The sequence below is a fragment of the Amblyraja radiata genome, chromosome 24 (genome assembly GCF_010909765.2).
Source record: "Amblyraja radiata isolate CabotCenter1 chromosome 24, sAmbRad1.1.pri, whole genome shotgun sequence".
Classification (NCBI taxonomy): Eukaryota; Metazoa; Chordata; class Chondrichthyes; order Rajiformes; family Rajidae; genus Amblyraja; species Amblyraja radiata.
In genome coordinates, this window is record NC_045979.1 from 40,455,824 (window position 1) to 40,527,912 (window position 72,089).

Sequence of the window (72,089 nt, forward strand, 5' to 3'; positions counted from 1 at the left end):
TTTTGGTCAGCCATTAGCAACCACACAAAAGAGTGACGGTCCAGACCATCTCAAGATGGCTAAAACAGGTGCTAACACAGGCTGGGGTGGATACTAATATTTTTAAATCTCATTCCACCAGGGCTGCAGCTACATCGGCAGCGATACAGTTGGATGTACCAATGGACCAAATCCTCAAGGCAGCAGGATGGTCTGGGGGAAAAAACATTCCAATTATTTTACAATAAACCAGTAATGAAACCTGGAACGTTTGCAGAAACAAATTTAAGTTCTGTAAATTAATTTAAACCCATAAAAAGGGTTATAAATTTGTGTTAATAAATTTTATGATTTCAATGTCGAATTCATGTCCAAATTATATTAACGCAATTCCTCCTACAGTCATCTAGGCAGACGTGATGCATGGACTCGTTTCCACGGCATGAAATCACAGAGCTTTAAAATCTTCACGTAGTCACTCACGTGACTCCGAAGTAAAATAGTAAGATTAAACGAGAACTTACCAGTTTGAAGTTTGATATGTATTTTATGAGGAGTTACGATGAGGGATTACGTGCCCTCCGCTCCCACCCTTGATCATATACTTAACTGGTATCTCTTCTCTAATCTTACTATGTTTAGTCATTACAGTTATCTGTGATTTCACACCGCTGCTTTGAAGAATGACACGCATGCGTCGTGGCGGGGTTCTTCACATAATCCCTCATCGTAACTCCTCATAAAATACAGATCAAACTTCAAACTGGTAAGTTCTCGTTTAATCTTACTATTCATCTACCATTATGTTTTAAAACCTTCAGCACATTCTTTGCTGTAATGAGGACTCTTTTCAAAGTGTCACTATTATTGCCCGAGTTGCCCACCATCATCTTTCTCTATGGTCAATGCAGAAAGGAAATATTCATTTCTGGAAGCAGGTATGATAGGCCTTTAGGAGGCTATTAAGTAGACACGTGGATAGCTTTCAAGAGAGCGCTAGATAGGGCTCTTAAAAATGGCGGAGTCAGGGGATATGGGGAGAAGGCAGGAACGGGGTACTGATTGGGGATGATCAGCCATGATCACATTGAATGGCAGTGCTGGTTCGAAGGGCCGAATGGCCTACTCCTGCACCTATTATCTATAGTCTATTGATATGCAGGGAATGGAGGAATATGGATTGCATGCAGCTGAGGAGATTAGTTTAACCTAGCACAGATATTGTGGGCCAAATGGTCTGTTTCTGCGCTGTACTTTTTTATGCTCCATTTAACACCTTGCCCAGGTAACTCCATACCGACATTGTTGATCTTTAAGGGGCCCTTTTGTCACTCTTTTCCCCTTAAAATATGTGGTTATATGGTTAGAATGGACTGATTTAGCTACCTTATTATCATGACTATTATATCCTTCCAATCATACTTCACCCAACACTTTGACATTGCCAGAGAGCTCACAGCTTGCAGCTATTACCAGTTTTACAGTCACATCAGTCACTCTAGACAACACTTACTCACACACTTTACTCTCTTTCCAGACAAGGATCGGATCATCGGCGGTCACTGGAAACGAGTATGACTGTCGTCTCCTCTCTATAGGGTCGTCTACCTGTGGGTCTATCTGTGGGTCTGCAGATGTCTGTATCACGGATCACCGATCCGTGATCCACACACCTTGATCCACACAGCATGGAGTAAATTAGGTGCTTGAGGAGTATAAAGAATGTAAAAAGAATCTTAAGAAAGAAATTATAAAAGCTAAAAGAAGATATGAGGTTGCTTTGGCAAGTAAGGTGAAAGTAAATCCAAAGGGTTTCTACAGCTATATTAATAGAAAAGGACAACGAGGGATAAAATTGGTCCATTAGAGAGTCAGAGTGGACAGCTATCTGCAGAGCCAAAAGAGATGGGGGAGTGTTGAACAATTTATTTTCTTCGGTAGTCACCAAGGAGAAGGATATTGAATTATGTGAGGTAAGGGAAACAAGTAGAGTAGCTATGGAAACCATGAGGATCAAAGAAGAGGAAATACTGACATTTTTGAAAAATATAAATGTGGATAAGTCTCCAGGTCCTGACAGGATATTCCCTAGAACATTGAGGGAAGTTAGTGTAGAAATAGCAGGGGCTATGACCGAAATATTTCACATGTCATTAGAAACGGGAATGGTGCCGGAGGATTGGCGCACTGCGCATGTTGTTCCATTGTTTAAAAAGGGTTCTAAGAGTAAACCTAGCTATTATAGACCTGTTACTTTGACGTCAGTGGTGGGCAAATTAATGGAAAGGATACTTAGAGATAATATATATAATCATCTGGATAAACAGGGTCTGATTAGGAACAGTCAACTTAGATTTGTGCCTGGAAGGTCATGTTTGACTAATCTTCTTGAATTTTTTGAAGAGGTTACTAGGGAAATTGATGAGGGTAAAGCAGTGGATGTTGTCTATATGGACTTCAGTAAGGCCTTTGACAAGGTTCCACATGGAAGGTTGGTTAAGAAAGTTCAATTGTTGGGTATTAATAGTGGAGTAGCAAGATGGATTCAACAGTGGGTGAATGGGAGATACCAGAGAATAATGGTGGATAACTGTTTGTCAGGTTGGAGGCCGGTGACTAGTGGGGTACCTCAGGGATCTGTGTTGGGTCTCTGTTGTTTGTCATATACATCAATGACCTGGATGACGGTGTGGTAAATTGGATTAGTAAGTATGCAGATGATATTAAGATAGGTGGTGTTGTGGATAATGAAGTAGATTTTCAAAGTCTACAGAGAGATTTAGGCCATTTGGAAGAGTGGGCTGAAAGATGGCAGATGGAGTTTAATGCTGATAAGTGTGAGGTGCTACATCTTGGCAGGACAAATCAAAATAGGACGTACATGGTAACTGGTAGCGAATTGAGGAATGCAGTTGAACAGAGGGATCTAGGAATAACTGTGCACAGTTCCCTGAAGGTGGAATCTCATGTAGACAGGGTGGTAAAGAAAGCTTTTGGTGTGCTGGCCTTTATAAATAAGAGCATTGAGTATAGAAGTTGGGATGTAATGTTAAAATTGTACAAGACATTGGTGAGGCCAATTCTGGAGTATGGTGTACAATTTTGATCGTCAAATTATAGGAAAGATGTCAACAAAATAGAGAGAGTACAGAGGAGATTTACTAGAATATTGCCTGGGTTTCAGCACCTAAGTTACAGAGAAAGGTTGAACAAGTTAGGTCTTTATTCTTTGGAGCACAGAAGGTTATGGGGGGACTTGATAGAGGTTTTTTAAATTATGAGAGGGATAGACAGAGTTGACGTGGATAAGCTTTTTCCATTGAGAGTAGGGAAGATTCAAACAAGAGGACATGATTTGAGAATTAAGGGACAAAAGTTTAGGGGTAACATGAGGGGGAACTACTTTACTCAGAGAGTGGTAGCTGTGTGGAATGAGCTTCCAGTGGAAGTGGTGGAGGCAGGTTCGATTTTATCATTTAAAAATAAATTGGACAGGTATAGGGACGGGAAAGGAATGGAGGGTTATGGTCTGAGCGCAGGTAGATGGGAATAGGTGAGAGTAAGTGTTTGGCACGGACTAGAAGGGCCAAGATGGCCTGTTTCCGTGCTGTAATTGTTATATGGTTGTATGGTTATATAAAATACATGGAATGTTTAGATCAGAATGTTAGTTATTTTAAGAAATAGCTAATGTTCTCAAGATCAAGAGATCAAGAGAGTTTATTGTCATGTGTCCCTGATAGGACAATGAAATTCTTGCTTTGTTTTAGCACACCAGAACATAGTAGGCACAAATACAGAACAGATCAGTGTGCTCATATACCATTGTATAAATATATACACACATGAATAAATAAACTGATAAAGTGCAAATAAATAGATTATGGGCTATTAATGTTCAGAGTTTTGGCCGAGCTGTGTTTAATAGCCTGATGGCTGTGGGGAAGTGACTATTCCTGAACCTGAACGTTGCAGTCTTCAGGATCCTCCTGTACCTTCTACCTGAAGGTAGTGGGGAAATGAGTGTATGGCCCAGATGGTGTGGGTCCTTGATGATGCTGCCAGCCTTTTTGAGGCAGCGACTGTGATAGATCCCCTCGATGGACGGGAGGTCAGAGCCGATGATGAACTGGGCAGTGTTTACTACTTGTTGTAGTCTTTTCCGCTCCAGGGCACGATGCAACTGGTCAGCATGCTCTCTACTGTGCATCTGTAGAAGTTAGAGAGAGTCCTCCTTGACATACCGACTCTCCGTAATCGTCTTAGGAAGTAGAGGCGTTGATGTGCTTTCTTTATGATTGCATCAGTGTTCTCGGACCAGGAAAGATCTTCAGAGATGTGCACGCCCAGGAATTTGAAGCTCTTGACCCTGGCCACCATCAACCCGTTGATATAAACGGGACTGTGGGTCCCCATCTTCCCCCTTCCAAAGTCCACAATCAGTTCCTTGGTTTTGCTGGTGTTGAGAGCCAGGTTATTGTGCTGGCACCATTTGGTCATTCGGTCGATCTCATTTCTGTACTCTGACTCGTCCCCATCAGTGATACGTCCCACAACAGTGGTATCGTCAGAGAACTTGATGATGGAGTTCGTACTATGACCGCCTACACAGTCATGAGTATAGAGTGAGTACAGCAGGGGGCTTAGCACGCAGCCTTGAGGTGCTCCCGTGCTGATTGTTATCGAGGCTGACACATTTCCACCAATTTCTCCTCTTATTTTAAAATGTTAACACAATTTACTAAAATTATTGGACCATTAATTTAAAGCTAGAATAAGAAATGCATTTATCTTTTATTCAAATAAATTAACTTCAAGGCATGAAAAGAGGGTGAGTAGTGTTTTTCTGTTTGTGAAAAGAGGAAGAGAGACAACATTCCTTGTCTCTTGAAGGCAAGTGCCAACAAGTTTCTTTGCAGCAGAACTTCAATGAGAATACATGTAATAATAATAATGAATGATAAATCCTAGGTAGTGTTAAATCTTTGAATTTCAGGCAGAATATTATTGTTCACACGGACTACTGGGCTACCTTGAAGTTAGATTATGGATAGAGATAAAATTCAGATGAACGTATTGAAACTTGGCACGATATACTTGATGGATCACCTGGTTGCTAACCAGTTTAACTCCCCTTCCCATTCCTCCTTTGCCAGACTGAGCCCAAATGCAAACTGGAAGAACAGCACCTCATAATCTGCTTGGGTGAAATATCCTTGGAAAGTGCACGGTAGATTCTAAAGCTAACAATAGTCAATTTGTGAGGACTAATATGAAAGGGATGAGAACATTTGGCTTGGGTAAAGTGGAATCAACCATACTTGAACAACGGAATAATCCCATCCAAACTCCTGGACCCTCCACCACTGATGCTCAACCTTCTAAACCACAGACCACAATCAGTGAGGGTAGATGACAACACCTCTGCAACAATAATTCTCAATACTGGTGCCCCCCTACACCCACCACTCTGTGGCCAAATTCAGCTCTGCCTCCATTTATGTTTACACTTGATGCCACTGTGGTGGTCGGATGATGAACCAGTCAGATCAGAGACAGTGATGGAAGGCCATCTTTCTCCCAAAGTACTAGAGGGCACAGCTTTATGGTGAGGAGGGGAATGTTTAAGGAAGATGAGTGGACAAGTATTTACACAGAGAGTAGTAAGTACCTGGTATACTATGTAGTAGCTGGCAGTTGGGGCGGATCACTGGTGGAAGATGATATGGTGGTTATTTAGATAGACACATGGGTATGCAAGGAATGAAGTGACATCAACCACCTGCAGGCAGATGGGGTTAGTTTGATGTAGCATCATGCTTAGCACAAACATTGTGGTCTGAATGGGCTGCACTGTGTACCCGTCAATCTGAAGGAGCTACCAAATATTTCTAACCTACTATCAATAGTTCTCAAAGTTCATTTAAACTTGAAAGCCTCATATCGCTGTTACCTTACAGGTGTCACACCTCACGGAAGGGCAGGCAGGATCCAGAACAGAGTTGCAACTTAGATACAAAGTGGATAGTTCTCCATTATTCATTCCATTTTTTTACATACCTTTATACTTAATAATTTGATACTCAAAATCAAAACCCAGTATGTTATTGCAATAGAATTACCTAATTGAAGCTTACCAAATAATGAAAGGCCTGGTTAGAGTGGATGTAGAGATGATGTTTCCACTAGTGAGAGAGTCTAGGACCAGAGGGCACAGCCTCAGAATAAAAGGATGTACCTTTAGAAAGGAGGTGAGGAGGAATTTCTATAATCTGTGGGTGGTGAATCTGTGGAATTCATTCCCACAGATAGCTGTGGAGTCCAAGTTGCAGTTAGGGTGTCAAGGGTTGTTGGGAGAAGGCAGGAGAATGGGGTTGACAGGGAGAGATAGAACAGCCATGATCGAATGGCAGAGTAGACTCGATGGGCTGAATGGCCTAATTCTGCTCCTATGGCATGAATTTATGGATTAATAATTATTACAGTAAAAGTTTACTTAATAAATTACATTTCACTTCAATGTCATCACTTATTCAGGAGTTTAACATGTTCATGAACTAAACTTTAATTTAATTCATGTTCTTTCTAACAATATAGACAACATGGTGCACACATAGACCTGGATTTGAATAGCTAATGTGGGTCAAGGTGAATAAGTAGATAGGAAATGAATGATCTAGCTAAGGTCCAGTGACTTACTGTAAATCACACATTCATTCTCTTTCAAGAAAGTGCAAGCCTGATAGAACAACAAAATGATGACACACATTGCTGGTGAATGGCATGGCATTTAGTCGGTGTCAATGTGCCAGTATCTTCCTGCATTCTTGCAGCCCAGGTGCATCTGATCCTTCAATCTTTTCCGAGTCTGGCCGTACAGATTTGCCAGAATTTGTTTCAACATGACTGGAGCCGAGTCCTCCCTCAAAGACTAGATCAGAAGAGACATAATGTCGGCAGAGAACCACTGATTGCACATTCCTCAAACAGCAAGTTGGAACAGATTCACAACTCCACTAAAACACTAATAATTGACACTGATATTTTCTCACATCAGTAATAAAAGTTTTTCACAATCAAAAACATTTAATTCACACACATGCTCTGACCAAGATCTGAAGTAATCCCATTTGTCTGTGTTTGACCAATATCCTTCTTAACCGTTCCTATCCATGCACCTGTTTAAATGTCCTTTACATATTGTTAGTATCTGCCTTAACCTCTTCCTCTGGCAGCTTGTTCTATATGCATGCCACATTCTGCCAGGTTCCTATTAAATCTTTCCTCTCTCACCTTAAACCTATGCCTTCACGTTTTTGATTCCCCGACCCTGGGTAAAAGAAACTCTGCATTTATTCTATCTGTGCTGAATATATTAAGATGAAATGGGAAATAAAAATGTAAATAAGATGCCAAAGACAAGATATGATAATGGCAGCAAACATAAAAACAGAAACACAATAAATCTTCTGAAAATTATAAATTAGTGGAAATAGATAGCCAAAAATGTAATCCAGACAGAGACAGAGGCCAAGGGTGAATATTTATTTAGTTGTTCTAATCTTTCACCAAGGAAAATCACATTGCCTATAACTCAATAGACACAGAGATATGGAGATTATGGTTGCAGTGAAAATAGTAAAATCGGATATATTAAATAAGATGACCATATGGACATTAAATAAATCAGGACCCATTAGATACATATTAATGTAGAAATGGAGGTGCATAAAAAGTCTGCCTAAATCTTCAAGTCCTCCTGAGATCAAGGGCAAAGCCTGACATTCGGAGAAAGGCAAATGTGACAACCATGTTCAAAAGGTTCAATTGGGAATTCAACATGATGTAGTCTACATGGACCTAGTAAAGCATGACGTAGTCTACATGGACCTAGTAAAGCATGACGTAGTCTACATGGACCCTAGTAAAGCATGACGTAGTCTACATGGACCTAGTAAAGCATGACGTAGTCTACATGGACCTAGTAAAGCCATGATGTTGTCTACATGGACCTAGTAAAGCATGATGTTGTCTACATGGACCTAGTAAAGCCATGACGTAGTCTACATGGACCTAGTAAAGCCATGATGTTGTCTACATGGACCTAGTAAAGCATGACGTAGTCTACATGGACCCTAGTAAAGCATGATGTAGTCTACATGGACCTAGTAAAGCCATGACGTAGTCTACATGGACCTAGTAAAGCCATGACGTAGTCTACATGGACCTAGTAAAGCCATGACGTAGTCTACATGGACCTAGTAAAGCATGACGTAGTCTACATGGACCTAGTAAAGCATGACGTAGTCTACATGGACCTAGTAAAGCCATGATGTTGTCTACATGGACCTAGTAAAGCATGACGTAGTCTACATGGACCTAGTAAAGCCATGGTAGACAGAGGGTAGTCATGGAGGGGTGTTATTCTGAATGGTCTGTGACCAGTGTTGTCCCACAGGGATCATAGTTTCCACCTTTGCAGTATGTAATATATTAAATATTTGGATTTAAATGTTTCATTCATAAGTTTGCAGATGACAGGAAAATCGATGGACAATGAGGAAGTTTGTCAAAGGATACAGCAGAGCACAGGTCAGTGGGAAATTTGGGTGAAGAAATGGCAGATGGAATTTACTTCAGACAGTGAAAGGTGATGTCAAATGTGAGAGTATATATTAAATGTGAAAGTATATATTAAATGGCAGGACCCATAGCAGCAGATAAGCAGAGGGAACATGGGGTGCACATCTGCACTTCCCTGAAACTGGCAACACATGGACAGCTGGTCTACGGCATAATTACCTTCATCATCTGGGGGACTGAGAGTCAGAAATCATGTTGCTATTGTACAAAACATTAGGAGTATTGTGTGCAGTTCTGGTCACCACTGTACAGAAAGGATGTGGAATCTTTCGAGAGGATGCAGAAGTGGTTCACCTTGGTTGCTTGGATTGGCCCTCGATTTAACGAGAGAATGGACACATTTGGATTGTTTTCTATGCACAGGCTGAGAGGAGAACTGATGGGTTTATAAAATGGAGATTGCTGCAGAAGGACCTTCTCCTGAGCTGTAGTATTTTACAATATCTTCTGTAGTATTCTACGTTCTATCAGTGAACCTCCTGGGAGGAAATACACCGTGTTTATCAGATACTTGTTTGTTTACTTCACCAATTACTTTGATGTGTTGAGAATTTTTACAAATATATTTGTTAAAAATATACATTTTCATCAAAACTATCTGATAAAAGTGTGAAAATAAATGTTTACTTCATGCACTTGAGTAATGATACCGTAATCCCTCTGCATTTGTGAAGTACATCAGATTGGGCATTTTAAAAGGAGAGATTGAAACTCAAAATCATATAAATCCTTTGGAATATTCTTGTCTGCATTCTGGTCACTCCATTACAGGAAGGATTGTTTTCTCTGGTGTGTCATGTCTGAGGGGAGACCTGATAGATGTATATATAATTATGAGAGGAACAGATAGGGTAGACAGTCAGAACCTTTTCCCAGGATGAACATTTCAGCTGTTAGAAGGCATAACTTTAAGGTGAGAGGGGAAAGTATCAAGGAGATTTATGAAGCATGTTTTCAGAAAGAGCGTGGTGGATCGGGCTGCCAGGCGATGTGTTGTAAGCAGCTATTTAAGAGGCATTGAGACAGACACATGAACAGTCAGGGAATTAGGGGACTTAAACCATGTGCAGCTAAATGTGCATTTAAAATTAATTCATTGCATTGTCGGCTGAAGATGCTGTTCCTGTGCTGTACTATTCTGTTCTATATCAATTTAATGCTTTGTATCCTAAACAGTCTGGTTATTTATAATTATGGCAACTTTCAGAGCAATGTCACAAAGCCCACATTTATAAAAGCTGTCAAGGTGAAGGAGATTTTGATTTGTTGTGAGTACTGTTCTAACATGCAAAAACGGTCTAGTCATCAGCAGTGTTTTAAATTATTGTGAACAGGCCTATACAAGAGATTGGGGCGTCGTTTACATAGAATAAAGTCGACCAGTTTTTAATCTTAATAACCATAAAATAAAGCTGTGCTTACAAAAGAAAATGAACTTCTATCATAGTGAAGAGTTTAATAAACTAAGCAGCCAAAAAGGTTTGCTTAATATCCATTGTACCTGTCCAGAACCATGGATAATCCATTTCAATCCTGCCATGTTATTATATTTACTGCCTTACATGTTTCAAATCTAATTTGAAGTGGAGGGAAGCATTAGGCAAGCTAGTCGTAAATTATTGTAAGTGTGCAAAGTTAAACTCTGACAAAAAAGCATCTTCTTCATGCAGGGTTGGGAAGATCTGGTCTAATGTGCAGTGTTAGGTGGGTGATAGTTTAGGTTTTGTTGATATAGTGAGGTGAAAATATTCCAAAATGCCTGCCATCTTCCCAAACACCAAATTTCATAAAGTCTTTTACTCGCACAGTTAAAAGTAAATTATATCGATTTACTTCACTGTGGTTAAGAATTTTTCAAAGGTGTCATCATAATCTCTGGCGTTACAGTAAGTGTGAGCAGTGTTTCAGTTATATCTATGATTTAATACTGTGTGACGTTTTAAATTCACTGTGAATCTCTGCCACCCTCTGCACGATATGGTGCATTGATTTTACATCACTGCCACTCATTGTTGTCCATACCTGTCAGCAGTGCATTCATGGAACAATGAAGACAGACGCAAAAAGCTGGAGTAACTCAGCGGGTCAAGCAGCATCTCTGGAGAACATGGATAGGTGACGTTTCACAGAGTGCTGGAGTAACTCAGCGGGTCAAGCAGCATCTCTGGAGAACATGGATACGTGACGTTTCGGGTCAAAACCCTTCTTCAGATGGATCTATTTACAGTAGGTTTTCCAGTCAACCCCAGAAGTTGCATCCTTCCCCTCTCTTGCCTCTCAAACATTGCTACTATATCTGTTTCAACAGCCTGCCCTGGCAGCATGCTCCAGACACCCACCACTCTCTGTGTGAAAAACCTCATATGCATACATCCGCATAACTCCTCTAGATACTTTCCCTCTCATATTAAACCTATGCCCCGAGAAAAAGAGCTCTGACTATCTACTCCAACTGTGACTTTCATGAATTTATATACTTCTATCAGTCCAGAGAGTACAATTCAAGTTTGCCCAACCTCTCCTTATAGTAATCCTCACCAATGCAGGCAATATCCTGGTGACTCTTCTCTACACCTTTTCCAAAACCTCCACATCATTCCTACAATGGAGCAACCAGAAATGTACTCCAAATGTGTCCCAAACATAGAAGTGGGGAGAAAGCAGGAACGGGGTACAGATTCTGGATAATAAGCCATGATCGTATTGAATAGCAGGGCTGGCTCGAAGGGCCAAATGGCCTATTCCTGCACATATTTTCTATGTCTGTGTTTAAGACAAACATATCATACGCCTTGTTTTCCACTCCCTTGTGTTTCCACTTTCTCTTTATAATCTCTCTGAATCTGCAAGAGTAAGGTGCTACTTCAGAAACGGGACACAGAGGGACGGTGGTGCAATGGTAGAGTTGCTGCCTTACAGCGGCAGAGACCCAGGTTCGATCCTGACCACAGGTACTGTGTGTACCGAGTTTGTATGTTCTCCTCATGACTGCGTGAGTTATTTCTGGGTGCTCCTGTTTCCTCCCACACTCCAAAGATGAAAAGGTTTGTCACTAAATTGGCTTCAGTGAAATTGTGGAATTGTCCCTAGTGTGTAGGATAGTGTTAGTATATAGAAATTGCTGGTCGGCGCGGACTCAATTGGCTGAAGGACCTGTTTCCACGCTGTATCTCTAAACTAAACTAAACTAAATTTGTCTTTCATTTTAGTGTTCTATTCAACATGATAGATTCAGAGTGTCATTTAAAACACATTTAGACAGATACATGAACCAGCAGAACTGCAGTTTAAATAGGTATCATGGTCAGCACATACATTGTTGGCCAAAGGGCCTCTTCCACTACTGTACTGGTTATGAGTCAATAAACCTGGGTGGTTATTAAACATTCCTGCAGGCACAACATGAAGACATTTTATCCCAAGAATATTATTTATAACTCAAATAAATAGTTTATCAGATCACTTTTAATTGCTGCTTATGGGATCTTGTTTTGTTTTTCCTATTTTATAACTTTGACTACAAATTATCTGAAATCTTTAAAAGTGGAAGGTCCATTTGTGTTGACACAGGAGGTGCAGGATGAATGGTCTCATGTTGTAAAATCTATGGACTGTCAGTTAAACCAAGAATGACCAGCTTTTTTCAGTACTTAAGATAAATTGCTTGGGTGTGGATACCTGCTCTTGAGCAGGAGACTTGGTCTACACTGGTCTGTAGCTCCTTAGACATGTACCCATGGGATGAGTGCATCAGACTGCATTAAGACCAAAGGATATAATGGGGTTTAGAAAAAGGGATTCCACTTCACAACATTTTCCACAAGATCGCAAAATCATATTGAAATTAAAATCAATACTCTTGTCACACGTTATATCAATATATATACATCGAAGGGTTAAGTCTTTCTAGATACAGGGTTATTGGTCTTCTCTAGGTGACACCAGGTGCCTGCGTTTGAAAACAAGACTTCCCCCAAAGCATAAAATCCTTTGTCAAGTTGGAGGTGGAGTCGAGTTGGAAGAGTTGCTGTTTATTGGACTGCTGTGTGGGACAAGCTGACAGCTGAGCTGTTGAGACAGGTAGATAAGAGCTAGGAACTCAGGATAAACATTCTGATCACTTCCCTCAACCTCAGTTAAGCTGCTGCATTCTGTCTCATTTCTGTTTTGTCTTCCTGCTTTCCATATTTTATGCCTAAAACATGTTTTTCTTTACTATTGTTTTAAGGCCATTTATCTAATGTACTATCATTTTTTAATGATAGGCAAACCTGATTGATTTTTTTATAGCTTTTTGCTCTTCTGTGTGAAAAATGTCTTCCTCCTGACAATCTTTCTCTTAACTTCTCACGTGTTTAATTTTCAAAGCTCTCCAGGTAAACAAAAAGTATATTTTTACTCAAGTTGTGGGAAATGTAGCACTGGGCTGATGTTCAACTGCGAGGCGGTTGGTGAGTGACCTTGTTTCTTTGATTGGCTTTTAAGAGAAAGTTGAGTTAGAAATTTCCTCCTGAAAGAGAAATGCACTGCTGAATAATTTTGTTTTGGAAGAAGCATAAGTAATAATATTTCTTATTTCCCTTTCTCAATAGATTTTGTTTTGCACTTTACAGCCCTGCAATGAAGTATCTTTCTTAGACAAAGCGTAAAAGGTCCCCAGCAGAGAACTGGTGGCTATCCTGAAATAGTTTAGGGAGAGCGTGTAATTATGATATGGTTTGACGTAATCTTTATTTTCCTTCTCTAATTCAGCTGTAAAACCTGATGGCCTGGCTAAGATCAGAACAATGTAACCATGTGCAAGATTTGGTGGGTAAAACTGGTTTAATGTGCAATCATGGAATGTTCACGGTTCCACAGAGCCCATCATTGAAAGGCAATCTTAGATAGTTGGGAAGTTGAAGGAACAACATGTAACTCTATTTTCTCCCATTTCTGAGATCATTTTGAAACGTGTGGTTCACTATTTTATTAAGAATACAATGTAGTTTTACCCCTTTAATTTGAAATGAACAGTTTCTATGTGCATCAAAACATACAATGAAGAAAGACATTTTTAACAAGATTAATCTTCCCAGAATTACACTGAAACAAGTTACTCTGAATAATCCTATAATATCTGATGCGGGCCTCGACCCAAAATATTGATAAATCGTTTCCATCCCCACCCACCTACACACTGGTGCTGCCTAACCCATTGAGCTTCACGCGTTGAGTTTCTCAAGCAGTTTGTTTCTAATTTTCACCCCAAATTCCAGCATCTGCAGTCTCTTGGATCTCATAAATCTGACCGGGTGAGTTGGTTTAAAAACAAATTAATCAGAAATGTGTCTTAAGATGAATTGCAAAACTATGTTTTATATTAAAATATATTGCTTTGTGTTAAGACTTTTAATCAAAATCTGATCAAATGACATTTGTAAGAAACATCTTTTCTCAATCGACTGGAATATCATTTTGTTAACATCAATAAATTTCAGAGAAAACTAAATAATTTTGATTAAAATTGAGACATGGGAAATTCCAGAGGGCAAATGTTTACCTTTTAAGAAATCGAATGATCCCAACTTTTAAACTTTTGTAGGTGATAAGTGTAGCTGTGAACAGGTTACGGGGTGAAAGCGCTGCATTTACACAAGTTGCAGCAACTCCCAATCAACAATGACTGTTTGTTTTTCAGAACCTGCACCAACCTGCAGAAAGGAGGTATGTTTGACAAGTCTGAAATGGTCTGACAATCTGTAGTTGCCAGGTGTACTCACCCTAGGCGTGGACCTACTCACTCTAAACCTCGCTGCTATCCCTAATATGTGGGAAACTTTTTTCCATAAAAGGAAACGTGTCTGTCCTTGTACGCAGGTGATCTCAGGTAAATTCTGCTGCTTAACCATTTGAGTGATGGATTTTCTTACTCACTCTCAATCATCTAAGCATTGCCAGATGGAAAAGTTGAATCTTTCAAAATCAGATGAACAGAATAAAGTTGAACTGATTGACATATCTGAAACCTACATTTTGATCCAATATGTAGCCTGCTTTTTAATGCAATTTTTACTACAAACTCCAAAACCCACATTCCATTTCACTAAATGTATATATCTGTACGTTCTTTCATTTAAATAGGTCTGTTATCAATGCTTGCAGGCAAAACATGCAATGCTCAAGATTATAATCAAAGTCTTTCAATCCACAAAATCTCGAAACAAATCTTGCTAAATTGGAAGTAGTGATATAGTTAAGGTTAAACAATTAATCTGCAAGGAAAGTTCACCACTTTCTAAAATTCTCTCATGAATTAGCCTTCTTTGTGCCTTTATATTACGACACCATTCCAAGTAATTAAAAGAACTTCAACTTCCCAACAGGTCACTTCCCAGGATCTATTGTCGTATTTTTTTTCACAATCTTAGAATGATAAAACTTGTCTTCATGAGTGGGAAAATCTCAAACCATGGGAATAACTCCAGGTAACGGGCTGGTTGTTTAAAACTGAGGTGTTTAGAAAATTCTTCTGGCAGTGGGTGGAGAATATCAGGAATTTTCTATCCCAGCAGGCGGTAAAAGCTGAATCATTAGAAGTATTTAAAGTGGAAGCGGATAAAGATTTGACCGATGGAAGATAAATGGGAACTGGTACATGGGAGGGGCTGAGACAAACGTTGATCAGTTGTGATCACTGTGTGTGTCTGGGCAGGCTTGAAGGGCTTGGTGGCCAATTTCTGCTCCTTTTTTCTTGTCTTCCCATTAGTGTACAACAATTTTGAGCTCCAGCACTGACATAAGACGGGAACTTTAGTGCCTTCTGTTAAAATGTTGTATCTTCAAAACTTTATATGCATTTCAGAGAAGGCATTTACATATGTAAAATAAAAAAGGAAGCAGAGGAAATAGCTAATGCATTTGTATGATTTAGTTTGGGAAATTAATTATTGATTATGATGCAACTATAAACTGGCTTATTGCTCCTGATATTATCTTAACCTTCTTTAGGTTGCTGTGGTAAGCTTGAAATGGTGCATAATATTTTGAAACTATTTAACAAAATTGAATGCTTACTGGCAGAAAACGGCAACTGGTTCACTGGAATGTTTGAATTTACAGCTCAAGAATTGGTTCCAGGCTGCCTGCAGTAATAGACAAATGAATTTGGAAATTATTTCACTTTGCTATGCTCAATTATCTACAGATCAGGGAGAAGTCCAGAAATCACTTCTTTATTCTTGTACAACGACCTACAGGATGAAAACTGAAAACGTATTGAGCGATAGGTACATGATTGTATAGCTGGCGATGTTTGTATGAATAAAGCACACAGAACACACCGTCACATGGTCTGTGAAAGTGTGGACCATGAAGCAGTGCGAACCTGCAGATCAATGTCCTTATTAATATCAAAATGCCAAACAGTAACTCTTTCTGCAACACAAATGGGCATATAATCTTTCATTTAAAAAATGGCCAATGATTAGAAATATTGGCCAGTTCAGATCCTTTAAGGATTTTTTTAAAGATTAACTGATATGAACTAATTGAATGCATTAATAGCTGTTAACAGCAGGATTGAATACAAAGTGAGCTACTATATATTAAAAGTGGTTAGCAGATTTTACTGTCTGGTTGTATGAGCACAAACATAAATCACATGAAATAATACGACTACAACTAGTTTATATTGGCATCATATGTGTCGATGTACAAAATGTAATTTTGAAAATGTGACCAAGACATGTCAAGGACAAAGTTTGATCGAGTAAAACTAGACCTCTATTGATGTACTGACTGATGTAATCCATCCATCCATTCTACTGTCCTTCATTCCACCGGAGTCTGTAATGTAACCAATCAGATTTCAGTGGAGTGAAGTACATGAGACATGGAACACATTCTTCCAATCAACGTTCTCTGAACAATGGGTAACTCAACCAAACAGCAAGAGAAGAACCATACTCTGTCAACCAACTTGAAGAAGTATAATCAATATCATTTTTCATTGCAGTAGAGATGAATAAAATAATTAAGTGATAAGTTATGTACTAGCATTAGTCAGAAATGAATCACCGTACTTTTGATCTTCTAGTGTGTAATCTGAGAAGGTACAATTGTTATAAAATAGGCTAAATTAAATTAAGTTTACCTAAATTATACCACCCATTGAGGCGTTGTGAACAATCTGGAGTTTTACCTCCATGAAGTTGCTGCCAATTCATCGAGAGTTTCAACCAGCCCAGGTCTTACAAATGGTACAGAATGAACGTGGATCTTTCAACAGTCTGAACAAACAGTGTGCCTCCTGCAATTCATGTTCACAATTGAAAACTATTATAAATGCTCCAGTTACATTTGTGCAATGTTCTCTACCAATTAAACCCAGCAGGCACCAGTTTTTGAGAAACAGAGAATCAGGAAATTCACAGCGCAGGAGCAGCTATTCAGTACTATTTCACGTTCTGGTCAAAAAGAAACTTCCCAAATAATCTCACTTTTCATCAATGGTCCAAGACTCTTACATTGCATGTCTGATTGCTGTTTACATGTGATGCAATCCTACCAAGCGGACACTTCCCAAACCCCTACCATCTTACAATGAAAAAATAATTTCAATATTTGCCCTATAATTGATCTGCTTATAACTTTAATTCTCTGTCTCCTAGTTTTGATTCCTCTGCTGGTCAAATGTCCTTGACTGCTTATTCAGTCTTCATAGCTCTTCATATTATTATACATATCTGCAGTGCAACACAGTTCCTTTTAATGCTGGAGTAACTCAGCGGAATAAGCAGCATCTTTGGAGAGAAGGAATGGGTGACGTTTCGTCTTGAGACCCTTCTTCAGACTGATGTCAGAGGAGTGGGCGGGACAGAGATAAAATGTAGTTGGAGACAGTAAGACTAGTGGGAGCACTGGGAATAGACAAAAGACAATAGACAATAGGTGGAGGAGTAGACCATTCGGCCCTTCGAACCAGCACCGCCGTTCAATACGATCATGGCTGATCATCCTCAATCAGTACCCCGTTCCTGCCTTCTCACCATATCCCCTGACTCCGCTATCTTTAAGAGCTCTATCTAACTCTCTCTTGAAATCATCCAGAGAATTGGCCTCCAGCCCTCCTTATGAGGCAGCGAGTGCCACAGATTCATAACCCTCTGAAACAGTTTTTCCTCATCTCCGTGCTAAATGGCTTACCCCTTATTCTTAAACAGTGGCCCCTGGTTCTTGACTCCCCCGGGAACATGTTTCCTGCCTCTAGCGTGTCCAAACCCTTAATAATCTTATATGTTTCATCCTTCTAAACTCCAGAGTGTACAAGCCCAGCCGCTCCATTCTATCAACATATGACAGTCCCGCCATCCCGGGAATTAACCTTGTAAACCTACGCTGCACTCCCTCAATAGCAAGAATGTCCTTCCTCAAATTTGGAGACCAAAACTACACAGAATACTCCAGGTGTGGTCTCACTAGGGCCCTGTACAACTGCAGAAGGACTTATTTTCTCCTATACTCAACTCCTCTTGTTATGAAGGCCAACCTGCCATTCACTTTCTTCACTGCCTGCTGTACCTGTATGCTTCCTTTCAGTGACTGATGAACAAGAACTCCCATATCCCGTTGTACTTCCCCTTTTCCCAACTTGATACCATTCAAATAATAATCTGCCTTCCTTAAGGAACATCCTTTAATTCGGAGGCTGTGACCTTGGTCCCAGCCGCTCCCACTAGTGGCAACATCCTTTCCACATCCATGTGCAGGAAACTCAATGTTCAGGGGTTATAGGGAGAAGGCAGGAGAATGGGGTTAGGAGGGAGAGATAGATCAAAGTGAGGTGAGGTGGGCTACCTCACCAGAGCCAGGGGACACAGTCTTAGAATAAAGGGGAGGCCATTTAAGACTTAAGCAGAGAGTTGTGAATTTGTGGAATTCCCTGCCACAGAGGGCAATGGAGGCCAAGACACTGGATGGATTTAAGAGAGAGTTAGATAGAGCTCTAGGGGGCTAGTGGAATCAAGGGATATTGGGAGAAGGCAGGCACGAGTTATTGATTGGGGACGATCAGCCATGATCACAATGAATGGCGGTGCTGGCTCGAAGGGCCGAATGGCCTCCTTCTGCACCTATTTTCTATGTTTTTATGTTTCCTATTTTTGCTACTAAAGTGGATAACCTCACATTTATCCACATTAAACTGCATCTGCCATGCATCTGCCCACTCCCCCAACCTGTCCAAGTCACCCTGCATTCTCATAGCATACTACTCACAGTTCACACTGCCACCCAGCTTTGTGTCATCTGCAAATTTGCTAATGTTACTTTTAATTCCTTCATCTAAATCATTAATTTATATTGTAAATAGCTGCGGTCCCAGCACCGAGCCTTGCGGTACCCCATTAGTCATTGCCTGCCATTCTGAAAGGGACCCGTTAATCCCTACTCTTTGTTTCCTGTCTGCCAACTAATTCTCAATCCATGTCAGTGCCCTACCCTCAATACCATGTGCTCTAATTTTGCCCACTAAACTCCTATGTGGGACCTTATCAAATGCTTTCTGAAAGTCCAGGTACACTACATCCACTGGCTTTCCCTTGTCCTTCCTAGTTACATCCTCAAAAAATTCCAGAAGATTAGTCAAGCATGATTTCCCCTTCGTAAATCCATGCTGACTCGGACCGATCCTGTGACTGCTATCCAAATGTGTGGCTATCTCATCTTTTATAATTGACTCCAGCATCTTCCCCACCACCGATGTCAGGCTAACTGATCTATAATTCCCTGTTTTCTCTCCCCTTCCTTTCTTAAAAAGTGGGATAACATTAGCTACCCTCCAATCCACAGGAACTGATCCTGAATCTATAGAACATTGGAAAATGATTACCAATGCATCCATGATTTCTAGAGCCACTCCCTTAAGTACCCTGGGATGCAGACCATCAGACTCTGGGGATTTATCAGCCTTCAGTCCCATCAGTCTATCCAACACCATTTGAGGGGCAGGGGATGGAGAGAGAGGGTTTTAGTCTAACTTCAAATAGGCCTTGCTTTCCCTCTCTCTCCATTCCCAGTTCTCCCACCAGTCTTACTGTCTCCGACTTAATTCTATCTCTGTCCCACCCACTCCCCTGACATCAGTCTGAAGAAGGGTCTCGACCCGAAACGTCACCCATTCATTCTCTCTAGAGATGCTGCCTGTCTCGCTGAGTTACTCCAGCATTTTGTGTTTACCTTCGATTTAAATCAGCATCTGCAGTTCTTTCCTTTTTATGTGGTGTCCAGAAATGAACACGGTGACCTGCCTTATGTTGTGTACCTTCCAACCATAATCCCATTTGTCTTCATATAGCCCACATCCCACATCGCCCCTATCCATGTACTTGTCCAAATGTGCCTCATCAACCACCTCCTCTGGCAGCTTGTTCCATATCCTCACCACCCTCTGTGTGAATCCCTGGCCCTTTTCCGCAGTTCCTTGAGTCTACAGCACTTTGTGTTCTCTAACTTAATCAGATACTTCTAACAGCAGGGTGACCACAACTACTCTGATGTAGAGGCAGAATACTTGCAAAGCAGACAAGATAGATATTTAGATCAGGAACTGACATAAACTGGTCATATTATGCAAAATGTAGTGAACTAATATTCTTGTTGTAAAGGAGCCCCTTGACAATAAAGATCATAAAATGATGGAATACCATGGAAACAACCCCTTTGGCCCAACTTGCCCATGCCGACCAAAATTCCCCAGCTAGGTTAGTCGCACCTGCATGCATTTGGCCCTTATCCCTTTAAGTCCTTTCCATCCATGTATGCTAAAATATATTTTAGATATTGTTATAGTGCATGGCTTAACTACCTCCATATATTTACCACCCTCAGTGGAAAAAGTTGCCCCTCAGGTTCCTATTAAATCATTCCCCTCTCACCTTAAACCTAGTTCTTGATACGCCTACCCTGGGTAAAATGACACAGGTAAAGATGTAATTCAACTACAAAGAGTGCAATCTGCAGAGGAACGTTGTCAGGACACAAAGTACTGAGTTGTATGGAGGGGTTGGACAGGTTAGGACTTTAATCCTTGAAGTATAGGAGATCGAGGCATGAAGTTGGTGAGGTATGTAAAATCATATGGGGCATCGGTAGGGTGAATGCACACTGTCTTTTTCTCAGTTGATGAATCAAGAAGGGAGGATATAGGTTGAAGAGGGAAAGATTTAATAGGAACTAAGGGGAACTTTTGCACACAGAGGGTGGTGGGTTTCTGGAACAAGCTGCCGGAGGGAGTGGTTGAGGCAATAATGACATTTAAAAGAGATTTGGACAGAGATGGACATGAACGGTTTAGAGGGATATGCCTAAACGTGAGCAAATGGGGTGAGGGAAGATGAGCATTTTGGTTGGCATTGATGAGTTGGGCTGAAGGGCCCGTTTCCATGCTGTATGACTATGCAACAGAACTGGTTAGGGTTAGGGTTAGGGTTAGGGTTTGGGTTTGGGTTTGGGTTTGGGTTTGGGTTTGGGTTTGGGTTTGGGTTTGGGTTTGGGTTTGGGTTCGGGTTCGGGTTCGGGTTCGGGTTCGGGTTCGGGTTCGGGTTAGGGTTAGGGTTAGGGTTAGGGTTAGGGTTAGGGTTAGGGTTAGGGTTAGGGTTCGAGTTAGGGTTAGGTCCTGGTTATGACCATACATGGTTGGAAGTGGTTTATTCTGCTGCGTTAGGGTTAGGGTTAGGGTTAGTTGTACATCCTACAACTGAACATTTCACAACTTCTACATCCCCCTTTGGGTAAAAGTCTGATGCACAAGATATAGGTTGGGGTTTGGAAGAATCACGGGCGATCTTATTAGAAAATGTAATATAATAATAATAATATATTTTATTGTCATTGCACATAAGCGTAACGAGATTTGGGTTTGCAGCTTCCATCCGATGTCATAACATAAATAACTAATAAAATATAGATTTAGATACCCAGAGAAACATGGTTTGTAAAAAGAACATTACAACAGTAAAACAGTTCAAACAGACTAAAGTGCAGGTGTGTCTGTGCGACGTGACCATCCGAGGGAGACCGTCCATGGGGGGTGGGGGGGCAGTCCATTACAAGGGTGTGAGGAGTCTTTATGGATACTGACGGCCTTCCTGAGGCACCGTGTGTGGTAGATGCCCTCCAAGGCTGGTAGCTGTGTCCCAATGATCTTCTGCGCTCTGTGGACGACGCGCTGAAGAGCTCTCCTGTCCGCTTCCGTGCAGCTGAGATACCCCACAGAGATGCCATACGTTAATATGCTCTCTGGTGCAGCGGTAGAAGGTTGACAGCAGCTGTTGGTGCAGACCAGTCTTTTTTAATGTTATCAGGAAGAACAGTCGTTGCTGTGCCTTCTTGACCAGCGCAGCGGTGTTGGTGGACCATGTGAGGTCCTCTGAAATGTGAGTGCCCAGAAACTTAAAGCTGGACACTCTCTCCACACTTTCCCCGTATTCTCCATTATGTGACCTCCTGAAGTCAATAATCAGCTCCTTGGTCTTGGAGGTGTTTAGTGACAAGTTGTTACGTGAGCACCAGTCCGCCAGGTTCTCCACCTCCACTCTGTATTTTGTTTCACCACCGTTGGTAATCAGCCCAATCACTGTTGTGTCGTCTGCAAACTTGACGATGGTGTTGGTGTCGAATGCAGGAACACAGTCGTGAGTGAAGAGGGAGTAGAGCATGGGGCTTAGTACACAGCCCTGTGGTATGCCGGTGCTCAGGGTGATAGTGGAGGACAGGTGCGGGCCCAGTCTCACTGCCTGCGGTCGCTCCGTGAGAAAGTTCAGGATCCAATCGCATATCGGCGAGCTGAGGCCTAGCTGGTGGAGTTTGGTGGTGAGCTTGGTGGGGATGACCATATTGAATGCAGAGCTATAGTCTATGAAGAGCATCCTCACGTACGTGCCCTGTCTGTCCAGGTGAGTGTGAAGAGCCAGAGAGATGGCATCCTCTGTTGATCTATTTGCCCTGTATGCAAATTGATGAGAGTCCAGTGAGGCAGGGATGCTGGATTTGATATGGGAGAGGACCAGCCTTTCGAAGCACTTCATTGGGATTGGAGTTAGGGCAACCGGGCAGTAGTCATTCAGGTTGGTGACTTTAGACTTTTTCGGCACCGACACTATGGTGGCTGTCTTCAGGCACTTGGGGACCGTTGCCAGAGATAGAGACAGGTTAAAGATCCTCATGAATACCTCCGCCAGCTGTACAGCACAGTCCTTTAGTACCCTTCCCTGGACTCCATCCGGGCCTGCAGCCTTGCGTGGATTGATCCTACGCAGAGCGCACTGTACCTCCTGAGTGCTCAGTGATAAGGCCTGTCTCTCTGCCATGGCCGGGGTTATTCCACTCCTGGTGGTGTTGCCAGTTTCGAAGCGGGCAAAGAAGGTGTTTAGTTCGTTGGCCAGTGTGATATCACAGTGGGGGCAGGCGGGGCTGCTCTTGTAGTCAGTGATGTCCCTGACACCCTGCCACATGCTTCTGGTGTCCGCAGTATTGAAGTGGTCTTCCACCCTTTGCCTGTGGATGTCTTTGGCCTTTTTTATGTCTTTGTTCAGGTTCGATTGTTGCGTGCCCTTAGCAGCTTCTAAACATTCTTAGGGGGCATGACAGAGAAGACTTTGAGATGATTACACTGGTGGGAATACACATGAGAGAGAAGATGGTTACAATGTCAGGGCAGTTCATGAAAACTAAGGTGAATAGGAGTTTCTTACCACAGAGGTTTGTGAATCCTTGCAGCATTTTCTGTTTCTTTTGTTGATTCTTTTGTTCCTTAGTTGAGATGTCTAAGAATGAGCAGGCTTTAGAACCCAGAGGAATTTGGCAATTGGATTCCTATTGTTGCTTTGCTTGATTCTAAATTCCAAATATGTTTGAATCTAAACTCTGCTAGAAACTCCATGTCCACACACAAGATGGGATTTGTCAGGAAACTAACAGTTCTACTTTTGTGTCTCGCAACATGTTCAGCAGAGGATACAGGTTAGAATTGAAAGCTTTGTTCAATTTCCACAGCCAAGGGATTGGAGGATATGAGGATTATCCTGAATAATTTTGTTCACTGTTGTGTTTTAGAATTAATCATTTTCTCTCAACAAACATGGGAGGTCATCGTTAGGTTCAATATTTTAGAAATTGGAAATTTCAAAGCAAAGCAACAGACATTGGATCTATGAAATGTCTAAACAGCAGTTGGTTGCCGAGGTGAACATAAACTATCTAGTACTCCTTTAGAATGTCATAACAAGCAACTGCAGATGCTGGTTTATACCAAGGGTAGACACAAAATGCTGGAGTAACAATGGTGCAAGGACACCAGGGTTCAGGTGAAGCAGGGTGGGTGGGGGGTTGAGGTCTTTGAGGAAATTATCTAAACCAAGAGAATTCAATATTCATATCATTGGGTTGTAAGCTACCCAAGCAGAATACGAGGTGCTATTCCTCCAGTTTGTGTGTGGCCTCACTCGGACAGTGGGGGAGGCCCAGGACAGAAAGCTCAGTGGGGGAATGGGAAGGGAGTTAAAATGGTTAGAAACTGGGAGCTCCAGTAAGCCTTTGCGGTCCGAGCACAAATGTTCAGTGAAAGAGTCGCCAAGACTACGCTTGGTCTCACCGATGTACAGGAGGCCAGATCGGAAACACCGGATACTGTAGATGAGGTGTTGCCGCTGCACAGCAGACCTCCTCCACTGACCATGTCGCGCTTCCCGAATCAACCACAGAGATTTGGGATGGGAGTGGGGCTGAGATGGAGTGGGAATGAGGTGGGAGTGGGATAGGGTGGGAGTGGTGGTGGGAGTGGAGTGGTAGTGGGGTGGGAGTGGGATAGGGTGGGAGTGGAGTGGGAGTGGGGGTGGAGTGGGAGTGGGATAGGGTGGGAGTGGGGGTGGAGTGGGATAGGGCGGGGGTGGAGTGGTAGTGGGAGTGGGAGTGGGAGTGGGATAGGGTGGGAGTGGTGGGGTGGAGTGGTAGTGGGGTGGGAGTGGGATAGGGTGGGAGTGGGAGGGTGGGAGTGGGGGTGGAGTGGGATAGAGTGGGTGTGCAGTGGTAGTGGGGTGGGAGTGGGAGTGGGAGTGGTGGTGGGAGAGGAGTGGTAGTGGGGTGGGAGTGGGATAGGGTGGGGGTGGAGTGGGAGTGGGATAGGGTGGGAATGGGAGTGGGGGTGGGGTGGGAGTGGAGTGGAGTGGTAGTGGGGTGGGAGTGGGAGTGGGGTGGGAGTGGAGTGGGAGTGGTGGTGGGAGTGGAGTGGTAGTGGGGTGGGAGTGGGATAGGGTGGGGGTGGAGTGGGAGTGGGATAGGGTGGGTGTGGGAGTGGGGGTGGGAGTGGAGTGGTAGTGGGGTGGGAGTGGGAGTGAGATAGGGTGGGCTAGGGCTGGGAATGGGATGGAGTGGGAATGGGAGGTGAGCCCACAGGCAATTCAGAGCTGTTGACTTTCACCTTCACCTTACAAAGCCGCCATCTTCTGCTGGAAGAAGGTGCAGTCTCTACAGTCAGCACCAGAGGCCCAGGTTAACTCCAGTACTGGAGCTGTGAGGGGCCATTCTCATTCATAACATTATTGGCAAATTAACTAGTTGAAAATAATTTTTTAATGGATACAATTGCTACAACAATCCCATCTCGTTCACTTACGGAGATAAATTCTCTTTCGCAGCTGCGGATGATATCGGAATTCACCAAATGAGTCGAATTGCAGATCTTCTCACCTCTGTTGAATGTGAAGCTTTACACACAAAGCTGACCAACCCTGAACAGAATATCATGGAGGAGATTGATAATATGTTGGAGGAAAATGACAATCTATTCAAGACTAGAAAACGCAGAGAACTCGGTAGGTAAATCCACAAAATAGCAAACATCTACAAAGTTACTAATCAGAAAAATGTACATTTTCATCCAATTCGTTAAATATATTACAAACAACAGTAAGAGCCCAATTAATTGGTGATCAAAATGTAAAGTGTAAAATATTCTATATTTTACTAACTTAAAGTTGAATATTTAGGGTGAGATTGGCAACATGCATCAATTTTGAGCAGTCAATTGGGTTTGCCAATGAACATGCAACATATAACATACAACAGTATGGGAACTATGATCCAGCATGTCTGTACTGACCATGAAGCTAATCAAACTAATTCCATCCACTGTCCATGGTTGGTATCCCGCCAGTTAATGCGTCTGTGTAAATGGCTCTAACATTCCTATCATATTTGTTTATTGTAATGCGTACCGAACACCAGCATTTTCCACACACCTATCACCCATTCATCTGTGTAAAACGTGCCTCACAAATCTCCTTTAAACCTTTCCCCTCTCACCTTAAACCTATGCCCTCTTGTATTTCTCCTTTCCATCCTAACTATCTTCCCTATCTATGCCTCTCATCATTCTATACACTTCTATCTGATTGCCTCCAGCCTCCAGAGAAAACATCCAAAGTTTGTCCAAACTCTCCTTTTACCTAATACCCTCTAATCCAGGCAACATACTTGTGAAACATAAAATTCTGGAGCAACTCAGTGTGTCAGGCAGCATCAGTGGAGGGAATGGACAAATGATGTTTCAGGTCAGGACCATTCATCAAACTAATTTCTGTATCTTCTCCAAAGGCCCACATCTTTCCTATCGTGTGGCAACCAGAACTGTACATACTCCAAATGTAGTCTGACCAAAGTTACATATAATTAAAAAATGACTTGCCAACTTTTATACTCAATGCCCAAACTAATGAAGGCAAGCATGCCGTCTTTACCATCCTCTCTACTTGTTGTTCCCACTCCTGCATTGTCTTCGTCATCCCCCCCAGACCACCTTCACTCTGATGCTAAGTGGGCTGCTTTTGAAGGTTACTTCTGCTTGCGTATGGTGTGCACAGCCTAATGTTGTAGGTCAACTTGTTCTATTTATGGGATCCAGAGTTAGTTGACTGGATACAGAATTGGCTTCATGGATAGAAGCAGAGAGTGATGGTGGAAGGTTGTTTTTGAACTGAAGGTTTGTGACTAGTGGTGTGCCGCAGTTATTGGTTCTGGGCCCATTGTTGTTTGAGGTTTAGGTCAAGGATTTGGAGGGAATGCACAAGGCAAGATTAGTAAGTTTGCAGTTGACAATATAGGTGACTGCACTTTCAATCCGGTTGCAGGAAATGTTGATCACTCCCTTGCCTCTGCAAGATGCTTCCTGAACCACTGGCCATCAATGTTTCACTCCTCCCTGGCTACAGCAATGGTATCAGACTACTAATGAGAGGAAGCAGTAAACAATAATTTTAAGATTAAACGAGAACTTACCAGTTTGAAGTTTGATCTTTATTTTATGAGGAGTTACGATGAGGGATTACGTGAAGACCACGCCAGCACGCATGCGTGACATTCTTCAAAGCAGCGGTGTGGAATCACAGGAATAGTAATTGAAATAAACATAGTAAGATAAGAAGAACTAGGATACCAGTTGACCTTTATAATAGAGGGTGGGAGCGGAGGGCACGTAATCCCTCATCGTAACTCCTCATAAAATAAAGATCAAACTTCAAACTGGTAAGTTCTCGTTTAATCTTACTATTTTACTTCGGAGTCAGGTGAGTGACTACGTGAAGATTTTAAAGATCTGTGATTTCAAGCCGTGGAACAATCCATGCTTCACTCACTGCCGAAGTCATCCAAGGGAGGAAGTATGTTATCGTAATTAAACATGAATCAATTTTTTTAAAACAATAACGATATTTATTTTTTAAACAAAAAAAATAACGCTCCCTCGGGCTAAATTATATATTGGCAGAACTTAAAATTCTTTCTGCAAACTCTGCAGGTTTGGCAATCGGCTTGTTATAAAATATTTGGAAATTCCTTTCTGTAGACCATCCTGCTGTTGCCAGAATATGGTCCATTGGTACCTCCATATTTCTGGCCGCCGATGTTGATGCTACCCTGGTGGAGTGAGATTTAAAAATGTCAGTATCCACCCCAGCAGCCCCCAGAACCTGTCTGAGCCATCTTGAGATGGCCTGTACTGACACCCGACCATGAGGCTGTTTGAAGCTAACCCATAATGCCATTTCGCTTCCTATTAAGGCTTTTGTTGTCCTAAGATAAAGCAGTAGATGTGGCATGACACACAAATGGGGATCAGGTGGGTATGCCCGGAATTCCAAAGTCAGTCCCGAAGTTCCCGGTCTACTCTGTTTGATCAGCTCCAAGATTCTGAATGTTATCTTGTCAGTTGATGTTACCATATTGTCCAGTCTTAATTTGTATAGGGACTGGACCCTTTGGGCTGAGACCAAGGCCATCAGCATGAAGGTTTTTAGAGTGAGCTGTTCCAGGGAAAGGGACTTGGCTGGTGACCAACCCCTTAGTAATGTCAGGACGATACTGACATGTCACATCTGGGTGTACCTTGGTCTGGGGGGATTGGTGTTATAGATACCCCTCATTAGTTTGGCAACCAGAGGGTGAGATCTTATGGACTGCTGTCCTGGTGCCTGCCATAAATACGCTGACAGAGCACTCATAGCACAGTTAATTGTGCTGTAACTCAGTCCTTCATCGAAGTGAAGGCTGGATTGGAACTCCAGGATGTTGGTAATTGTAGCTGATCTGTATGCTATCCCAGTCCTCGAGCAGTACGCTTCCCACTTCCGAATGCTGGAGAGGTACTGCTTCTTAGTCGATTCTCAGTAGGCCGCCGTGATCATGTTCATGGTCCTGTCCGATAATCCCAGATCCAACAGAGGCCGTTTCAGATTCTGCAAGCCAACAGATTTATCCTGTCATGGCACGGATGACTTTCGCCCGTAACAGGATGGACCAATAGATCTGGCCTTTTGGAAATGGTCATGAGTGGTTCAGTGACCATGTCGAGGACCACATTGAACCATGGCTGTGTAGGCCAGTCGGGTACTACCAAAATACCTGAAGCCGAGTCCCTTTGTATTTTGCGTAGGACCCGACTGATGAGGCAGAAGGGGGAAAAGGCATAGAAAAACAATTTTTCCCAATTCAGCAAAAATGCGTCCATCACTGCCGCCTCAGGGTCTGGTTCCCAAGCGACATATGTTGGTAACTGGTGATTCAGTCTGGATGCAAAGAGATCGATATCAGGTGTACCATACCGCTTTGTAATATCAGCAAACACTTTATGGTTCAAAATCCATTCGGTGTTGTCATTACATTTTCGTGACCTGGTGTCTGCCACTGTATTGAGCTTACCTGGTAGGTAAGTTGCTGATAGCCAAATATGTCTGTTGACACACCATTGCCAGATTGTGTTGACCAGATCGTCACACGATATCGATTTTATTCCACCCATATGGTTAATATAAGCCACCACTGTGGTGTTGTCAATTTGTAGGCGGACATGCAAATGGTGCATAGCTGAACAGTAAGCTTTTAGCCCATAAAACGCACCCAACATTTCTAAATAATTTATACCCAGTGTCTGTAGTAGTGATGATTCTTGTATGTTCCATCTGCCACCAGTACTAGATATAATGTTAGTTGTTCACCAGCCCTGAGCACTGGCATCCGTTTGTAAAGTGAATGCTGGGTTTCTGATAACGATGGGGCTGGAACTATGCCAAATGTTTTCTTTCCACCATTGTAATTCTGAAATTGCTTTAGCTGGTAATTGCATAGGTCGATCAAAATGACCTGCATGTTGTTTTAACGCTTGCGCCTTTGCCCTTTGTAAGTTTTGGTAATGCAAAGGTCCAAGTTGAGTAGCTGGAAATGCTGCTACTAATTTCCCAATCACTTTTGCCACCTGTCAAATAGATGGTTGATTAGTAACAATCAATTTGTTGCAGGCTATCACCAATTCTGCTGCTTTGTCTTTTGGCAATGTTACAGACATGCGGATAGAGTTAATTGTGAATCCCAGATAGTCCATAGTTGTGGATGGTGTCAACTTAGATTTATCTAGATGTATGACAAACCCCAGTGTTTCAAACAGATGTTTGGTAGCTAATACCGCTGATTTAGCTAATTCCAGGGTTTTCCCCACTATCAAAATATCATCAAGATATACCATGACAATATGTTTTTGTTTTCTCAGTATTGCCAAGGCTGGATTTTAATATCTTGGTAAACAGTCTTGGGGCTGATGTTAAACCATTAGGCAACGCTTTATACTGCCATTGTTGCCCCATCCAGTTAAATTTTAGGTATTGACGATGATCCTTATGAATGGGTACTGAATAGTATGCATCTTTCAAATCGATGCATGCCATGAAGTATCCTTTGGAAATTAATTGTTTGGCAGTAACAAATGTTTCCATTTTGAAATGTATATACCTAACAAAAGTATTCAGTGTAGTTAAGTCAATAATAATAATAATGGATGGGATTTATATAGCGCCTTTCTAATACTCAAGGCGCTTTACATCGCATTATTCATTCACTCCTCAGTCACACTCGGTGGTGGTGAGCTACTTCTGTAGCCACAGCTGCCCTGGGGCAGACTGACGGAAGCGTGGCTGCCATTCTGCGCCTACGGCCCCTCCGACCACCACCAATCACTCACACACATTCACACACAGGCAAAGGTGGGTGAAGTGTCTTGCCCAAGGACACAACGACAATATGCACTCCAAGCGGGATTCGAACCGGCTACCTTCCGGTCGCCAGCCGAACACTTAGCCCATTGCGCCATCTGTCGTCCGATGTCAATGATGATGCGACATCCACCATCTTTCTTGGTTTTTGTAAAAATATTCGATACAAATTCCAGAGAGTCATGTTCCGTTTTCTCTATGACTCCTTTTGCATGTAACCTCACCAGTTCTGCATGTCCCTCGCATTTTTCCCCTTGTGAGAGTACAAATTCCCTGTGAGGTACATGTTGAACTGGTGGCATACTTTTTTGGATGAAATCAATTTTGTATCCCTAAATACTTTGTAGTATATATTTATATATATACTACATAAGCCCAACGGCTTCCGACTCTTCGTCCAGATCTTTGACTTGTTTCGACAAGTCCTTCCCAAAGAGCAGTATTTGTGGTTGTGCAGTTGCAGTTTTGCACAACCCTGCAAATTTGGGATTGAGGGCAGGCCTGATGGCGTCCTTCCATAGGCAGTTGATCTCATACTGTGTGTTACACAGTAGAGCCAGTGTGTCCTGCTGGTTATCGGTCATTTCGACCCCATCAACCGAACGAACATAAACGTAATTGCTGACGTCAGGAGCTTTAAGACTTTCTGGAGCTTCACCTCCTGGGTCCTTATGCCCAGCCCAATGTACCCCCAGATTTGGCTGTTAACAGCCGGTACATTTAGCGAGATGCAGTTCTCCGGAGGTGTATATTTGTCCATAGTCTCATTGACTACCTGTTCCTGTAGCGGGTGGAAGGACAGGTAGTCTATACTGGCCGCCAGTTTCAAATGCAACGGCTGTCCTGCTCGTGGTGATACCGCAAACCTGTTGACCACTCCCAGCAGCGTGCTCCATCTCCCATGGCGAGCTTGCTCCATCTCCCATGGCGAGCTTGCTCCATCTCCCATGGCGAGCTTGCTCCATCTCCCGGAGCAAGTCTCGCTGGAGCATCTGCTCCATCAACCGCTCCATGTGGGATAAACGGTCACCTTTGCCGCTCTCGGGCAGCGCGTCATCCTGACCGGACTCATCCGAGTCTATCGGCCGGACCGACTTCTGCTTTGCCTTGCCTCCAACCCACTGCAGTGGTTCGAGCTGAGCAGCTTGCGGAGTTGGGCTTGGCTGTGCAGTGATTGTATCGGTGACTGTGGACCGCAGCGAGTGCGGTCCAGGTGCCGCCGGACACACCCCACTGCTGGAACCCTCCTGGGCCACCACAGTCGGACGGGGCGCGACCTTCTTTAGTTTTCTTCCCTTGTCCATGTTCGCTGAAAACACAGAACACAGCAAGGGTTCGAAATAACGACCTCAGAATAAGCTTAACTTACCTGTAGGTCCCATTTTAAACTGTCGCGGGAGAGCTCTTCCCCCGCCCGTCGCTGTTGCACTGTGTGAGACGCTATGTCGCGCATGCGTGCTGGCGGGGTCTTCACGTAGTCACTCACGTGACTCTGAAGTAAAATTACAAGCCGGTTTGTACAACATTAAATTAAAGTAGAAAGGTAAATTACTGAAAGTGGTCAAAGAGCCACATGGCCCAGACACACGATATGTGCCAACTACACCCGGTTACACTCTAATATTACCAGCTACACCAACTCAGAGGGATTCTGAGCATTTTGAAATAAACTATTTAATGTTGTTTGGTATGGGCAAATTGGGCCGAAGGGTCTGTTTCCACACTGTATCACTCCATGACTATAATCAAAGGCAGTCAGGGTTTCTGAAGGGAAGATCATATCGCCATAATGATTGAATATTTTTAAGGTTTAACAAGGAAGGTTGATGAGGATAATGTATTTGATATAATCTACATAGATTTCGGCCGGAATTTCACTAAACTCTATAAATAGAAGTGAAAGCACGTTGGTTCCAAAGGCAGAAATCGTGGTGATATTTACAGTGCCTGGATGTTGACTCCTGAAGCTGCTGCTGCTGCATGGAGCAAGCAGTGCAATTCGGAATAAGCTGATCTTGTTCTCCTGTGCTGTAACTATTCTACAATTCTATGATGCTGAGATGCCTTTATAAAATGTCAAGTCTTTGGTTTCCGGCTATTCAGACGTTCATTTCTATCAGGTTGGGATCCTTCTTCAGACTTAAATCCAGAGCAGAAATGTCACATATCCGTGTTCTCCACAGATTCTGCCTGACCCGCTGAGTTACTCCAGCACTCTGTGAAACGTCACCTATCCATGTTCTCCACAGATGCTGCCTGACCCGCTGAGTTACTCCAGCATTCTGTGTCTTTCCTTGTAAACCAACATTTGCAGTTCCTTGTTTCCACATTCATTTCTGTCCTTGAGCTGGTTGGAGTTTAATTTATTAAGGATACGACAGAACACATGGTCTCATTGAAAGCAGCTCATTGTCAGAGATTTACTGCTGCAGAACTCATCATCAGTGTTCTTTTACATTATTCATTGTTCTGTTTCTTAGATGAATTCCGAAACTGCGTGGACATTTTAATCGAGTGGCTGCGGGATGATGGAGACAGCATGTACTGGGATCGCCTGTCACGGGCACTCAGGCAGGTCGGTCGAGAAGATATTGATAACGGTAATTCTTTCAATAATTACTGCATATTTAGCCAGTAAGCATTCGATAATCATTGTTAGCTTGTCTAAATATTGCCAATAACCTGACGTCCAACAAGATTTAAAATCAGTCATTTCAGTTACTGAATTCTAAAGATTATAGAAACATAGAAACATAGAAATTAGGTGCAGGAGTAGGCCATTTGGCCCTTCGAGCCTGCACCGCCATTCAATATGATCATGGCTGATCATCCAACTCAGTATCCCGTACCAGCGTTCTCTCCATACCCTCTGATCCCCTTAGCCACAAGGGCCACATCTAACTCCCTCTTAAATATAGCCAATGAACTGGCCTCGACTACCCTCTGTGGCAGAGAGTTCCAGAGATTCACCACTCTCTGTGTGAAAAAAGTTCTTCTCATCTCGGTTTTAAAGGATTTCCCCCTTATCCTTAAGCTGTGACCCCTTGTCCTGGACTTCCCCAACATCGGGAGCAATCTTCCTGCACCAAGACGGAACCAAAGTAGTTATTCAATTGGTCTGCCATATCCTTGTTCCCCATGATCAACTCACCTGTTTCTGACTGTAAGGGACCTACATTTGTTTTAACTAATCTCTTTCTTTTCACATATCTATAAAAACTTTTGCAGTCAGTTTTTATGTTCCCTGCCAGTTTTCTTTCATAATCTATTTTTCCTTTCCTAATTAAGCCCTTTGTCCTCCTCTGCTGGTCTCTGAATTTCTCCCAGTCCTCCGGTATGCTGCTTTTTCTGGCTAATTTGTACGCATCATCCTTCGCTTTGATACTATCCCTGATTTCCCTTGTTATCCACGGATGTACTACCTTCCCTGATTTATTCTTTTGCCAAACTGGGATGAACAATTTTTGTAGTTCATCCATGCAGTCTTTAAATGTCTTCCATTGCATATCCACCGTCAACCCTTTTAGAATTAATTGCCAGTCAATCTTGGCCAATTCACGTCTCATACCCTCAAAGTTACCTTTCTTTAAGTTCAGAACCATTGTTTCCGAATTAACAATGTCACTCTCCATCCTAATGAAGAACTCAACCATATTATGGTCACTCTTGCCCAAGGGGACACGTACAACAAGACTGCTAACTAACCCTTCCTCATTACTCAATACCCAGTCTAAAATAGCCTGCTCTCTCTCGTTGGTTCCTCTACATGTTGATTTAGATAACTATCCCGCATACATTCCAAGAATTCCAAGTGTTGTACTTCCGGTGGCGCTGGTGCCAGCTGCCTCCACCTACAGCCCGGTATCTTTTTGTTTTTTTGTTTATTTAGTTATGTAAAAGTGTGTTTTTTGGTGGTTTTTTTTTGTGTTTTGATGTGGGGGAAGAGGGCACGGTGCGGGGGATACCGTCCTTCAGCCGCTTCCTGGTGAAGACGCAACTTTTATTCGAGTCGCGTCCTCCCCCCCCCCCCCCCCTCCCCCACCACCACCACCAGCGGCCTACCTACTGGATTGGCGTGGACTTTCCTGCGACCAGAGCTCCAGCAGCGGCAGGACAGCGCTGATACATCGCGGGGCTGGCGATGCCTTACCGGGGGTCGCCGTCTGGAGCCCAGAGTGCTGGACCTGCTGCACCGACATCATGGAGCTGCGGTTTGCGGAGCTCCCAACGCGGGCGGCGCTGATGGACAGCGCGGGGACCTGCGACTCTGCCCAGCTCGGCCTGCGGACTCGGGAGCTGCGGACTCGGGAGCTGCGGACTCGGGAGCTGCGGGACTCGGGAGCTGCGGACTCGGGAGCTGCGGACTCGGGAGCTGCGGACTCGGGAGCTGCGGACTCGGGAGCTGCGGACTCGGGAGCTGCGGACTCGGGAGCTGCGGACTCGGGCGGGCGCTGCGGACTCGGGCGGGCGCTGCGGACTCGGCGGCTGCGGACACGGGGGCTGCGGACTCGGGAGCGGCGGACTCGGGAGCGGCGGACTCGGGAGCGGCGGACTCGGGAGCGGCGGACTCGGGAGCTGCGGGAGACGGCTGATCGGGAGTTCCGGGCCGCTGAGGAGGAGGATGTTCACCGTGGGGGTTCGGCGTCGGCGTTCCACCAGCCCGGCGTGAGGGCCTGAACATCGGGCCGCCCGGGGCGGCGACTGCGGGTGCTAGGAAGGCCTCGACCACGAGTGAACATCTGGGAAGAACGGAGAGGAGGCTGGCTGGACTATGGTGCCTTCCTCACCTTGGTGCCACTGTGTTATGTTGTGTCGTGGATTTTCAGTGTTTGTGCTTTATTATTATTTATTTATTTTTATTTTTATGATACTGCCTGTAAGGGAAATTCATTTCGTTGTCTCTAACTGAGACAATGACAATAAATTTGAATACAATACAATACAATACAATACAAAAATCCTCTTCCTCAGCACCCCTGCCAATTTGATTCACCCAATCTATATGTAGATTGAAGTCACCCATTATAACCGTTTTGCCTTTGTCGCACGCATTTCTAATTTCCTGTTTGATACCATCTCCAACTTCACTACTACTGTTAGGTGGCCCACCAGCGTTTTCTGCCCCTTAGTGTTTCGCAGCTCTACCCATACCGATTCCACATCCTGCAAACGAATGTCCTTCCTTTCCATTGCGTTAATCTCCTCTCTAATCAGCAACGCTACCCCACCTCCTTTTCCTTTCTCTCTATCCCTCCTGAATATTGAATATCCCTGGATGTTCAGCTCCCAGCCTTGGTCACCCTGGAGCCATGTCTCCGTGATCCCAACTATATCATAGTCATTAATAGCTATCTGCACATTCAACTCATCCACCTTATTACGAATGCTCCTTGCATTGAGACACAAAGCCTTCAGGCTTGTTTTTACAACACTCTTACCCCTTATACAATTATGTTGAAAAGTGGCCCTTTTTGATTTTTGCCCTGGTTTTGTCTGCCTGCCACTTTTACTTTTCACCTTGCTACCTATTGCTTCTACCCTCATTTTACACCCCTCTGTCTCTACGCTCACACATTTAAGAAACCCTTTCCCTTTAACTCCATCCTCCACTATCCCATTCGACACCCCACCCCCCTTATTCAGTTTAAAACCACCCGTGTAGCAGTGGCAAACCTGCATGCCAGAATGCTGGTCCCACACCTGTTAAGATGCAATCCGTCCCTTTTGTACAGTTCCCCCTTACCCCAAAACAGATCCCAGTGATCTAGAATCTAAATCCCTGCCCCGTGCACCAGTTCCTCAGCCACACGTTCAGGTCCCGTATCTCCCTGTTCCTGCTCTCGCCAGCACGAGGAACTGGAAGCAAACCGGAGAAAACAACCCTGGAGGTCCTGCTTTTCAGCATTTTTCCGAGCTCTCTAAAGTCACACTGCAGAATATTCATCCCCTTCTTTCCGACATCGTTTGTGCCGACATGCACTACCACTTCCGGATGTTCACCTTCGCCCTTGAGGATTTTCTGCACTCTGTCCGTGACATCCTGGATCCTGGCACCAGGAAGGCAGCACACCATCCTCGCATCCCGTCTGTTGCCGCAGAAACCCCTGTCCGTACCTCTCACAATGGAGTCTCCCACTACAATGGCGTTGCCTGCCTTAGGCCTTTTTGGTTCTGGCTCAACAGCCCTATTCGCATCACAAGCCAGTCCGTCGCCCAGTGTAAACACCTCTTCTGTCCCAACAGATTCTAAGTGGGTGAACCTGTTCACAAGAGGTACAACACCCGGGGACGTTGGCATTCCATGCTTCCCTCCCTTTCTCACTGTCTCCCACCTTCTCTCTTCCAGTACCTTAGGTGTAACAATCGTACTGTAGGACTTGTCGAGAAACGACTCCATTTCTCGGACGAACCGGAGGTCATCCACTTGCTTCTCCAGTTCCCCAACACGGCCCTTCAGGAGCTCTACCTGGATGCACTTCTCACATTTGTAGCAGCCAGAGGCACCAGCGGTGTCCTTGACCTCCCACATACTGCAAGCATCGCACTGAATCAGCTTGCCTGACATCTCCTTCTTTCGTCTCTACCTCTCAAGCGTATTGCGTGGTCTCCTCTCCTAAGACACTCGAGCCAAAGACTCACACTTCCCTCACTGCCGCTCCCCAAGAGCAGTCTTGCTTAAATTGACTGATAAATTGCCTGGTTTACCAATTTACAAACCAAATTCCTCAGTTTTCAACTGTTTTCCCAGCACTGACTCACTTCTCTCCTCCCACTTGGGCTAGAGCCAATCAGTCGTATCTCTTGCTAAACTCCTGCTGCTGTTGCTCCCAAACTACAGCAGTTCTGAGTAAAGTCTCACATATCACATTATTCCTACAATATTATGTAGCAAGAGTAAAACTAATTCTAACCATGAATTTGATGAGAGGATGTTTGTTAGCTAAAGGCACGAGCAGAGATTCTATATCTTGTTTTCAGTTTATTTATGTTTGATCTTATATTTTCACAATTTATCATACGAGGTTACAAAATTACAATGACAACTTCTTGCAGGAAGATGGACTTTTCTGATAGCTAAAATCTACCTCCTTTTGCCAGAAATGCGAAAAAATATGAACCAAGACAAGACTTTGGAAGTGTATAAGAATATTGAAGAATATGGTAAAACACTGGAGAACGCACACTCCTCACTGATTGTAACTGATGATGAAATTAAAACGAAGGACAGTAACAGAGACAAACGGAGTGAACGTAAGTTCAAGTTCAGAGAGTTAAACGTATCTTTGTCATGCATAGAGATTTATACTATAGACACAAGGAACTGCAGATGCTGGAATCTTGCTCAACACTCGCAGAGTGCTGGAGTAACTCAGCGGGGCAGGCAGCATCTGTGGAGAACATGGATAGGTGACGTTTCTTCAGACTGAATGTGGTGGGGGAGAGAGTGCAGGAAAGAGGCGGGGCATTACAAAGCCTGGCAAATGATAGGTGGAAGGTACACAAAAATGCTGGAGAAACTCAGCGGGTGCAGCAGCATCTATGGAGCGAAGGAAATAGGTGACGTTTCGGGCCGAAACCCTTCTTCAGACTAAAGAAGGTGGATAGGTGGATACAGGTGAGGTGGGGGCTTGATTGACAGATGGGTGGACAAAAGCTACCTTAGTCACTAAGGATCCAGTTTTAAAATATAAAGGGGACCTGAGGGGAAGAGAGAGTTAGATTTAACTCTTAGGGCTAACAGAATCAAAGTATATGGGGAGAAAGCAGGAACAGGGTACTGATTTTGGATGATCAGCCATGATCACATTGAATGGCGGTGCTGGCTCGAAGGGCCGAATGGCCTACTCCTGCACCTATTGTCTATGTTTCTAACCTTTTTCACATGGGGATGGTGGGCAGATAGAACAAGCTGAACACAAACTACTGATTTGCCTCAGACCCCATGCATCTTAATGTTCTGAATCAGCCTACGATGAGCGACTTTATGAAATGCCTTGTAGACAACATCCACCACCCTAGCCTCATAAATCACCTTTGTTACTTCTTCATAAAAATCAATCAAATTGCTAAGACATATGAAAGGTTGAAATGTTTGAATGTCGAGCTGCCAGTTCTGTTCCTATCGTTTCATGTTTCTGTGGAGCACTTTACCCATAATACTCCTTGTATAACCCACCTTCATTAATCTCTCCATGCTTGTCCTTCCTTTGAGATTTACTGGTCATAATCTTGACCTTCCCATCGGTTGGTTCCTCCACTGTCTGATCTGGTTTCTACCCATCTGCTCGCTACTTTAAACCCTCCTGAATATCAATTCTCCCTGGAAAGATATTAATTCCCCTCCAGTTCAGATGCAATCTGTCCCTCTTGTCCAGCCCCTGGAAGAGAGGCCAATAATCTATATTTGAACTTGATCTTCCTGCACCAGCTTCTTAGCCACGTCTTGAACTACACTATCTTTCGATTCCTTTCCTCACTAACATTTGGCAGAGATAGTAATCCTGACATTACAAGCCTGGAAGTTCTGTTTTCAATCTAAATTCTCTTTGCAGGACCTCACCTTCCTTTCTACCTATTTCATTGGAACCAAGATGGACCACAATTCCTGGCTGTTCACCCTCGCTCAGACACATCCTTCACCCTGGTACTAGTGTGAAGACACACTATCTAGGAGTCTCGCTTGTGGCCATGGAAACACCAGCCTGTACCCCTGACTATGCAGTCCCTTATCACTGGGACTCGCCTGGACTCAGTCCTACCATGGACTTGAGTCTGAAGAAGCGTCCCGACCCAAAATATCATCCATCCTTTTTCTCCAGAGATGCTGCCTGACCCGCTGAGTTACTCCAGCACTACCATGGACTTAGTTGTAACATGTCCTACCATGCGTTGTCCTACCATGCATTTAGTCCTATCACGCCGGGACTTACCATGCTGTTCAACAGAGCAATACATGGTGCTGCCATCTTGGCTGCTGCTATGTGCCCCTGAAAGCCCATCACACAACAGGATCCAAAATGGTGCACACATTTGAGTGGGAGAGCCACAGGAGCATGCTGCACTACCTGCCCACCTTTCCTGGCAGAAACCATCTATCTGGCTGCACCTGTAAAGCTACCTCCCTAAATCTACCCTCTCTGCCCCCTGTGTGTCCACCTGTGTGTCCACCTGTGCTCCACCTGTGCTCCACCTGTGTGCTCCACCCTGACGAGCTCAATGCGTTTTACGCACGCTTTGACAGGGAGAATACTGATGTGCCTTCCCGATCCCCCATTTGCTGTGATGGCATTTCAGTCTCAGTCACAGAGGCCGACGTCAGGAAATCCTTCAGAGGGGCGAACCCCCGAAAAGCACCTGGTCCTGATGGTATACCCGGTCGTGTTCTAAAAACCTGTGCGGACCAACTGGCGGGAGTTTTTACGGACATTTTCAACCTCTCACTTCTGAGGTCTGAGGTCCCCACCTGCTTTAAAAGGGCATCAATTATACCGGTGCCCAAGAAGAGTAAGGTGACGTGCCTCAATGACTATCGACCAGTGGCACTAACGCCGGTGGTGATGAAGTGCTTTGAGAGGCTGATCATGGAGCAAATCAACTCCTACCTCGACAAAAACCTGGACCCACTGCAGTTCGCTTACCGCCACAACAGATCAACGGTGGATGCAATCTCGCTGGCCCTCCACTCCGCACTGGACCACTTGGACAACAAAATCTCATATGTCAGGCTGTTATTCATCGATTACAGCTCGGCATTCAACACAATCATCCCCTACAAACTGGTTACCGAACTCGCAGAACTGGGTGTCTGCGCATCCCTCTGCAACTGGATCCTCGACTTCCTCATCCACAGACCACAGTCTGTTCGTATTGGTGGAAATGTGTCAGCCTCGATAACAATCAGCACGGGAGCACCTCAAGGCTGCGTGCTCAGTCCCCTGCTGTACTCACTCTACACCCATGACTGCGTAGCCAACCACAGTGCGAACTCCATCATCAAGTTCGCTGATGACACCACTATTGTGGGGCGTATCACTGATGGGGATGAGTCAGAATATAGAAGGGAGATCGAGCAACTGTCCATATGGTGCCAGCGCAATAACCTGGCCCTCAACACCAGCAAAACCAAGGAACTGATTGTGGACTTTGGAAGGAGTAGGAGGGGGACCCACAGCCCCATTTATATCAACGGGTCGATGGTTGAAAGGGTCAAGAACTTCAAATTCCTGGGCGTGCACATCTCTGAAGATCTTTCCTGGTCCGAGAACACTAACGCAATTATCAAAAAGCTCATCAGCGCCTCTACTTCCTGAGAAGATTACGGAGAGTCGGTTTGTCAAGGAAGACTCTCTCTAACTTCTACAGGTGCACAGTCGAGAGCATGCTGACCGGTTGCATCGTGGCTTAGTTTGGCAATTTGAGCGCCCTGGAGAGGAAAAGATTACCAAAAGTAGTAAACACTGCCCAGTCCATCATCGGCTCTGACCTTCCTTCCATCGAGGGGATTTATCACAGTCGCTGCCTCAAAAAGGCTGGAAGTATCATCAAAGACCCACACCATCCTGGCCACACACTCATCTCCCTGCTACCTTCAGGTAGAAGGTACAGGAGCCTGAAGACTGCAACAACCAGGTTCAGGAATAGCTACTTCCCCACAGCCATCAGGCTATTAAACCTGGCTCGGACAAAACTCTGATTATTAATAACCACTTTCTGCTATTTGCACTTTATCAGTTTATTTATTCATGTGTGTATATATTTATATCGTGGTATATGGACACATTTATCTGTTTTGTAGTAAATGCCTACTATTTTCTGTGTGCTTAAGCAAAGCAAGAATTTCATTGTCCTATACAGGGACACATGACAATAAACTCACTTGAACTTGAACTGTGTGTCCACCTGTGTGTCCACCTGTGCTCCTGTGCTCCTCCTGTGCTCCACCTGTGTGTCCACCTGTGCTCCTCCTGTGCTCCACCTGTGCTCCACCTGTGTTCCACCTGTGTGTCCACCTGTGCTCCACCTGTGTGTCCACCTGTGTGTCCACCTGTGCTCCACCTGTGTGTCCACCTGTGCTCCACCTGTGTCTCCATCTGATCGGTGGAGCTGGACACATCTCCTATGGACATTGTCATCATGGACATTTGACTGCTCATGTATCTGCTTCTACCGCTTCCTCTTGCAGCTCAATCCAGATGTCGACTACCCTCTTAGCTTAACATGCTGAGCATTTCCAGCATTTTACAAATGTTTTTGTACATTTATTGATCAAAAATCTGTTTTCCATTTCAGTTCTGGAGATTAATTGGGATGAACTGGAACTCATTGTTGAAATGGAAAAACTCCCACCTTATCCCAGAAAACCCACAGAAGGATTCAAGATGGTGCTTTGGGGTGTATTTTTTGGTTTTGTTGGCTCCACGTTCTTGGGAGCAATCAGTCTGTATTTCATTGTTAGAATAACGAGGAAAGATTGTTTGGAGATAATGCGTCGCTCGAAAGTGCTTCAACGCAGCAAGCACCGAAGGCGTCCGCTGAAGCAAATGGTGTACTCTTCCGATGATGAGAGTGTGCAAGTGAAAACAAGATCGAAACACCTCAAACGTTACTGCCTGCCTGTTCATGCAGTAAATCAGAACCAAGAAATGGCAAAATCAAAGAGGAGTGGAAACTGAAAAAGCTTGTCCAGCTTTGTTTCAGTCATGATAAAGGAAATGTAAAGAGAATTAAAGACTTTTACTGTGCAGTGTCTGAGATCTTATACCCAAACAGAACACACCAACTGATGTCATGTCTGCCTCAAAGCAGAAAACAAACAAAAAATAACAATGCCAAATATTTCAAAATTCAAATGTCATATTGTGAATGGAATCTTACTTTATTAGCAAGATCAGTGTACAAGTTCAAGTTCAAGTTCAAGTGATTTTATTGTCAAGTGAGCTATTGTACACGATAGAAGATTACAATTAGTTCACTTTCTCAACTCGCCCAGTATGGCCAGGAGTGTTTGCTTGGGTTGTCGAATGTAAGTGGAAAGTATACAGATAATGGAAAGACCCTTGAGTTACAGAGGGAACTTGGGGGTCCAAGTCCATAACTCCCTGTAAGCAACAACAAAGGTGGGTATGGAAGGCATATGGCATGTTTGCTGTCATCAGTCAGGGCACTGAATATAAGAGTCAACTTTATCAAACGTTGATTCAGCTTTATTTGGAGTATGATGTGCAGTTCTTGTGACTCCCACCTACTGTGAGCATGTGGAGGCTGTGGATAGGATGCAGGTTTGCCAGTATATTGCCTAGATTTGGGGGTTCTAATTATAAGGAAAGATTGGAGAAACTTGCATTGTTTCCTACAGAGCCTTGGCGATTGCGGGGTGATCTGATAAAATTATGAGGTTTGGTAGGGTAGATAGTCAGAACCTTTTCCCAGAGTGCTGATGTCAAAGAATCAAAATATCTATCACCTCCTCAGTCTCACTGATGATCCTCAGATCATCCAGCTGCTGCTCTGGTTCCCTAACATGGTCTGTGTTAACGTCCCACACAGGAGACCTTTCATAAGGTCCCACACTGGAGATTAGTGGGCAAAATTGGGTGGTGCGGTATTGACATGAATAGAGAATTGGTTGGCAGACAGGAAACAAAGAGTAAGAATAAACGGGTCCTGTCAGAATGGCAAAGTCATAGTCAAAATCAATTTAATTTGTCACATGCACCCGACGGTGCAGTGAAATGAATTTACCAGCAACGATACACTTAAAAAGAACACACAATACACAATAGAATCCAACACAGACATCCACCACAGCATTCTTCACTGTGCTGGAAGGCAACAAAGTTCAGTCAGTTCTCCTCCTTTGTTCATCCGTGGTCGGGGCCATAAACCCTCCGTATTCTCCGCTACAGACGGCCGGATGTACAGACCCTCTCGTCGTGATGATCAAATCTCCAACGTCGGGACGGTCGAACACACTCCGCGGCTTGGAGCCCTCGAATCGGCACTTTCCTACCATAGACCGCGGCTTCAGGATGTTATGGGCCGCAGGCCGGCGGTCGGAGCTCTTCTCCGGCAAACCCCGGCAAGGGATCCCCAGACTCTGGATGGTAAGTCCACGCCACGCCCGCGGCTAGAAGCTCCGCAGACCACAGCCCCATGATGCCAAAGTCACCAGGCCAGCGATCGGAGCACTCCTCTCAGGTGACCCCTGGCAAGGGTTCGACCGCTCCACGATGTAAAACTCCACGCTGCGCCCGCATGTCCCTGATGTTGGGGGAGTCCAGAACCAAGGGCCACAGTCCAAGAGTAAAGGGGAGACCATTTAAAACTGAGATGAGAAAAAATGTTTTCATCCAGAGAGTTGTGAATTTGTGGAATTCTCTGCCACATAAAGCAGTAGAGGCCAATTCACTGGATGAATTTAAAAGAGAGTTAGATGGAGCTCTAGGGGCTTGCGGAATCAAGGGATATGGGGAGAAGGCAGGCACGGGTTACTGATTGTGGATTAGCCATGATCATATTGCATGGCAGTGCAGGCTCAAAGGGCCAAATGGCCTCTTGCATCTGTTTTCTATGTTTCTATGGACTGATTCTAGAGTTAGATCTATGCTTTGTGTAGGACTCCAGATGGAGTTAGTATTTTTGTCAAGTTTCTTTATAATTAGGTTTCATCTAGTATTGGAGACATAACCTGCAGATGTCTTGTTTTGGTTTAGAGATACAGCATTCCATGTGTAGGTTTGTATGTTAATTGTTCCAAATGTAGGCTAGTGCTAGTGTACAGGGATCACAGGTCGATGCGCTGAAGGGCTGGTTTCCACGCTGTATATCAAAACTAAATTTAAACTAAACTAACTTCCTTAGTTTCATCATTAATGGCTCTGTCAACTTGCAGTTTGTGATTGAGCGTGTGATGAAGGATTGCGGAGATTTTAAATCATTAAAATGCTTTATTCAGAAAATACCAAATTCTTAAATTAATCTGAGGCAAGGACCCGATTTCAAACCCTCTCTTGTGGAGATAAATATTCGGCAAAATTTAATGATAGTTTTATGTAATTTTCCAGTTAAGGCTCTTAATTTTTCAAAGTTCTTGTAATTTTGTGTTGCTGGAATCTTGATCAAACGCAGTGCTTTAGAAATCTGGATGGTCAGGCAGCATCTGTGGAGGAAATGGACAGGTGATATTATCTGGTTGGAAGCTTTCAAACTGGAGTAGGAGGAGAGAGCTTGGAGGTGGTGGTGGCAAAGCCTGGCAAGTGATGGGTGGATACAGGTGAGGGGTTATTTGGCAGATGGGTGGAGGAAGTGGCAAAGGCTAGTGGTAAAAAGGAGATGGAACATTAGGGGAGAGGTGTGAGATGTAACGGCAGAGGGAAGTGTATGGGTGGAATTGGATGGAATAAATGGAAAACATTGGTCTCTGTGATGGATGATGAGCTTGCTCTTGAAGGGAACTTCTTCTCTCCCTCACCCCCATCCTGGTGTTTACACTTCCCCACCACACGTCAAGTTGCTCCTTCCTCTCCTTCATATGCTCATCTCCAAAACATGTCCCATAGTCCTCTCTCTCCTCTTCCACCCATATCTCCTCCCCCTGGCTTCGCTTTTCAATGGTTTTCCTCACCCAAACTGACACCATGTTCTAACCTTTGGCAGATGGGTGGCGTAAAGACAATCATCAGTACCACTCATCACTTGCCAGGCTTTGTCCCAATAGACAATAAGTGTAGGAGTAGGCCATTTGGCCCTTCGAGCCAGCACCGCCATTCAATGTGATCATGGCTGAACATCCCCCATCAGTCCACTCTCATCTCTTTCCAGCATTCTCCACCCCTACTCCAGTCTGAAGGGCCCAGGTGGATGGTTTTCAAAAATTATAAGGAAGATGAGTCGGTTTTAACATGGTTAACCCGAGAGCTCACATACTGGGGAAGCATGATACCAAGAATGGCTGACAAAGAATGTTGGGCTTCACAGCACAGTCGACCTGTAGTTACAGCAACACGCCACTAGATGGGAGTGTTGGCCACAATTTGGGCCGGCCTGTAGTTACAGCAACACGCCACTAGATGGGAATGTTGGTCACAATTTGGGCAGCCTGTAGTTACAGCAACACGCCACTAGATGGGAGTTATTTGGGCAGCCTGTAGTTAGAAACATAGAAACATAGAAATTAGGTGCAGGAGTAGGCCATTTGGCCCTTCGAGCCTGCACCGCCATTCAATATGATCATGGCTGATCATCCAACTCAGTATCCCGTACCTGCCTTCTCTCCATACCCTCTGATCCCCTTAGCCACAAGGGCCACATCTAACTCCCTCTTAAATATAGCCAATGAACTGGCCTCGACTACCCTCTGTGGCAGGGAGTTCCAGAGATTCACCATTCTCTGTGTGAAAAAGGTTCTTCTCATCTCGGTTTTAAAGGATTTCCCCCTTATCCTTAAGCTGTGACCCCTTGCCCTGGATTTCCCCAACATCGGGAACAACCTTCCTGCATCTAGCCTGTCCAACCCCTTAAGAATTTTGTAAGTTTCTATAAGATCCCCTCTCAATCTCCTAAATTCTAGAGAGTATAAACCAAGTCTATCCAGTCTTTCTTCATAAGACAGTCCTGACATCCCAGGAATCAGTCTGGTGAACCTTCTCTGCAACAGCAACACGCCACTAGATGGGAGTGTTGGTCACAATTTGGGCAGCCTGTAGTTACAGCAACACGCCACTAGATGGGTTTCGGCCCGAAACGTCGCCTATTTCCTTCGCTCCATAGATGCTGCTGCACCCGCTGAGTTTCCCCAGCAATTGTGTGTACCTTCGATATTCCAGCATCTGCAGTTCCCTTTTGAACACTAGATGGGAGTGTTGGTCACAATTTGGGCAACCTGTAGTTACAGCAACACGCCACTAGATGGGAGTGTTGGTCACAATTTGGGCAGCCTGTAGTTACTGCAACACGCCACTAGATGGGAGTTATTTGGGCCGGCCTGTAGTTACAGCAATGCGCCACTAGGATTCTAGTGATGAACCTTGGATGACCAAAGTGGTTGTAAATTTGTTCAAAAAGAAAATGGAACAGCATGCAACGTTTAAAAGGTTTAGAATCAGACAGGGCCTTTGAAGAATATAGAGAAAGGAGAAAAGAACACAGGCGGGTGGTTGGAAGGGCCAAAAGGGGCCACAAAATAGTTTTGGTGAGTAAAGAAAATCCAACAGTGCTTTATACGTATATTAAAAGCAAGAAGATAACTAGGGAGAAGGCAGGAACGCTCCAGAATCAAGAGGGCATTTGTGCTTGGAGTCTGGGGACGTAGACGGGGTTCTACACAAATGCTGTGCATTTGTTTCACCGAGGAGAAGAGCATGGATGACAGTGTGGAGAACGCCAATATTCAAGGGCATTTTGAGATTAAGGAGGAGGAGATATTGGGGCTCTTGAAGAGCATTAAGGTGGATAATTTCCCAGGACCTAATTTGCTCCATCCTGAGTTATTGAGAGAGTAATAAAATTATGTGAATGAATAAGTTTATTGGCCAAGCATTCACATACAAGGAATTTGTCTTGGTGCTCCGCCTGCAAGTGACAACGACATACAGTGACAGTTAGGAATGACACATAAAACATTAAAAATTAATAATAAAACATTATTGATTAAACATGCGAATTAAATAAAATACCAGAGCAAAAGGAGGCTACAGATTTTTGCGTATTGAGTAGAGCTACTACTCGTGGAAAAAAAGCTGTTTTTATGTCTGGCTGTGGCAGCTTTGACAGTCCGGAGTCGCCTTCCAGAAGGAAGTGATTCAAAGAGTTTGTGGCAGGGTGAGAGGAATCAGAGATAATCTTACCCGCTCGCTTCCTGGCCCTTGCCGTGTGCAATTCGTCAATGTGGGGAAGGTTGTAGCCAACAACCTTCTCAGCTGATCGGACGATTCGCTCCAGCCTCCGGATGTCGTGCTTGGTGGCTGAGCCAAACCAGACCACGATGGAGAAGGCGAGGACAGACTCTACGATGGCCATATAGAATTGGACCATCATTGCCTGTGGCAGATTGTGCTTCCTCAGCTGTCGCAGAAAGTACATCCTCTGTTGGGCCTTTTTGACTGTGGTCGATGGTAGCCCCCCATTTAAGCTCCTTGGAGATGATGGTTCCCAGGAACTTAAAAGACTCCACAGATGTGACTGTGGTGTTGTTGATGGTGAGTGGCATGAGGCTTGGTTTAACTATATAACCATATAACCATATAACAATTACAGCACCGAAACAGGCCATCTCGGCCCTTCTAGTCCGTGCCGAACACTTACTCTCACCTAGTCCCATCTACCTGCACTCAGACCATAACCCTCCATTCCTTTCCCATCCATATAGCTATCCAATTTACTTTTAAATGATAAAATCGAACCTGCCTCCACCACTTCCACTGGGAGCTCATTCCACACAGCTACCACTCTCTGAGTAAAGAGGTTCCCCCTCATGTTGCCCCTAAACCTTTGTCCCTTAATTCTCACATCATGTCCTCTTGTTTAAATCTTCCCTACGCTCAATGGAAAAAGCTTATCCACGTCAACTCTGTCTATCCCTCTCATAATTTTAAAGACCTCTATCAAGTCCCCCCTTAACCTTCTGCGCTCCAAAGAATAAAGATCTATCTTATTCAACCTTTCTCTGTAACGTAGGTGCTGAAACCCAGGCAACATTCTAGTAAATCTCCTCTGTACTCTCTCTATTTTGTTGACATCTTTCCTATAATTTGGTGACCAAAATTGTACACCATATTCCAGAATTTGCCTCACCAATGCCTTGTACAATTTTAACATTACATCCCAACTTCTATACTCAATGTTCTGATTTATAAAGGCCAGTACACCAAAATCTTTCTTTACCACCCTATCTACATGAGATTCCACCTTCAGGGAACAATGCACAGTTATTCCTAGATCCTTCTGTTCAACTGCATTTCTCAATTCACTACCATTTACCATGTACATCCTATTTTGATTTGTCCTGCCAAGATGTAGCACCTCACACTTATCAACATTAAACTCCATCTGCCATCTTTCAGCCCACTCTTCCAAATGGCCTAAATCTCTCTGTAGACTTTGACATTTGACCCAACACAGATCCTTAGTCACTCAACACCCCACTAGTCACCGGCCTCCAACCCGACAAACAGTTATCCACCATTACAATATGCAATATACAATATTTATTACATGTCATTTGAACCTCAGTGAGGCTCAAACGAAACTCAGTTTCCACAGCCATACAAACAAAGACAATTCCGACAAGACACACACACAATTCAATTTACACAAACATCCACCACAGTGAATCTCCTCCCCACTGTGATGGAAGGCAAAGTCTTTTCTCTCCCCTGCACCATTTCTCTCCCGATGTCGAAGCCCCAGGCGGGCGATGGCAAGTCCCACGGCCATTTAAGGCCGCGCCAGGGCGATGTACGGCCCCGCCCCAGGCCCAAAAGTCACAAATATGGAGCCCCCGGCAGGCGCTGGAATGTGCCGTGGCCATTAAAGCCGCGCGGGGCGATGTACGGCCCCGCTCTGGATCGTTCTAACCCCTCGACACGGGCTGGAGAAGTTGCGTTGCAGGAGCTCCGAAAAAGCGGTCTCCACCCGGAATCGCGAGCTCCTGATGTCCCAGTTCACCGGTCTGCAGCTGGAGCCTCCGAGCTCCGCAGTGAGCAGCGAGCCACCACCGATCCCCACGCTCTGAGGCCGGCCAGCCCCACGATGATGAGTCTGCAGCTCCGCAGACTCCGTGACTGAAGCCCCCAGGTCGTTCCGGTTGGAGGCCGCTCCACAGTGCTCGGCCCCAACGACAACGGAGACCCGACAGGGTCTCCCGTGCAGGGAAGAGATTTTTTTAAAGTTTCCCTTTAGGACCAGAGGGAACAGCATCAGAATAAAAGTATGTGCGTTAGAAAGGAGATGAGAAGGAATTTCTTTAGCTAGAGGGTGGTGAATTTGTGGAATTCAATGCCACAAGAGGCTGTGGAGTCCATTGGATATTTTTAAAGCGGAGATTGACAGGTTCTCGATTAGTAAGGTCGTCAAAGGTTATGGGGGAAAAGGCAGGAGAATGGGGTTGAGGGAAAGATAGATAAACCATGATCGAACGGTGGACTAGTTTCGAAGGATCAAACATCCTAATTCTGCTCGTATGTCTTATCATCTTTTCTGACAAAGTGAAATGCAAGCGGCTGTTTTATGCAAACAGCAATGAATCAACAGTCAATCAACTACTGCCCCCAGGTGGATATCATCATGTGTGCAACAAACATTGATTGGCCACTGGGGGTACACAAAAATGCTGGAGAAACTCAGCGGGTGCTGCAGCATCTATGGAGCAAAGGAAATAGGTGACGTTTCGGGCCGAAACCCTTCTTCAGACTGATGGCCACTGGTGGGCGAAGGGTTAATGTGGTAATTGGCTTGATTGGAGCTGATTAGGGAATTGGCAGCTGGTGTGTATAAAAGGGGGAGTTGTGTAAGTGTCTTGAGCAAAGATTATAGAGCAGAACTCCTCTAGTATCTTTGGTCTTGAGTGCAGTTGTCCTGGGCTGACGTTGGGACATGGAGTCGAACCTTGCAAGCAGTGCTCATGGTAGAGGCAGGGAAGTCTTCTCTTGTGTCTGAGGTGGGTGAGAACAATATTACTTTCTCTTAAAGTGTTTGTGTCTTTGATTAATTCTCCAGACTTGCCCTTTCAATTGTTGTCATTTGAAGTGTCTAGGGTTTTTAATAATTATATTTTCTGTGCTGTATCTCAAAACTAAAAGGACTTGGGATCAGTTCCTGTGGATTGGAGGATAACAAATGTTATCCCACTTTTCAAGAAAGGAGCGAGAGAGAAAATGGGGAATTACAGACCAGTCAGCCAGACTTCGGTGGTGGGAAAGATGCTGGAGTCAATTATTAAAGAGGTAATAATGGGGCATTTGGATAGCAGTAAAAGGATTAGTCCAAGTCAACATGGATTTATGAAAGGGAAGTCATGCTTGACTAATCTTCTGGAATTTTTTGAGGATGTAACTAGTAAAATGGATGAAGGGGTGCCAGTGGATGTAGTGTATCGACTTTCAGAAAGTCTTTGATAAGGTCCCGCACAGGGGACTGGTGACTAAAATTAGAGCACATGGCATTGGGGTAGGGTGTTGACATGGATAGAAAATTGGTTGGCAGACAGGAAGCAAAGAATAGGAGTGAACGGGTCCTTTTCAGAATGGCAGGCAGTGGCGAGTGGAGTGGCGCAAGGCTCGGTGTTGGGGCCGCAATGGTTTACCATCTATATTAATGATTTGGAAGAGGGAATTAGGAGCAACACTAGCAAGTTTGCGGATAACACAAAGCTGTGTGAACTGTGAAGAGGATGTTAGGAGGTTACAGGGTGACCTGGACAGGTTGAGTGAGTGGGCAGATGCGTGGCAGATGCAGTATAATATAGATAAATGTGAGGTTATCCACTTTGGTGACACAAACAAGGGGGCAGATTATTATCTCAATGGGGTTGGGTAAGGGTGAGGTGCAACGAGACTTGGGCGTCCTTGTACACCAGTCACTGAAAGTTGGCGTGCAGGTACAGCAGGCAGTGAAGAAAGCTAATGAAATGTTAGCCTTCATAACAAGAGGCTTTCAGTTTAGGAGTAGAGAGGTTCTTCTTCAGTTGTATAGGGCTCTGGTAAGACCACATCTGGAGTATTGCGTACAGTTTTGGTCTCCTAATTTGAAGAAGGACATCCTTGTGATTGAAGCAGTGCAGCGTAGGTTCACGAGATTGATTCCTGGGATGGCGGGACTGTCATGTGAGGAAAGATTGAAAAGACTAGGTTTGTATTCACTGGAGTTTTGAAGGATGAGGGGATATCTTATAGAAACTTATAAAAGGACTGGACAAGCTAGATGCAGGAAAAATGTTCCCAATGTTGGGCGAGTCCAGAACCAGGGGCCACAGTCTTAGAATAAAGGGGAGACCATTTAAGACTGAGGTGAGAAAATGTTTCACCCAGAGAGTTGTGAATTTGTGGAATTCCCTGCCACAGAGGGCAGTGGAGGCCAAGTCACTGGATGGATTTCAGAGAGAGTTAGATGGAGCTCCAGGGGCTAGTGGAATCAAGGGATATGGGGAGAAGGCAGGCACGGGTTATTGATTGGGGATGATCAGCCATGATCACAATGAATGGCGGTGCTGGCTCGATGGGCCGAATGGCCTCCTCCTGCACCTATTTTCTATGTTTCTATATTTCTATGACAACTGCTGCCCCAGGTGGATATCATGACGTGTGCAACAAACATTGATTGGCCACTGGTGGGCGAAGTGTAAATGTGGTAATTGGCTTGATTGAAGCTGGTTAGAAAATTGTCAGCTGCTGTGTATAAAAGGGGAGTTAAGGTGGTGTCTGAGTGCAGTGGTCCTGGGCTGTGGATGGGAGCAGTGGTCCTGGGCTGTGGATGGATGGGAGCAGTGGTCCTGGGCTGTGGATGGATGGGAGCAGTGGTCCTGGGCTGTAGATGGGAGCAGTGGTCCTGGGCTGTGGATGGGAGCAGTGGTCCTGGGCTGTGGATGGGAGCAGTGGTCCTGGGCTGTGGATGGCAGCAGAGCTCAGGGTAGAGACAGGGAGTCTCCCCTTGTGTCTGATGTGGATCTACATCTCCAGGGCATGAGGTAGGTGAGAACACTACAGCTCTCTACTGCATTGTGTTTGCTTCTTTGATTAATGGTGCTGACTTTTCCTTATAATTGTTGTCATTTGAAGTGTCCAGGGTTTTTAATCATTTTTTTTCTGGTGCAACTGGAATTGTGCATATTTCTGCACTGTATCTCAGAAATAAAAGGATGTTTCCACTAATGGGAGAGTCTCGAACCAGAGGGCACAGTGTCTGAATAAAAGGATTTATCTTTACTAATGCGATGACCCTAAATTTATCACAACTGAAATTGAATCTGGCTGATGTAATATGTAGAAACAAAGACCTGTAGATGCTGGTTTATACCAAAGATAGACGCATTGCTGGAGTAACTCAGTGGGTCAGGCAGCATCTCTGGACAAACAAGAGATTTGGAGATGGAACAGAAGGGTTCTTACCCAATAATAGTAAGATTAAATGAGAACTTACCAGTTTGAAGTTTGATCATTATTTTATGAGGAGTACGTTGAGGGGATACGTGAAGAACCCCGCCAGGACGCATGCGTGGATTCTTCAAAGCAGCGGTGTGAAATCACAGATAACTGTAATGACTAAACATAGTAAGATTAGAGAAGAAGATACCAGTTGTGTATATGATCAAGGGTGGGAGCGGAGGGCACGTATTCCCTCAACGTACTCCTCATAAAATAATGATCAAACTTCGAACTGGTAAGTTCTCTTTTAATCTTACTATTTTACTTCGGAGTCGCGTGAGTGACTACGTGAAGATTTTAAAGCTCTGTGATTCCATGCCGTGGAAACGAGTCCATGCATCACATCTGCCTTGATTATGGGGAGAATAGTGTTAACATTATTAGACATCAATACGATATTGAAAAACAACGATAAATTCATTAACACCAAATTATAGCCCCTATTTATGGGGTAAAATTATATTACAGAACTTTAAATTGTTTCTGCAAATGTTCCAGGTTCAATTACTGGTTTGTTATAAAATCGTTGGAAAGTTTTCTCCGTTGACCATCCTGCTGTCTTGAGGATTTGGTCCATAGGAACATCCAACTTCATAGCTGCCGATGTAGCTGCAGCCCTGGTGTAGTGAGATTTAAAAATGTTAGTGTCTACTCCAGCCTTTATTAGGACCTGTTTTAGCCATCTCGAGATGGTCTGGACTGTCACTTTTTTGTGTGGCTGTTTGTAGCTGATTAAAAGTGCCATTTCGTTGCCTCTGATGATCTTAGTATACTCCGTATATAATAGCAAGTGTGTTACAATACAGAGACGATCATCTGTCGGTTAGGCCCTGAATTCTATTTTTAGGCCTGCTGACCCCTGTCTGTTCTGTTTGACTAATTTATTGATGTGAAAAGTTAAATTTCCAGATGAAGTAGTCATGTTGTCCAGCCTTAGTTTCTGTAGCGACTGGACCCTTTGTGCCGTGACCAAGGCCATCAGCATGACTGTTTTCATAGTCAGTTTCTGTAGGGACAGAGCTGGAGACCAGTTTCTTAACATGATCAGTACAATGCTCACATCCCATATTTGGGAGTACCTGGTTCTTGGGGGATTAACATTAAAAATGCCCCTCATGAGTTTAGTTACCAGGGGGTGTGTCCCAACAGAATGCCGCTCTGTTCCTTGCCACAGATATGTTGACAGAGCACTTATGGCGCAGTTGATGGCACTATAACTGAGCCCCTCATCGTAATGGAGGCTTGCCAGGAATTCCAGAACAGACGGGATGTTCATAGATCTGTGGGTGATGTTATTGTTGTGACAGTACTTCCCATTTCTTGATGACATCAAGTACTGTTTTTCGGTGGACTGTCTGTGGGCCGCTGAAATAATATCCACTGTTCGGTCCGTCAGTCCCAGGTGTAGTAGAGGTGCTTTCAAACTCTACAAATTAATAGGTTTATATAATTATGACATGGGTGACTTTCCCTTGTTACGGGATGAACCAGTAAATTAGGTCTATGATAGATGGTGATGCATGGTTCTAATACCATGTCGAGTATCACCGGGAACCATGGTTGACATGCATGCGTCCTGGCGGGGTTCTTCACGTAGTCACTCACGTGACTCCGAAGTAAAATCACCCATCCTTCTCCAGAGATGCTGCCTGACCTGCTGAGTTGCTCCAGCACTCTGTGAAATGTCACCTATCCATGTTCTCCACAGATGCTGCCTGACCCTCTGAGTTACTCCAGCACTCTGTTGATCAGTGATCATTGTTAATGATTGAAGCACAATGTGGAACAATGAGATGGAACAGATGCAGGGATGATGTAGAATATGGGGTTGTAGGGACCTGAGGGGCATTCTTGGAACAGTAAGTTTGCTGTGGATTGGAGTAAGGATGGATGAAATTCCCAAAGAACTGATGCAATCTGTCTCCAATGTTTGGAGACCCTGGGATAAGGTACAGACAAGATTTATGAAGATATTGCCAAGAATTGTTGTTGCTGCCAAGTCAAACTTTGTCCACCTATCAGATGGGCCTGCAGTGCAGCGGATCGCCACACGGTGGGAGTGTTGATCGCAAACTGGCCGGGCCTGCAGTGCAGCGGATCGCCACACGGTGGGAGTGTTGACCACACTGCACAGTGGGAGCTGCTGCCTACAAATTAAATATAATTTTGCTCTTTACTGCAAAATTGATCTTTATTGCTGTGTGATCTGTTTCCTTTCCCAGTAATGCACCCATTGTACAGATGCCAAAGTTTGTAAAAGCCCTGAAACCAGGGAAGATTTGGGATGAAAATCTAGGTTTACAAAAAAAAGACAAAGTGCTGGAGTAACTCAGCGGGTCAGGCATCATCTGTGGAGAACATGGATAGGTGACGTTTCACAGAGTGCTGGAGTAACTCAGCGGGTCAGGCAGGATGCCCATAGTAAAGAGTACAGCTTTGGTGGGCAACTCAGTTCACTGTTTGTGTACAGGGTTTGATGCCCATAGTAAGAGTTACAGCTTTGGGCAGCTCGGTCAGGGAGTTTGCTGTTTGTGTGAAATGTTATCTTTGATATAGCTGGCAAGTTGCTGTGCCAGTTTGATTATGAAAATAATCAATGTATTCTTCTACCCTGTAGGATTCACTACTGCAGACACATTTGAATTTCACTGTACCTTAATTGGTACATGTGACGATAAACTGACCTTGAACCATTGGTCCTAGAGTTATTTTTCCAGGCCCTGTCCATCCAGTGTTTGATATTTTGAGGTGAATGTGGAATCTTCTCACCTGCTGCTGTTTCCCCCTCTACAGTTATTCTACTTGTTTCTGGTTGATGTGCCAAGGTCTTTGGAGATCTTCAAATGTCCCCAGTTTTCTATGGCTTGTGATAGATGGGTTTTGTCAACTTGCTGTTCCAAGTACTGCTTATGATGGAGGGTGTGATCAAGGATGTCAGGAGATTTCAATCATTAAATTGATTTTATTTTGCTATAACCAAGCCTATCTAGTCTTTGTGAAGATGGTATTAAAGATGAGGCCCTTGTTTCGACCCTTAAATATATTCGACTACCTTAGTGTTGGTCCAACCTGTGGGAGTCCTGACTGCAGAGCCACAATGGTCCTGGTTGGTGATACACCTCCAGGCATTGTCCACATGTCCAAGTGTTTTTGCCTTGAGGACTAGAATCTTCTCACCCAGGGCTGTATGATCCACTGAGTTACTCCAGCACTTTGTCTAATTGTAGAGAAGGACATTGGAACATTTCAAACATTAAAATGTTATGTTAATTTGATTTTTCAGCATCAAGTCTTCCTGGATTTGGTCTTTATGGATGTCATAAGAAAATAAGGTACGTATTTCTAACCCTCTTCAGTTTAATGGGATAAATGTGTTAAATAATTGATGGCTTTTCCAAATTTGTTTCTTCAACATCGAGGAGCTCGCAGTCTCTGGTAGAGACCGATGTCGGGAAGCTCCGAAGACCGCAAAAGGTTCGACTAGACCCCGAGTGAGCTGGGATTGAAACGCCCGATGCAGGACCCCCGACACGAACGGCCCGACCGCCGGCTACGGGAGTCAAGATCGTCCCGTCAACGGAAGGCTCGATGCCCCAGACCGCGGGAGACCAAAGAAGGGAAGCGTTTGACCTTTGTGTTCTGTAGCTTTTTATTGGTATGAGTGTCTGGTAAATGAAATTCCTCGTGTTGCAAACATACTTTTTTTTGCAACACGAGCCACCCCATGCTTGAATCGTGAGTAAATACACAGTGCTGGAGGAACTTGGTGGGTTTGACAACCTCTGAAGAAATGGACAGATGGCTAATCGGGTCGGGAGCTCTCAGTCTGAAATACGGGGGAGAGCTGGAAATGAGGTGGGGGTTGGGCACTGCCTGACAAGTGATGGGTGGATTACAGGTGAGTGGGTAATGGGCAAATGGATGGAGTAAGTGCCAAATGCTGAAGGTGAAAGTGATCAAACATGTTGGATAAGGATAAGAACTGTGAAATGTAAAACCAGGGTGAGGTGGGGTTGGAAGATGAAAGGGAAATATGGACAAGGAGTTGAGAGATGAGCATACTTCCCTTCATTGACTAAGTAATAACTAAATAACCATAACTAAATAACTATAACCAAATAATAATAACTAAATAACCATAACTAAATAACCATAACTAAATACCACCAAATAGGAATAACTAAGTAATAACAATTAACTAGTCCTTGTACGCTCATCTCTCAAACAGTCCCATATTCCCTCTATCCCTTCCACCCATCTCTCCTAGTTTCATATTTCCGTTCTCTCCTTATTTGGCATTTTGTCCCTATCACCTTGAGCCTTTGGCACTTACTCCATCCATATGCTCATCACGCCTCACATGTACCACCTATTTCCTTGCTGGCTTTGTCCTGCGTGCCTCTGCCTCTTTTCACTCTCTTTCATCAGTCTGAGGAAGGTTGCTGACCTGAGGTGTCATCTGTCCATTCCACTTGCAGTCAGGCAAATTGTGCCTGAACTGCTGAATGCCTCCAGCACTTTGTCTTTGGACAGAGCCATGTTCCCTGGTTGTAGTTGGCTCCTGTTACAGGGAAAGTAGAGTTTAATATTGTGGCAAAGTCTCACTTTTATTAATGCTGCTCTTGAAAGTACTGTAGTTTTTGCAGTTGGTTTAAATCTCTGATTTGGATACATCTGCAGTGGCACCATTTCCTACTCTGTCTTCCTCTAAGGAGTGAGCAGTTCCTGTTAGTTTCCACCCAGAGTCTCAAAAGACTGGGCTCTATTCTGGTAGAAAGATCTGCTAGGGTTAGTCCGTCTTCTCCCAATCTGCCAATGTTGGCATGTGCTGGGGCAAACTTATTCCCCATGACTGTTACTTTGGTTTGTCGCTGATGTAATTCAAAGGATGTTTTCATTGAAAGCAATGTGCTACTCTCATGGGTGTGTTTTCACTAGATATTCTGAACGCCCTGTATGCTCCTGTTGGTGTACAGGCATTGATGCCCATGTTATACAGCAGCAGGTGGCAGTCACAGAACAGTGTTTGGTTTAGCTGGGGTGTTGCTGAGCCTGTTGATTAAGTCGATGTATTCTGATAACTTGCAGGATTCACTGCTGTGGTCACTTGAAGTAGGCCTTACTGGAGATATTTCTCCAGGCACTGTCCACGTGTCTGAGTGTTCATTTTAGAGAATGTATAATTTTGTCACCCTGTGCTCTGTTCATTAACCTGCTACGTGTTTCTAATTATGGTCGAGGCGCCAAGAACCTGTAGTGCCCATCCAAAATGTGCCCAATCTCCTTCATTACCTGATAGATGGGCTGTCAACTTGGTGATCCAAGTACGTATTTGTGGTTAAAGGTGTAAAACAGAATGTTGGGTGGATTCAAACTATCAGTGATTGTTGTATCGCCAAAATGTTGTATCGCCGAAATGTTGTATCGCCGAATTGTTGCTAGGGTTTCCGAGTGGCTGGGGTTGGGGCTAGGGTCAGGGCTAGGGTTAGGGCTAGGGTTAGGGTTAGGGCTAGGGTTAGGGTTAGGGTCTGGGTCTGGGTCAGGGGTTGGGGTTAGGGTTAGAGGGTTAGAGGGTTAGGGTTAGAGGGTTAGGGTTAGGGTTAGAGGGTTAGGGTTAGAGGGTTAGGGTTAGAGGGTGTTAGGGCTAGGGTCTAGGGTCAGGGTTAGGGTGTTAGGGTTTGGGGTTAGGGTCAGGGTTAGGGTTAGGGTTAGGGTTAGGTTGTGATTTATCGGACAGTGGGAAACATGCCCTCTGGTGCTTATCGATCTCCTCCTGGGGATTCCTTTTCACCATAAACTGTCACTTGGTATTTGGCCCACAGTTTCATCACCCTTGTCCAAATCTATTTGCCTTACACTTGCCCTTCCATAGATTTGTGGGAGTCAGTCAGGATCCACCCTAGGTTTGAGTTTATGCAAGGTTTAGGTCATTAGGCTCTTTCGTCTGTAGCGCTTCAATCCATAGTCTCTCTGCTCTCTTCCGTCTCCCTATTGTCCAATTTATGTTTGTTTCCAGGCCCATGATCTCCAGGGACTGGATCCCATGTTGCTGGAAGTGTCTGCTAATGGGTATGGATTGGTCCCCCCTTGTGATGTTGCTGAGGGGTCCTGTCAGTCTGACTCTGATGCTGTTGCCTGCGTTAGGGTTAGGGTTAGGGTTGCTCCCCGCTACAGTGAGTCTCTGTGTGTGTGTGTGTGTGTGTGTGTACGTGTGTACCTCTCTGTCTGTCTCCCCCCGCGGCCCGGTCCCCGTCCCGTGACCTTGGTGCCAATTGGCAGGCCGGGGGTGAAGCCGCCATCTTCAGCGTCTCCCCTCACAATGAGTTTCTGTCTGTGTGTCTGTATAGTTATACATAGAAACATAGACAATAGGTGCAGGAGTAGAGGCCATTCGGCTCTTCGAGCCTGCACCATTCGCCATTCAATATGATCATGGCTGATCATCCAACTCGGTATCCTGTATCTGCCTTCTCTCCATACCCACTGATCCCTTTAGCCACAAGGGTCACATCTAACTCCCTCTTAAATATAGCCAATGAACTGTGGCCTCAACTACCTTCTGTGGCAGAGAATTCCACAGATTCACCACTCTCCGTGTGAAAAAAGTTTTCCTCATCTCGGTCCTAAAAGATTTCCCCTTTATCCTTAAACTGTGACCCCTTGTTCTGGACTTCCCCAACATCGGGAACAATCTTCCTGCATCTAGCCTGTCCAACCCCTTAAAATTTTTGTAAGTTTCTATAAGAACCCCCTTCAATCTTCTAAATTTTAGCGAGTACAAGCCGAGTCTATCCAGTCTTTCTTCATATGAAAGTCCTGCCATCCCAGGAATCAGTCTGGTGAACCTTCTCTGTACTCCCTCTATGGCAAGAATGTCTTTCCTCAGATTAGGAGACCAAAACTGTACGCAATACTCCAGGTGTGGTCTCACCAATACCCTGTACAACTGCAGTAGAACCTCCCTGCTCCTATATTCAAATCCTTTTGCTATGAATGCTAACATACCATTCACTTTCTTCACCGCCTGCTGCACCTGCATGCCTACTTTTAATGACTGGTGTACCATGACACCCAGGTCTCGTTGCATCTCCCCTTTTCCTAATCGGCCACCATTCAGATAATAGTCTACTTTCCTGTTCTTGCCACCACAGTGGATAACCTCACATTTATCCACATTATACTGCATCTGCCATGCATTTGCCCACTCACCCAGCCTGTCCAAGTCACCTTGCAGCCTCCTAGCATCCTCCTCACAGCTAACACTGCCCCCCAGCTTCGTGTAATCCGCAACCTTGGAGATGTTGCATTCAATCCCCTCTCTGTCTCTGTCTCCCCCAGCGGTCCCGCCCCGCTACCTCTCTCTGTCTCCCCTATATATAGTTATCAGCGTCTCCTCTCACAGTGAGTGTCTGTCTGTGTCTATATAGTTATATATATAGTTATATATATCCCCTCTCTGTCTCCCCTCACAGTGTCTGTCTGTCTGTGACTCTGTGTGTCTGTGTCTGTGTGTCTCTCTGTGTCTCCGTCTCTCCGTCTGTCTCTGTGTCTCTGTGTCTGTCTCTCTGTGACTCTCTCTCTCTGTGACTCTCTCTCCGTCTCTCTGTGTCTGTCCCATATATAGTTATATATATCCCCTCTCTGTCTCTCTGTGACTCCGTCTCTCTCTCTGTGTCTCTGTGACTCTCTCTCTCTGTCTCTCTGTGTCTGTCCCATATATAGTTATATATATCCCCTCTGTGTCTCTCTCTCTCTCTCCCCCAGCGGCCCGGTCCCGGCCCCGCTACATTGGTGCCACCGGGGGTGAAGCCGCTGCCGCTGCCGCCCGGGGCCGGGGCCGTGGATGACGCGTTTCACCCGCCATCTTGGCGCCGCATCGACTCGGCTCAACTCGGGTGTTTCCGGCGCTCGGTCGCTCACTCATTCGAGACGGGCGGACGGATCATCCAATGGGGAGGGGGGGGAGGGTCTAAGGGTTGTCCCGACCGCGCTCATTGGAGGAGGATGGGAGACTGAGGGATGGAAGGGCCAATGGGGGGAGGATTTGGTGACTGTCCCGCCTCTAGACGTGGCTGATTGGATGGAGATGGGTGATGGGCAGCTAGATCATCCAATGGGGGAGTTTAACTGGGATTTAAACTGGAGGCGGTGGAGCCGGGGAGGAGTTAAGCCAGAAAGGGTTATTGGGAAGAAAGAGCTACTTTAAATGTAGTTGCATCTGGTTGTGTAACTATAGTTGGGTGGAGATTATTCCATGCTTTAATTGTGTGTGCGGGGGGAGAACGAATTGCTGTTCCAACACATCTGTCTTTGTGGCTGGGATCACAAATTAGAAACATAGACAACAGGTGCAGGAGTAGAGGCCCTTCGAGCCTGCACCATTTGCCATTCAATATGATCATGGCTGATCATCCAACTCAGTATCCCGTACCTGCCTTCTCTCCATACCCCCTGATCCCCTTAGCCACAAGGACCACATCTAACTCCCTCTTAAATATAGCCAATGAACTGGCCTCGACTACCCTCTGTGGCAGGGAGTTCCAGAGATTCACCACTCTCTGTGTGAAAAAAGTTCTTCTCATCTCGGTTTTAAAGGATTTCCCCCTTATCCTTAAGCTGTGACCCCTTGTCCTGGACTTCCCCAACATCGGGAGCAATCTTCCTGCATCTAGCCTGTCCAACCCCTTAAGAATTTTGTAAGTTTCTATAAGATCCCCTCTCAATCTCCTAAATTCTAGAGAGTATAAACCAAGTCTATCCAGTCTTTCTTCATAAGACAGTCCTGACATCCCAGGAATCAGTCTGGTGAACCTTCTCTGTACTCCCTCTAGGGCAATAATGTCCTTCCTCAGATTTGGAGACCAAAACTGTACGCAATACTCCAGGTGTGGTCTCACCAAGACCCTGTACAACTGCAGTAGAACCTCCCTGCTCCTATACTCAAATCCTTTTGCTATGAAAGCTAACATACCATTCGCTTTCTTCACTGCCTGCTGCACCTGCATGCCTACTTTCAATGACTGGTGTACCATGACACCCAGGTCTCGCTGCATCTCCCCTTTTCCTAGTCGGCCACCATTTAGATAATAGTCTGCTTTCCTGTTTTTGCCACCAAAATGGATAACCTCACATTTATCCACATTATACTGCATCTGCCAAACATTTGCCCACTCACCCAGCCTATCCAAGTCACCTTGCAGTCTCCTAGCATCCTCCTCACAGCTAACACTGCCCCCCAGCTTAGTGTCATCCGTGAACTTGGAGATATTGCCTTCAATTCCCTCATCCAGATCATTAATATATATTGTAAATAGCTGGGGTCCCAGCACTGAGCCTTGCGGTACCCCACTAGTCACTGGCTGCCATTGTGAAAAGGACCCGTTTACTCCTACTCTTTGCTTCCTGTTTGCCAGCCAGTTCTCTATCCACATCAAAGGTACACAAAATTGCTGGGGAAACTCAGCGGGTGCAGCAGCATCTATGGAGCGAAGGAAATAGGCGACGTTTCGGGCCGAAACCCTTCTTCAGACTGATGGGGGGTGGGGGGGGGGGGGGAAGAAAGAAAGAAAAGGGGAGGAGGAGGAGGAGCCCGAGGGCGGGCGGATGGGAGGGTGGGAGGAGACAGCTAGAGGGTTAAGGAAGGGGAGGAGACAGCAAGGGCTAGCCAAATTAGGAGAATTCAATGTTAATGCCATACGGACGCAAGGTCCCCAGACGGAATATGAGGTGCTGTTCCTCCAATTTCCGCTGTTGCTCACTCTGGCAATGGAGGAGACCCAGGACAGAGAGGTCGGATTGGGAATGGGAGGGGGAGTTGAAGTGCTGAGCCACCGGGAGGTCAGGTAGGTTATTGCGGACTGAGCGGAGGTGTTCGGCGAAACGATCGCCCAACCTACGCTTGGTCTCACCGATGTAAATCAGCTGACATCTAGAGCAGCGGATGCAGTAGATGAGGTTGGAGGAGATACAGGTGAACCTTTGTCGCACCTGGAACGACTGCTTGGGACCTTGAATGGAGTTGAGGGGGGAGGTGAAGGGACAGGTGTTGCATTTCTTGCGGTTGCAACGGAAAGTGCCCGGGGAGGGGGTGGTGCGGGAGGGAAGGGAAGATTTGACGAGGGAGTTGCGGAGGGAGCGGTCTTTGCGGAAGGCAGACATGGGGGGAGATGGGAAGATGTGGCGAGTGGTGGGGTCACGTTGGAGGTGGCGGAAATGGCGGAGGATTATTTGTTGTATTTGCCGGCTGGTGGGGTGGAAGGTGAGGACCAGAGGGACTCTGCCCTTGTTGCGTGTGCGGGGATGGGGAGAGAGAGCAGTGTTACGGGGTATGGATGAGACCCTGGTGTGAGCCTCATCTATGGTGGCGGAGGGGAATCCCCGTTCCCTGAAGAACGAGGACATTTCCGATGCCCTGGTATGAAATGTCTCATCCTGGGAACAGATGCGGCGTAGGCGGAGGAATTGGGAGTAGGGGATGGAGTCTTTACAGGGGGCAGGGTGGGAAGACGTGTAGTCCAGATAGCCATGTGAGTCAGTGGGTTTGTAATGTATGTCGGTCAGGAGACTGTCCCCTGCGATGGAGATGGTGAGGTCAAGGAATGGTAGGGAAGTGTCGGAAATCGTCCAGGTGTATTGGAGTGCCGGATGGAAGTTGGTGGTGAAGTGGATGAAGTCAGTCAGTTGTGTGTAGGTGCAGGAGGTGGCACCAAAGCAGTCGTCAATGTAACGGAGGTAGAGGTCGGGGATGGGGCCCTGGTACGTCTCGAACAAGGATTGTTCAACGTACCCGACAAAGAGGCAGGCGTAGCTGGGGCCCATGCGTGTGCCCATAGCTACGCCTTGTGTTTGGAGGAAATGGGAGGAGTCAAATGTAAAGTTGTTGAGGGTGAGGACCAACTCCGCTAAGCGGAGGAGAGTGTCAGTGGCTGGGTATAGTTCTCCTCTATCCACATCAATATGGGCAGCTAAATCATCCAATGGGGGGGGGGGAGTTAGTGACTGTCCCGTCTCTAGATGTGGCTGATTGGATGGAGATGGGTGATGGGCAGCTAGATCATCCAATGGGGGAGTTTAACTGGGATTTAAACTGAAGGCGGTGGAGCCGGGGAGGAGTTAAGCCAGAAAGGGTTATTGGGAAGAAAGAGCTACTTTAAATGTAGTTGCATCTGGTTGTGTAACTATAGTTGGGTGGAGATTATTCCATGCTTTAATTGTGTGTGCGCGGGAAGAACGAATTGCTGTACACATCTGTCTTTGTGGCTGGGATCACAAATTGGATCGAATGCCCTCGTCTGCTCCTAATTGGTTTGGGGTTGGTGTAGGTCTTGTGATCTATGTCTAGCTGACCATTTAACATTTTGTAAAAACAGGTAAAACGGTGAGCTTCACGTCTGTCTTGGAGAGGGTTCCACCCCAGAGAATTCAGAAGTTTGGTGACACTCGTTTTTATGATCTTATAGAAACTTACAAAATTCTTAAGAGGTTGGACAGGCTAGATGCAGGAAGATTGTTCCCGATGTTGGGGAAGTCCAGGACAAGGGGCCACACACAGTTTAAGGATAAGGGGGAAATCCTTTAGGACCGAGATGAGAAAAACATTTTTTTCACACACAGAAAGTGGTGAATCTGTGGAATTCTCCGCCACAGAAGGTAGTTGAGGCCACAGTTCATTGGCTATATTTAAGAGGGAGTTAGATGTGGCCCTTGTGGCTAAAGGGATCAGGGGGTATGGAGAGAAGGCAGGTACAGGATACTGAGTTGAATGATCAGCCATGATCATATTGAATGGCGAATGGTGCAGGCTCGAAGGGCCGAATGGCCTCTACTCCTGCACCTATTTTCTATGTTTCTAACTGTAGGCTCGGGCATCGTCTGACCTGAAAGTGGTGTCCCGTGCTTTCAGCAGTAGCCTGACCTCGCTGTTCATCCATGACTTCTGATTCGGGAATAGGGTCACCCGTTTGAGGGAGGTGACACTGTTGATGGTGGAGTTTATAAAGTCCAGAACAGAGGATGTGTAGGAATCTGTCCGTGTGGGAGTCGAGGGTGGCCTGGGCTGCAAACGCCTTCCAGTCAGTGTTTCCAAAGCACTGCTGAAGTGTGGAGTCCGCTTCCTCTGACCAGACGTTAACTGTCCTCACAGTGTGTTTAACCCGTCTGATGAGTGGGGAGTACTTAGGGAGCAGGAACAATGAGAGGTGATCAGACTGACCAAGGTGCGGAAGGGGGACGGCTTTGTATTCTTCAGCCATGTTAGTGTAGACTTTGTCCAGTGTCTTGTCTACTCTAGTGGGGAAGGAGACATGTTGGTGGAATTTGGGGAGTACAGTCTTCAGGTTGGAGTGATTGAAGTCACCCGCAACAATGAAGGCTGCCTTGGGGTTGTGAGTCTGTTTGCTAATGGCAGTATGCAGCTCTTTCATTGCAAGCTTGGCATTAGCATCAGGAGGGATATAGGCTGCAGTCACAACAGTGGAGGTGAACTCTCTGGGCAGATAGAACGGTCTGCATCTAACCAAGAGGAACTCAAGGTTAGCTTAGCAGTGACTCTCGATGATGGTGGAGTCCGTGCACTATGCTTTATTTACATAAATGCACAGACCCCCACCTCTGGTCTGATGTCCTGTCCGCTCGGAGTAAATGACGCCCCGATAGCTGGATGGCGCTGTCAGGAACGTCGATGTTGAGCCAAATTTCCGTGAAGATCAGTATGTTGCAGTCTTTGATCCAGTTGTGGGAGGTGATCCTTAGCTGGAGTTCGTCCATTTTGTTTGCCAGTGAGCGCACGTTGGCGAGGAAAAGGCTAGGAATCGCTAGCCTGTGTGGGGCTAGCTCTAACCTGGCCTGTGTGGGGCTAGCTCTAACCTGGCCTGTGTGAGGCTAGCTCTAACCTGGCCTGTAACCCAGCTCTGTGTCCCCGACGGTGCTTTCGCTCACGTCGTCGTCGTCTGTTGGTGCTTCCGGTCGGCCGAGCTGGCTTGGTGCGCGCTGGTGTTCTGCCGCTCCGCGCCTCCGGTGGCGTTCTCCAGCCCCACGGCTCCGCTGGCTTTCTGCTGCTCTGCTGCTCTGACTAGCTCAGGAGCGAGACCAGAAAGTTGTTGCAGCCGCAGGAACCGAAGTCCTGAAGTTCCTGTCGGCTGTACGAAATGGATACAAGACTGCTCCGTGTGAGCAGCCTTGAGACAGGTAGGGGAATTGTCACTATTTCTTGAATTACTCGAATTCTTGGGAGACACGGGGCGTCGCGATGTGCTCGCGCCCGCAGCACCCATAGTCAGGATCGAACCCGGGTCTCTGGCGGTGAGGCAACAACTGTACCGCTGCGCCACTGTGTCGTGCAGAATTATATAATGCTATAAACGCACCCGATATGTTCTAGTAATGTCCTGTTTGCCAGCTTGTTGACCCTCTGTGTTCCCCTCCTGCAGGGATTAGGAGTCGTTGCTGTGGACGGAGAGACGGGGATGTGAGCGGCCATTGAGGGCGGCCAGGGTCCCGGTGAGCCCCCCCCCCCCCCCCCCCCCCGAACTGCTCGGTGTGCGGGCTGAGCTTCGAGGGGCTGAGCTTCGATGGAGGACCTCATGACGGGGCACAACAAGGAGAAGCGTTATAAGTGTGATGTGTGTGGCAAGGCCTGGCAGAACCCGAGCAAGCTGGAAGCCCACCAGCGGGTGCACACGGGAGAACGCCCCTTTGACTGCTCCACCTGCGGCAAGAGCTTTGCCCTGTCGTCCAGTCTGAGGAAACACTGGCGGGTGCACAGCAGTGAGCGGCCGTTCACCTGCTCCGACTGCGGGAAAGGCTTCAAGTCGGCCCCAGAGCTGAAACTGCACAGGCGCGTGCACACCGGCGAGCGCCGCTACACCTGCGCCCAGAGCGGCAAGGGCTTCACCAGCTCCACCAGGCTGCTGTCCCATCAGTGTACCCACACCGGGGAGCCCCCCTTCACCTGTGCCCAGTGCGGCAAGTGCTTCACCTCCTCCAGCAACCTGATGAAGCACCAGCGCACCCACACCGGCGGACGCCCCTACACCTGCGCCCAGGGCGGCAAGGGCTTTAGCCGCTCCGACAACCTGCTGTCCCACCAGCGAGTGCACGCCAGCGACCATCCCGTCCCCAGCCCGGTGTGTGGAGAGCGCTTTGCCATGGCCTCCCACGCCCTGTCTCATGAGCACGTGCACACCAGTGGCCAGTCCTACGACTGCCCGTACTGCGGTGAGGAGTTTGACAGCTCGCGGGGGTTGCGGCAACATCGGCGAGCCAATGCCGGCGAGCAGCTGCTCTCTCACTATAACAAGAACGCTTGGGGGCTGCGGGAGCACCAGTGGATACACACCGGAGAGAGACCCTTTGTGTGCGCTGAGTGTGGCAGCACCAGTGGATACACACCGGAGAGAGACCCTTTGTGTGCGCTGAGTGTGGCAAGGGTTTCACCCACATGTTCAGCCTGTAGCAGCACCGGCGGACCCACAGCGGTGAGCGTCCCTTCTCCTGCCCATCCTGTAGTAAGGGCTTCACCCGCATTGACCACCTGCTGGAACACCGGCGAGTCCACACCGGCCAGCGCCCCTTCACCTGCCCGCTCTGTGGCAAGGCCTTTGCCCGCTCCTCCAGCCTGCTGGCACACCGCCATGTGGATAGATAGGAGCTGTTTATGTAGACACAAAATGCTGGAAGGAATGGGTAACGTTTAGGGTGGTTTCTTCACTCACCCATTCCTTCTCTCCAGAGATGCTGCCTGTCCCGCTGAGTTACTCCAACATTTTGTGTCCTTTTTTGTAAACCAGCATCTGCAGTTCCTTGTTTTTAAACCATTCTGGTTAACCATCTCTGCACCTTCCCCAAAGCCTCCACATCAGTCCTGTAATGGAGTGACCAAAACTGTATGCAATACTCCAAATGCTACCTAACCAATGTCCCTTAAAGCTGCACATATACATTCTTCCCTCTCTCTCTTGCACTCACACACACACACTTTCTCTCTCCCTCACTCACACACTCCCTCACGCTCTCTATCTCACACACTCCCTCTGTCGGTCCGTCCCTCTCACACACTCCCTCTCTCGCTCCCTCTCTCACACGCACACACACACTTTCTCTCACACGCGCACACACACTCACACACACACACTCACGCACACACACTCACACACACACACACTCACACACCAAACACCTCTGCTCGGTTAGCATTAACCAACCTGATCTCCTGGTGGCACAGCACTTCAACTCCCCCTCCCATTCTGAATCCTACCTTTCTGTCCTGGGCCTCCTCCATGACCAGAGTGAGGCCCACCGTAAATTGGAGGAGCAGCATCTCATATTTCGCTTGGGCAGTTTGCACCCCAGCGGTATGAACATTGACTTCTCTAATTTCAGGTAATCCCAACGAAAGATCCTATAGCGGAGCAAGATAGGCCACTCCTGCCAAATGCAATGGGCTGGTGTGTAGTAGCAATGGAACGGAACCTGGGCCTTTGGTTGTCCATTTCAGTAACCGGACCCGACCTGACTCGCAGTGTAATCAACGTTGCGGGGGAACAGTTTGATATAGGGTTAGTTTTGTTCCTTCATAATTCTGTTAATTCAGATTCAGATTCAGATTCAAACTTTATTGTCATTGTGCAGTGTACAGTACAGAGACAACAAAATGCAGTTAGCATCTCCCTAGAAAAGCGACATAGAATATGAGCACTAAATAAATATATTTACATGCATACAGTCATAGTAGTGCAATTATTTTTTTCCTGGTGGGTGGAGTGTCCGGGGGGGTGATTGGCAGTCACTGAGGTACAGTGTTGAGTAGTGTAACAGCCGCAGGGAAGAAGCTGTTCCTGAACCTGCTGGTCCAGCAACGGAGAGACCTGTAGCGCCTCCCGGATGGTAGGAGGGTAAACAGTCCATGGTTGGGGTGAGAGCAGTCCTTGGCGATGCTGAGCGCCCTCCGCAGACAACGCTTGCTTTGGACAGACTCAATGGAGGGGAGCGAGGAACCGGTGATGCGTTGGGCAATTTTCACCACCCTCTGCAGTGCTTTCTGGTCGGAGACAGAGCAGTTGCCATACCATACTGTGATGCAGTTGGTAAGGATGCTCTCGATGGTGCAGCGGTAGAAGTTCACCAGGATCTGGGGAGATAGATGGACCTTCTTCAGTCTCCTCAGGAAGAAGAGATGCTGGTGAGCCTTCTTGATCAAAGTTGAGGTATTGTGGGTCCAAGAGAGGTCATCGGAGATGTTGACCCCCAGGAACCTGAAGCTGGAAACATGTTCCACCACCGTCCCGTTAATGTGGATGGGGGTGTGCGTGCAGCCCCTAGACTTCCTGAAGTCTGCAATGAGCTCCTTGGTTTTCTTGGCGTTAAGGGCCAGGTTGTTGTCAGCGCACCATGCTGCTAGGAGCTGGACCTCCTCCCTATAGGCCGACTCATCGTTGTTGCTGATGAGGCCGATCGCCGTTGTATCATCTGCATACTTGATGATGGTGTTAGTACCATGTACAGGTGTGCAGTCGTAGGTGAAGAGGGAGTAGAGGAGGAGGCTCAGCACACAGCCCTGTGGAACGCCGGTGTTCAGGGTGAGGGTTGAAGAGGTATGGTTGTCTGACCTATCAGACTGGGGTCTGTTGGTTAGAAAGTCCAGTATCCAGTTGCAGAGCAAGGGGTCGATGCCCAGGTTACCGAGTTTGGTGATCAGTTTAGATGGTATAATGGTGTTGAATGCTGAGCTGTAATCGATGAACAGCATTCTTACGTAAGTGTCTCTGTTGTCAAGGTGGGAGAGGGCGGAGTGAAGTGCCGTTGAGATGGCATCCTCCGTACTCCTATTCTTGCGGTAGGCAAACTGATAGGGGTCCAATGTGGGGGGTAGGCAGCCTTTGAGATGTGCCAGGACCAGCCTCTCGAAGCACTTGGTGATGATGGGGGTAAGTGCAACTGGGCGGAAGTCGTTGAGGCTTGTCGCAGTGGAGTGTTTTGGCACCGGCACGATGGAGGTGGTTTTAAGGCACGTGGGGACAACTGCTTGGGCAAGTGACAGGTTGAAGATGTCAGTCCAGATGTCTGTCAGCTGCGCAGCACAGGCCCTAAGGATGCGCCTGGGGATGCCGTCTTGTTAATTCTTGTTAAAGAATAAAATGTTTATAACATGTGACTCTGGTAACTTTTGATGTTTTTTAAATCATTTCTTTTTAAATTTCTCATATGCTATGTTTGAGTTGATGTCTGTATTACACTTGCACTCTGCAATTCATTCATCTAATCACACTATTCACAACTGCAGTATTTGGGAAAATAATAGCAATATGGAGATTCCAGTTCCTATCGCCCTGGAATGTTACGTAATGTTTTTGTGTCTATGGAGTTGTTTCTCAACAATAAAATGGGTCTGGTCTTCCCAATAGCCAGAGAGTGGATTGAGATCTGTCTGTAATGGTGGGGTTATCTAAATCAAGTATTTCACAAAATTAAATTAGTTTTGAGCAAGATTTACAAATGATGTATAACTTAATGATGGTTTTATTCGGCGAGCATACAACTGATTAGATGGAAAGAACACACATACATGAATGTGATATAGATGTATATAATCATATATCACACATTTACATTTATTCCAATTTTTATATCCAATGATGAACTTTATTTCAGACTAGACAAGGGACAACATTAAATAAAAAAACATTGTAAACCTCCCCCGCAACTTCACTTTGGTGTCTCAGCCGTGCTGATCCAGGCCAGACTCCCCGCACGCTGTGGAAGGAACATCTTTTCGCTTTTATTGTGATCTTTCTCTTTTTAACACTGAATATCTGATAACGACACATTAGCAGCATATGGCACCAATATTGCACCAACCCACTCAATTTTAAATAATTCATAATAGAAATCCATTAACATCGTTAACACTTTATTTCTGACATGCATAGTAAGATTTACATAATTCACATTATTCTGTGCGCGAGATATACAGGGTTGCAGTGTTCAGCATATCAGCTAACCAGTGAAAGTGATGTACAATTCAACGTATGTAACACAATGATAGTCCCACCCCTGCTTCACCAAAGAGCAAAACGTCCAATGTAGATACAATAATAAATAAATCGCCATTTGCATTGTTTTGTGCAGCTAACAAATCACAATTTCACACAATGTACATAAGATGGCAGTTGTTTGACAAATATTCCACAGTTCAGTGTAGGAGTTCATGTCGGCGACACACTGCCGACATCTGGAATTACAGAAAATATCATGCAGTCAATATGTTCTTATTCTGCATTAAATAACAAAGAGGTAGAAAGAAAATGCTCTTGAGAAGATTTTTACAAGGATGTTGCCATGAGACAACTAGCACCTATTCCAGCACTATCTAAATGGCGTCAAGTTGGGAAAAGGGGAAGTACAACGGGATCAGGGGTTCCTTGTACATCAGTCTATGAAAGTAAGCATGCAGGTACAGCAGGCAGTGAAGAAAGCGACTGGCATGTTGGCCTTTATATCAAGAGGAGTCGAATATAGCAGCAAAGAGGTCCTTCTGCAGTTGTACAGAGCCCTGGTGAGACTACACCTGAAGTATTGTGTACAGTTTTGGTCCACTAATTTGAGGAAGGACATTCTTGCTATTGAGGGAGTGCAGCGTAGGTTTACAAGGTTAATTCCCGGGATGGCGGGACTGTCATATGCTGAGAGAATGGAGCGGCTGGGCTTGTACACTCTGGAGTTTACAAGGATGAGATGGGATCTTATTGAAATATATAAGATTGTTAAGGGCTTGGAAACGCTAGAGGCAGGAAACATGTTCCTGATGTTGGGGGAGTCCAGAACCAGGGGCCACAGTCTAAGAAAAAGGATTAAGCCATTTAGAACGGAGACGAGGAAACACTTTTTCTGACCGAGTGGAGAGTCTGTGGAATTCTCTGCCTCAGAGGGCGGTGGAGGCCGGTTCTCTGGATGCTTTCAAAAGAGAGCTAGATAGGGCTCTTAAAGATAGCAGAGTCAGGGGATATGGGGAGAAGGCAGGAACGGGGTACTGATTGGGGATGATCAGCCGTGATCACATTGAATGGTGGTGCTGCCCTCCAATCCACAGGAACGGATCCTGAATCTATAGAACATTGGAAAATGATCACCAATGCATCCATGATTTCTAGGGCCACTTCCTTAAGTACCCTGGGATGCAGACCATCAGGCCCTGGGGATTTATCAGCCTTCAGTCCCATCAGTCTATCCAACACCATTTCCTGCCTAATGTGGATTTCCTTCAGTTCCTCTGTCACCCCAGATCCTCTGGCCACTAGTACATCAGGAAGATTGTTTGTGTCTTCCTTAGTGAAGACAGATCCAAAGTACCTGTTCAACTCAACTGCCATTTCCTTGTTCCCCATAATAAATTCACCTTCAAAGGTCCAACTTTAGTCTTAACTAATTTTTTCCTCTTCACCTACTTAAAGAAGCTTTTATTATCCTGCTTTATATTCTTGGCTAGCTTACCCTCGTACCTCATCTTTTCTCCCCGTATTGTTTTTTTGGTTATCTTCTGTTCTTTAAACATTACCCAATCCTCTTGCTTCCCGCTCATCTTTGCTAGGTTGTACTTCTTCACTTTAATTTTTATACTGTCCCTGACGTCCCTTGTCAGCCATGGTCATCCCTTTCTCCCCTTGGAATCTTTCTTCCTCCTATGAATGAACTGATCCTGCACCTTCTGTATTATTCCTAGAAACACCTGCCATTATTGTTCCACTGTCATCCCTGCTAGTGTATC

General features: G+C 45.4%; 2 protein-coding genes across 5 annotated transcripts; both read left to right on the top strand.

The window, feature by feature from the left end:
* The first annotated feature begins 12,691 nt into the window (after positions 1–12,691).
* On the top strand, positions 12,692–41,940 carry tmdd1 (transmembrane and death domain 1). 4 transcript variants are annotated; one of them, XM_033042998.1, is made up of 7 exons: positions 12,703–13,073; positions 13,215–13,916; positions 14,207–14,328; positions 25,296–25,472; positions 32,675–32,794; positions 37,293–37,445; positions 41,484–41,940. In XM_033042998.1, the coding sequence occupies exons 4-7, from the start codon at positions 25,322–25,324 to the stop codon at positions 41,864–41,866; spliced, it is 807 nt and encodes a 268-aa protein (XP_032898889.1). In that variant the 5' UTR covers positions 12,703–13,073; positions 13,215–13,916; positions 14,207–14,328; positions 25,296–25,321; the 3' UTR covers positions 41,867–41,940. The 4 variants fall into 4 exon arrangements, with proteins under 4 accessions (XP_032898891.1, XP_032898889.1, XP_032898890.1 ...); XM_033042999.1 differs by having other exon boundaries at positions 13,236–13,916; XM_033043000.1 differs by lacking the exon at positions 37,293–37,445 and having other exon boundaries at positions 12,692–13,916.
* Positions 41,941–65,576: 23,636 nt separating this feature from the next.
* Positions 65,577–69,461, top strand: LOC116986667 (zinc finger protein 239-like). The gene is made up of 4 exons (XM_033042240.1): positions 65,577–65,602; positions 66,066–66,243; positions 66,328–66,514; positions 69,457–69,461. The coding sequence occupies exons 1-4, from the start codon at positions 65,577–65,579 to the stop codon at positions 69,459–69,461; spliced, it is 396 nt and encodes a 131-aa protein (XP_032898131.1).
* The last annotated feature ends 2,628 nt before the right edge of the window (positions 69,462–72,089 follow it).

What these genes read in the sequence shown, in the direction of transcription:
- tmdd1 (XM_033042998.1), top strand. Translation starts at nt 25,322, where the DNA reads ATGAGTCGAATTGCAGATCTTCTCACCTCTGTTGAATGTGAAGCTTTA. An exon ending in TAGAAAACGCAGAGAACTCG is followed by an intron (nt 25,473 to 32,674) that starts GTAGGTAAATCC and finishes TCTGTTTCTTAG; the next exon opens with ATGAATTCCGAAACTGCGTG. An exon ending in TCGAGAAGATATTGATAACG is followed by an intron (nt 32,795 to 37,292) that starts GTAATTCTTTCA and finishes TCCTTTTGCCAG; the next exon opens with AAATGCGAAAAAATATGAAC.
- LOC116986667 (XM_033042240.1), top strand. Translation starts at nt 65,577, where the DNA reads ATGTGCTCGCGCCCGCAGCACCCATA. An exon ending in TCGCGCCCGCAGCACCCATA is followed by an intron (nt 65,603 to 66,065) that starts GTCAGGATCGAA and finishes CCTGTCGTCCAG; the next exon opens with TCTGAGGAAACACTGGCGGG. An exon ending in GCTCCACCAGGCTGCTGTCC is followed by an intron (nt 66,244 to 66,327) that starts CATCAGTGTACC and finishes AACCTGATGAAG; the next exon opens with CACCAGCGCACCCACACCGG.